This window comes from Diplotaxodon limnothrissa, linkage group LG13, assembly GCF_057381915.1.
Source record: "Diplotaxodon limnothrissa isolate DT_005_m linkage group LG13, D_limnothrissa_male_GT1.1, whole genome shotgun sequence".
Lineage (NCBI taxonomy): Eukaryota > Metazoa > Chordata > Actinopteri > Cichliformes > Cichlidae > Diplotaxodon > Diplotaxodon limnothrissa.
The window spans coordinates 32,837,076-32,908,809 of record NC_140608.1 but is presented as its reverse complement, the minus strand read 5'-3'; the positions used below and the strand labels follow the sequence as shown (position 1 = coordinate 32,908,809).

Below are 71,734 nucleotides of genomic sequence, written 5' to 3'. Positions count from 1 at the left end.
TCCATCTAAACATCTTCTTAGATGAAAGGTTACATTTTATGAGCAAAGGGAAACAAACAAACAAACAAACATGACAAGCATCCTTGCTGAACTCTCCCAGATTTACAGAAGTTAGCGTGCTAACGCCTCTTCTCCATTAGTACCAACTCAGCTCGACTTGATTTTAGGGTTTTCTGTTAGGTACTAGGTTTTAGTTTCTACTCGACTGGGGTTCAAAGGGAACCAAGTCAACTTGAAAATGTGATGCCGACAGACTGTGTGCCACCGACTGGCCGATCACTGGTGTCATTCAATGAAACCACGTGTGGCGGGGCGTGGTTTGCAATGCTGCTGCAGGTGCAATGGACGCACCTGCGTGGCATCTGCAATCATGCCTCAGCCGGCTTAAAAGTTTGGAGTTTTGAGTTAAGGTTGTTGTTATTTTGAGCTGGCAGCGGGAGAGCTACAGCTGCATGTGTTTAGCAACCATAACTGTGGGTTAATAAAGATGATCAAAATGCCACTGGGTCTATCGTGCATGTTTACAGTGATGCTGAAACCCAGGATGGGGGGCACAGCAGACCCACAGCTGGGCCGGCAAGGCGGGAAGCTGGAATAACTACTAGAGGTGGGAATCACCATACATCCCACGATACGATATTATCACAATACTTAACGCACGATACGATATTATTGCAATTTTTTAAAATATTTTGCGATATTCAGATTCTGTACATAAAGGTAAACTTTATCAATATTCATTTTATCTAATAACAAAGTCTCACACTCAGTCTTTCTCTCAGTTCAGTCAGTTTTATTGTTGACAAACTGAACGGTTTGTATTACAGTCTAGTCCAACTTAACTGAATGCAACCATCTGGTACAATTACAGCTATTCTGAACTATGCAATTTATGAAAACTATGCAGCCCCTTCAGCAACTGAAGAATTTGAAAGTAAATTAAAACAAAATATAATTTTACATTAAATAAAAAAGTTTTAAACTTAATTAAAATAAAACATGTCTTAAATTAAAATAAGTAAACTGTCATGTTTATTGCTGCCATAAAAAAAAGTTAAACACATTTGGACAGTGAAGGAATGTCAGGATTCTTGCTCAGAAAAAGTATCAACATGCTCTGAAGTCAGAGCACAAAAACCTTTTTTGTAACAAAATATCGATTTCTGCTGTCCCTGCATCGATACATTATTAGAAAACAAAATATCACGATACTACACAGTATCGATTTTTTCCCCCCACCCCTAATAACTACGGGTCCAGACTGAGCTCCATTTGCGGAAGATAGGGGCCTCGCTGGCACCACCGCTAACCCCACCAGTGTGCTCCACAGCGCCGGAGTGGAGGAGATCCGGTTGGATCCGGCGCCTGTGCCAGCCCCAAGGGTGTGACCAGCCTGCTGCAGCGCCCGTTCCCACCCCTTGCGTGGGAGCCATTGGGGTTCAGCAGGGGCTGGTGCCCGTTCCTGCGCCCGGAAGAAGGCCGAGGAGACCAAGTCAACCTGAGCCAGAGTGCAGAGCGCCAGAGGCACCATGTGGGGAGCCGCTCCAGGCGGGAGCGGCGTAGGCACCGTGCGGGGAGCTGATCCAACTCGGAGACGCAGCGGTGGAGGCGCCGCGTGAGGAGATGGAGGTGCCCGTGCCTGCGCAACCTAAGCCCGAGGTCGGCGGGCAGGGTAGACCGGTGTCAAGCACGCTGGTGTGGTGCGGCCTGCTTGAAGCCTGCCCAGCTGCACGTGAGCCCCGGCTCACTGCCACGCCTGCTGCACCACTGCTTGCCACATGGGTGGCCCCCGGTCCAGCTCCGGGGCTGCTGCTGGATACGTGGGCGACCCCCGGACCCACCTCAGCACCAGCGCGAGGCGTGTTTGTGATGCCTTGCCACACACCCCGATGTGCGATGGACGCACCTGCACGCCATCTGCAATCACGCCTTGCCGGCTTAAAAGTTTGGAGTCTTGAGGTAACGTTGTTGTTATGTTGAGCTGGCAGCGGGAGAGCTGTGTGTGTTTAGCAACCGTAACCGTGGGTTAATAAAGATGGTCAAAACGCCACTGGGTCCGTCATGCGTGTTTACACCACCATTTCTGAAACCCGGCAATGAGAGACATGGTGGCACAAAAAGCCATACACCAAGGATCAGGTATATCATTGCGTCAACATCCTCTACTGTGTTGTGTTATTGCCACATACAGTCATGGGGCTGCCTTGCTTTAACAACCCCACACACACTGAGACGGTGTTTATTTTTAATGGTAAATGAGTGAAGCCAAGTAGTGTAGCGTTGAGTAGGTAGTGGAAGAAGTACATGTAACAGTGTGACTTAACACATGAAACCAACTCTCAGGATCAACAAATGCACTGGTTGTTAGACAGCTCTTTCTACTTTACCTGGGCTCTCAGAGTGCTCTATACAACGTTCCTCATTCACAGAAGCACTTTTTTCTATGCAAGTGCTTTCACACACATTCACACTTGGACAGATACATTGAAAAGCAACTTGGGCTTAGTGTCTTGGTGCAGCCAGTCATCGGACCACCCTGTGTGAAGTTAACTGTGGAGAGTGGGTAACAGACTCTCCATTTTCATTCGCCAAAAACCCTGCTGAGGCACATGACAAACTACATACTATGGGTAGAGAATTCAACCCCTATCAACCAAATGAATCACCTTAAAAATGCAACAAAGGCAGGTTTGAAAGCAAACTTTAAACAGGAGGCTTAAGTCTTCATCCATTTTAACAGAGACTCTCCAGTACCCTTCCAGTTCAATTCAATTTATACAGCACCAAATCCCAACAAAGTGTTTTATATTAGCAAGGTAAAGAGTCTCAATAACACAGAAGAAACCATCACAACCAGACAACCCCCTATGAGTAAGCACTTGACGACAGCGGGAAGGAAAATCGTCCTTTTAACAGGAAGAAACCTCCGGCAGGATCAGGGAGGGGCGGGGCCATCTGTCAAGAGTGACTGGAGGAGAGGGCAGGAAGCCACTGGAAAAAGACATTCAAAAAGGATCTATGTCTTATGTATCTATATATATGATATTGATAATATCAAGTCAGGCATTCCTTTTGTCACACAATAAATGTACTTTATATTATTTTTAATCTGTGGATTATTGATAAAACACTTACATTCAGTGGAACATAAAATTTAGCAAAGTTATTAACAATTAATAATTTACCAGTGAATAAAACCAATAATAGCCACAGTCAGTCTTTTCATTTTTCATGAACAGCAAAGCATAAATGCAGAACTTTATTCTCTCAGTATCTCAGTCAGTGTTATCCTGCTTTTGAGGACTAGCTCAGTTCTTTACTTTCTCACTGTAATAAATTCCAATCATTCCCTCTTCGGTAAGCCTGTGACTATGAACAATGGTGGTTCCTGTGAAACGCTAACTGCACTGCTCAACACAACTCTGGCAGCAAACTGACCAGAAAAAAGAATATGAAAAACTTTGGGGTTCAAACTATTAACTCCCATTACAATCAGTCTCCTTGTTTAAAAGAGTCAAACTGTGTAATTTAGACCTTCCTAAAGTACTTGCTTGACATTTTAACCAGAAAGTCTGTATTCATGCATAGAATTCCAAGTTTCCTCGATTCTTTTCATTTTTAAACTGATGAGTTGACCCAAATATCTAGCCTATACCAAGAAAGTGAATCACAAGATTAAGGACTCAACTGAGGTGTACACAGTTATTACTTAACTGTCACTTTGAAAACTATACTTTTAAAATATTTAACAGGAGCTCTGTGTAACAGCTTATTAGAAAGAGGAAAATATCAACAATCAGCCCATGTGAACATTTACAAATGAAAAACATAAGACTGATCCAAAGCTTAAGGAACTAATACTCAAAACTGCAGCGTGGAAGTCTGTCCTGCATCATGTGACCAACACATGACTGGGACTGTGAAAGGAGCGTTAAAGCACAACCAGGCTATAAGACTGAAAACTGACTCATAGACAGCAAAGACCAAAACCAACAATTTGCACGTAAACAGTGGGTCCATTCTGCCACAGCACCTGCTGTATACAATAACCAGATCAGCAACAGGTCATGTATGCTAAGGTAAATTATTTAGGGACCCGTAATGACAAGTTGATGAATTTAGCAAAAATACGGGTGATGGCTCAATAATATAATTTTAACCAGATTAAAGAAGCTGTTAAGCATAACAAAAGCGGTTACTTTTTCCCTTCCTGCATCTGAAACACCGGGAACCAACACCAGAGTCTCTAGGGTGCTGGCCTAACAGCTGGCTAGCACTGTGACAACCTATAAGACACCACTGCTTCACGTGAACATAGAGTGTTAAGAGTACAGTATCGGCCTGGACGTTTCGGCTAGGGTCAGCTGATGTTCCTAGCTAACCTAGCTCAACTGCTAGGTTACAACTCAACATCAAGTTATTTGCCAACGCCAACTTACTTGTTAGCGCAGAGCTAGTCTTAGCTAGCTGACCAAAATGTAACACAACTTTATGTTTACGTGTAAGTATGATACTTACTATTCTGGATTCATTGTTGACTCGTTGAATAGTGTAGCTCTTCAAGTGAATGTCCCCTTTATTTCTCTACAGATAAACAGCGTTCGTTACGACTAGCTTACTCTGGTTTCCAAACCAAAACCGGTTAGCTGTTCCTCAGTAAAAATCCAAAATGGCTGCAACGTCCACCAGGAAGCAGCTAACATTAGCCAACTGTGTCAGCCGAGTCAGGGGTAACACAAATTACGAAACCCGCTTTCACGAATAAAACAGACCTATATTTCGTTTTACAGCGGTAACGCTAAGGTGAACAAACAGGTGATATGGGCAGACGTCTGGCGAACCGGCCTTTTCTCTCCCTCCAGCTGAGTATGTGTCGTTACCGCAACAGCGAACTGTCAAGCTCCGTAGGAGGGATTACATCATTTAGTGAAACGTGGCAAAGAGGAGTCAACCTGTGCACCGTGTCAAACTACAAATGATACACAACTTCCGGGAAAACACTTCAGTATAAACCATAAACCTGGATGTTGAACTTATAATATTTTATGGAGTCAGTGGACAGTGACCGGTCATGAATGCTGCACTCCAGCAGCTTCGCACTCTGCACCAACGCGCAGTGCTACATGCCTTGTTTTGGTTTGCCATTGTGTTGTCGATATTATCAGATTATTCTGTTATGTACAATGAAAGCAAAGAATAAAACAATCTATATAAGTTTATTTATAACGTTATGGTTCTCTCTTCCGGTCACATACCGATTTATTGTATCAAACTTGACAATAAACTCGACTGTATGTTTCTTTCTGCTGTTACGTCCCAGACAGCACATTTATTTGATTGTTTCTAGCAGACAAACGCAGCAGTGCTATTATTGTAAATAAAATACAAGTTCTATATTAGAAGTTAATAAACAATGACAGAAAGAAGACTTCCTTTATTCCAGAAACTTCTGTCCTCCTGAGTTCATGAGTGTGTCACGAGTCATGGCTGTGTCATCACTCCGCGCTGAGGAAATACATGTGATTAAAAACACTGGTGATCATGTCACCACATGCAGTTCGGCTACAAGAGTCACTTGTTTAAGTTACAAACGTTTTTCCACGAGCAGTAAGTAAATACTGTGTTTTGCTTGATCTTTAAGACCAATCGCTGCCGAAAGTATCCACATCAGCTGTTTCAGTTCTCTAAGGAAATGAGCGTCAGCGCGTCCTTTATTTCTTCTGTTATCATAGGATACGGCGAGCTATCCTTGATGAAAGGGGAGGAGAAAACGCAGTCCCATAGTTCATTGCGGCGCACAACTCGTCATAATGAACAAAGTGGCGCAGATGATGTAAATATTCATTGTAACTGCGTTTTCTATTTAACGTCATAACCTGTTGATACGTTATAAGATCTGTTAAACGCACAGCTGAACCCTGACCATCACACTACTGGAGTAAAAACTGGTTGTTGAATTGAAAGATCATGGTCTATGAACTGGTAACACTGGTTTTGTATAATCAGTTTTCATTACAGCTGAGCTTTGCTGTATTGCAGTCTTCAGGATTCATTTGTACTTCGGTACAGGTCAGTTAGGATAAGTAATAAATGGAAGGAAATTTGTCGGGGTTTTCACCATTTTCTTTGTATTATGTCTATGTATTACCTGTATAAAGTGCATTGAGTCACCTTTTGTTGTGATTTGGAGCTATATAAACAAAGTCTCTGTCAGTACTCTTGCTGCAGCAACTGAAGGCTTTTCAGGGAGTTTTAGTCCAGCTGAAAAGTAATATATACATTAATTAATTTCTCATCATCACTCTGAGACAGGACATTTCTCATTTTAGAGATGTTGCACAAATGGAAGAAAGCAGTCTTACATATTTGTTTAATATGTGCATTGAAGGACATGTCCTGGTCAAAAATGACTCCAAGGTTCCTCACAGTGTTACTGGAGGCCAAGGTAATGCCATCCAGAGTAAGAATCTGCTTAGATACCATATTTCTAAGCTTTTCAGGGCCGAGTACAATAACCTCAGTTTGATCTGAATTAAGAAGCAGAAAATTAGAGGTCCTCCCAAAAGGCCATTCCTTTACAACTTTAAGACATTCCTGCAGTTTGATTAATTGGTGTGTGTTATCTGGCTTCAAGATGGATAATGTTGGGTATCATTTGCATAGCAGTGAAAATGAGTCAGAGAGATAAGATGACTCCACCATCAGCATCAGTAAGAAGATCACTTTTCACCTTCACCAAAGCTGAACGGACGGCAGTCGGGGAGCTGGTCCTGACTGTTGTCTGCGCTTATGCGTTTGTGACAGTTCAGAGTACACGACCTCATTGGAATCCTTCGTGGTACTTTAGAGCGCTCCACATGGGGACTCTGTTGTCTTAGTGGGAGACTTCAATGCTCATAATGGCAACGACAGTAAGACCTGGAGGGCCAATGAGGTGAATGACCTGGCAGATCTAAACCAGAGCGGTGTTCTGTTCCTGGACTTCAGTGCAAACAGCATTGTCTCATCAGATCTGTGGCCACCTTGATGCTTTGGAGGAAGTAATTGCCAAAGTTAACTATCAATTGGAGAAAAACAGTCTAAATAAATATCAGTGGTATTGAAAGTCGCTCTACATAATGTTACATCTATGAAATTGTTATTTTTTCTCTAATGGTTAAAATTTTATTTGTGAAGGAGTTATTAAAGTCATTACTAGTTAACGTTAAAGGGATGGTTGGCTCAACAGAGCTCTGACTGTTTGTCAGCCTGGCTACAGAGCTGCAGAGAAACCTGGGGTTGTTCTTATTTTCTTCAATCAGTGAGGAATAGTAAGATGTTCTGGCTTTGCTGAGGGCTTTCTTATAAAGCAACAAACTATTTCTACAGGCTAAATGATGATGAAATTAGCAAGACACCATTTCCTCTCCAGCCTACGAGTCATCTGCTTTAAGGTGTGTGTTTGAGAGCTGCATCATGGAGTACAGTACTTTTGATGTGAGGCTTTTTCAGAAGAGCTACAGTATCCAGAGTCGCAGTGAAGAAGTTCAATTATTAATAAGATAAGCAACTTCTGTGGGAGTGGAGTTCAGGTATCTGCTCTGCACTGTGTTGGGATCTAAAGAAGATAACAGTGGAGGAATTGTTTTTCACAAAGGCCGTTCATAAGACTGATATTAATTTATGCATTTTTATTTCTGTCAAATCATGTTTTGTGAATTGCTTTTGCTATTGTACCCAACCTTTACACATAAGAGCAACTTTTGACACATTAAAAGCCATGACAGTTAAACATGTAAGCTGGTCACTACTACACTGGTAACTGTCAGTCTGAGTGACATCAGCAACTCTCTCAAGGAACTGATAGTGTCTAAATATATGCAAATGAGAAAAGTGATGAATAAATATGAAATATAGTTTCTGCTTTGTTATGTAGAGGCCAGGACACGTGATCATGTGTATAAGGGGTGCAATACATGCTCGCATATTTAGCAGTACTGGTTTGTGAATAATGTGTACAGAGTGAGAGGATAAGGCTGCAATGCTGCCAGTTTTGTATTTCTTTCTTTTTTATTACCAGGAAATGCTGTGCAGAGCCAAATCACCAATCCTTTCAACAATATTCACACGTGCTCTGTGTGTATTGAAACTTGGATTTATCTGATTTTTCTGTGCTCTGGTGTTTTCTTGTTGTCTGAAAAATAAAAACATTTCCAGAAGCCACTGAGCGACAGGGAATGTAGAACTTTATCTTTTGTATATGACAGCTTTGTACTAAGCTCTAAATATGTGATCACAAGCAACAAACAGATAATAACAGACTTTTAAAACCAGGGTGTGTGAATGCTGATTGATCTTTTTATTTATGTATTTATTTTTAATCCTACGGGAACACAGGTTGTGCTGTACCAGCAAAAGATATTTTACAGGATCATCATTAATAGATCGAACGCGTGACATATGATCACAATTTGTCAGCTTTTCTGATGATTTGGGAGTACCCGAAGAGCCTGTGGATTTAGGTAGATGATCATTTCTCAGACTTCTGATCGAAGCTTTGTGCCTGTCTCCAATGTTTGAGGGTAAACTTGATAGTACTGGTATATATTGATTTCAAGTTGATATCAGGTGCTGCACTTTAAACAATCATTTGTCAATATCACTTTTGTATGATCAGTTCTTGTCAAGCATCTCGTATGGACGCAGTGTCACACTTTCACTACTTCGAGCCATGAGGGAGAACAGGCAGAGTAAGCCCTGCACACTCTTCTCTTGCTTTGTTGATGGCCCAGATTCAGATTTAAAAAATTTGGAAAAATTAAAAAGGTACAACTGATTTCCCAGTTGGTGAATATGTTATGTTATTACGACCATCTCATTCCACTCACGTGAATTAGGGCCTTCATTTTTTGTGTGTTTTCTATTTGCAGGTTAAAGAGTGTAAATTCTTTGAAGATCTGATCGCAGCAGCTGGCTGCCTGGAAGACAAGAATCTGCTTGTACATGACATTGTTGTGTTCCAATGCACAAAGAGGCATGTATGTGTTTACTTATTTATTATTGTTCAATAAGTGACTCAAACGCAGGCAGATTGCCTTGTTTTCTGGGTTTTTGGTGGGACATTTCTTTGTGCATAGCTAGAGCATAACAGGTGACCACATGACATGAAAAATACAGGTTTGGGATATGCACTTGAATAATGTGAATAATCTAAGCTAAATGTTTGTGATTACTTTATCTCCTTTGATCCATTCATTTTTATTTAAAAGACAAACTTTTAAAAAAGTATATGCACCAATAAAAACACTTGTTTCCATACTTCATATTGGACCTGCCTGTGCTGTGATTGGACGCTGTGTTTTTGCATTGACCTTTCAGCAAATGTTCAGATGCTCCAGGTGTTTTTACCTGTCAGATCAATTATTTTTCTACAAGTGTACAAATGCTCTCAAGGTGAATGGTAGGAGGTAAAACTAATGACAATGAATTTAATAATAATGGATACTTTATTGATCCCCATGGGGAAATTACTTGTTTTTTCTCTGCATTTGACCCATTCACTCAGTGAAGCAGTGGGCAGCCCACTAAGCAGGCGCCCGGGGAGCAGTGTGTAGGGACGGTACCTTGCTCAGGGGTACCTCAGGGTAGCCGTTAAGTGGATTCGAACCGCCGACCTTCCGATCATGGGGCGACCACTTTACCTACTGAGCTATCCCTGCCCCTAATTTAAATGTAAAGATTCACTAACAGTGATATTATTCTGACAGTAACACAACCTGGAAGTTCGAGCTTTTAGTAATAACATAAAATGGTCACATGTTCAATAAAGTTTCTCATTAACTATAACTGTATAAAACTCATGAACTGGATGTAAATCTATCTGCGGACCTTTTTTAAAAATAAATAAAACTGTTTGGTAGAGATGTGGCATATGTGCATGGCTCATATAAAACTCTCACACATTGGCACACATGAAAAGACAAAAGAAAAGACAAGAAATTCTAGTATTCTAACCATGACTCAGAACTCCAATCTGGCTTTGTTTTACAGGAAAATTGATACAAATTTGCCATTTCACTCTATTTTTGTATTTCTAACACTGACCTTACTTTTACACCTATGCATACGTCTTCATTGTGCCACAGTCTTGTAGTGAGGTGATGACAGTAACGTCTCCTGAGCACCTCCTATTTTTCACTAGTTCTAAGATTAAACTAAGCACGTTCCCAATAATGCTGTAAATGAGTGGTTTTTATGCGTAATAAACAAGGAACAACCAAACCCAAGCCTTTTTTTTCAGTGAATATGCACATTGGTTAATTTTTTTCTTTGTTTTTGGCTTTTATTTCCTGGTGTTCTGCTTTAATATTGTTTATCTGAGTTACTGACTGCATTACAGCTTTCGTGCAATTCTCACAGCATTACAATTAATGCAGTTCTCAAATCACACTTTTATTATTTTACTCACACGTTTACTGTGCACTTCTCACTTGAATCTGACAACTCATCAGAGCAGTTTGCACTTTTGTGAATCATAACTCTGGGTCACTGAGGTTCCTGAATACTTAACAGCATTGTATTCACGTTTTCAATCATGACTTCAAACCTTTTTCAAATATGTTTGAAAGAACAAACACAGTAACACACTTTCAGCAGTTTATTGCAACAAATAGAAACACAAACTTTCATTTTTGTGTCAAAGCTGTTCATCCAAATTTCCAATTTGTCAGGTGAACTGAACTAGCTAGCATGACGGAGTTTCTATACAGCTGGGTGGGTGCTATGATACTGATGTTGAACTTTATTTTGTTCATAAGGTTAATTATTATGATGCAAACCATCCCCTAAAAAAAGAATCGTCTCGTATTCAGAGAAAATATTTCGCGTTTCGTATTGAGCTGAGAAGGAACACAGTTTGTCCGGACTTCAGCTACAATGGACAAAGACACAAAGCTGGAGTTATTCTGTGTTTACGCTGCACAGCTGCCTCTTCTCTCCTGTTTCTACCGGTACTTCAATCATGAAACTGATCAGTGATCAGCTGATCGGCTCTCTTGTTTGTTTATCGCCCACTTTGCGCCAGAAAGAGGAAACCAGCAGATGTCGCCCTAAACAACAGCAGCACGTTTAAGCTTGATCAGCTGTTGTTAGAATTTATTTAATATTAATTTCTACTATCAGCTGATGTTTGCTGGAGCCACAGCTGTAAAGCTGCTGGTCATGATATGGTTTGGTTATGTGGTGAGAGGGAAACATGAAGATGAAACCAGGAGATGTCCTTACTGAATCATCAGAGCTGTGATGGAGAAACAGGTTTAGGTGACATGAATGAGTTGAAGGGACGTTATGAACTGTTTCTGAGAGACAAATATCACCAGGGTCCTTTTTTAGGTAGCTGACAGCTGGTAACTGTGCAGGGGCGGGTCTAGCAAAGTGTTGCCAGGGGGGCATGTAGGGCATTAACAGGGAGAGGGGGGCACAAGGAAATACTTTTCTTTCTTATTCTCATTTAAAATGTCTCGCTTTTAATAAATAATTATCTGAATCTTACAACAAACGATTGATAGATTGATGCATATATACCATCAGAACAGTGTACATCACTGTCACAACAGCGTTTGTTTTCATTCAAAGGCTTTATGATTTTTCCTATAATGGTGGGCCGGTCTCTAGTCAAAATGCCCTGTATGCAGCTCATCTGCAGTCTGGTGTTACCTACATCTTCCTATTCAGAAGGCAGAATTTCCGAGTTCTGAGTACAATCAAAGCACCACGACTGCAGTTTTTGTGTTGGATGTAAAAGGCGCACATGACTCTGTGACGTAGGCTAGAATCATGGCAGCAGTCAATGACGGTCCAGGCGTGGGATTTCTCTCGTGGAAATATGCACATTATCTTTTCCTTTCTATTGGTAGGTGGCACAGTGCACTGTGGCAGGATAGTGCTAACATGTAAGCAAGCTAGAAGACTTACAGTCTTGCTGGGTATCCAGTTACGGAAGCAACACATTAACAAGAGAATTCTGAGTAAAACCAAAGTTACTTTCCCTAGTAACTAGTTACTTTGAAAGTAATGAGTAACTTGAAGTAACTGAGTTACTTTTGATAGAAGTAACTAGTAATGTAACTAAGTTACTAATTTAAACTAACTTACTCAACACTGCTTGTTTGTAATGAGTGTTTAAGATACTGTTACTTTCATTTCAGATCAAAGCAGTCTGAGCATTCTGTTATAACTCAGAACTGCTGCTCACTGGATAGTTTCCCATTTCAGACCATTCCCTGTAAACCCTGTGATGGTTGTGTGGGAAAGTCCCAGAACATCAACAATGTCTGAAATGCTCAAACCAGCCCGTCCGACATCGACAACCACGCTCAGTCATCTTTCTTCCTTATTCTGATGCTTGGTTTGGCGGTCACGACTATGTCCACATGCCTAAATGCAATGATGTGAAAGGCTGATTAGATATTTTGATTACTGCGATGAGCAGTGGATCAGTCGTATTTAGTAAAGTGATTACATTAGTTTGCTTTTTTTTTCCCCATTCCACCAGTTTTGTAAAGTTTCAGAAACATCCTTCACGTTTCATTTGTTTCTGAAAAACTACATTAATCCCACATTTATGCAGAACTCTTTCTGGGTTTGAGAAAAGAAAGAAACATTTTGATGACTTAGTCTTTAAAGGGTGCTGAAAGCTTTTTATTCATTCATCACAGAGTTGAAGTGATTGACTATTCATGCTCTGACATATGTGAAAAACCTTTGGATTGTTGGAGCGCCTTTTATAAAATACGTCCCATTTCTTTTCTGCCGTGAGAATTGAGCATTGAGCAAAACTGTAATTCAGCCTACAAACTTTACAGATGACAATACAACCGATAGGATCCAAAGGATTCCCTGTCAACATCTCTGTTTCAGGCACCAGAGGACGTGTGTCCATGATTGATCATGTGACTGCAGCAAATGGCAGCTGTCACAGAACAATTGGTAGGAGTGGCTCAGGAAGCGGAGACAGTCATCTACTAACTGGAAGTCTGGTGGTTTGATCCCTGACAGCTTTGGTCTGCTGAACTGTGGACGTTAGCTAGAAAGTGCTTCGATGATGTGTTCATTTACACACACGGTCCAATTAAAAAGTGCTTAGACTCACATGTTAAAATGAGTGTTTACAGCCTACTACACAAATAATTAGGGCCTTTGCAATTTTTAAAAATAATTCATCTATTTGAAAAAAGTGGTCCATAAAGTTAAGAACACTTAGTCACTGATAGGACTTCTCCACCTTTTGTATTTTCATGGAACGGTGTGACCAAAAACCTCACTTGCTGTGTGGTACAGACCATCCAGGCACTTTGTGCTTCTGGTGAGTGAAACTCGTATTTTATCAGTGCTAAAAACAGACGTTTGTCTGTGCATTGCAGCTGCACAGTTCATGATTAACCATCATGATAGGAGTCAAGGGCTCATGTTTTAATTTGTCCTGTTTTATGTTCCTGCCCTGGAGTAATTGAAACATTATCTTTTGGAGTAAAAAGCTTCTGTGTTCATTGTGGGCCATGATATATGTGCTGCACACTATGTGTCTCCGTTTGCCTCACAATAGTTTATCTAGTCGCTGCACTAATGTAGTGTTTGATTTACTTTGGCGTCTGGAAATCAGATTACAGAGATCCTTTTTGAAAAGAAATGGTTAACAGACTTTTAATTTGACTTCTGTGAATGTCTTGGAAAAGACAAATGTGATATTAAGTATAGGCAGAAAAACAGTGCGATATTAAGACTAAGAAAAGAACAATTTTGTGTTTTGGTGGCTCGGTGCTGGTCCTGAAGGCTTATGTGAAAAATGAACTGGTGTTTTTTGTGAATAGTAAATGAGAGCCTTGTATCAAAAGCAGAGTTCTTAGACAGAAATAACACCAAATATTTATATTTGTGATGCAGACGTGAGGTCTGGTCAGCTGTCGTTGGGTCTGTTAAGTTGACTCTTGGACCACTACAGGACACTTTGTGCTCTGCTGGACAGGACTGGCTTGATTGGGCTGACCCAAGCTGTCTATAGCAGACAGGATGGAGGAGAAGAAGTGTTCATTGTGGGCCTGCAGCATTTCTGACTGACTCTCAATCAGGAGCAGGGTGTCTCTTAAAACTGTAAAAGAGAAGAGAGGAAGAACAGTCAGACTCAGTGAGAAAACAAGTATTTAGTTTCCGTATTTCTTAGTGAGCATGCTGTAACAGACTGACATGGAGAGGTGCTGTTGATGCAGCTGAGCAGTAGCTGTCCCGTATTCAGAACGCAGGAGGCCAGCGGCTGATGGCTGCTAAGTTCTCTCTGAAAGCTCTGACAACAAAAGAGCCGAGTGAGTGGACCAGAAAACGCATGAAGTGATGAACGATGCAGTTTTTATGTCTGTGAAGGTTCTCAGTTTTTACTGTTCAAAGTTCACATTAGACTTAACCTTAGATATAAACTATGACCTACAGATATCTGGGTGGTGCTGACAGGATTCATTTATTCAACTAAATCTAAGCATGAACTACCTCATTTCTTATCCAACAGATTTCTCTGTTTTAAAATGGATCAATGGAGCTGGCGTGACAGCCCACAGCTGGCGTGACAGCCCACAGCTAGACCTAGAGCACCATTCTGTGGAAAATTAAAAATCTCTAACCTGCCTTCCATAAGCTCCATTATTAATCATAATAACTGCTTTACAAGCCTTAACATAAACACCTTTCTGACAGCCTGGTGGGAATTTAAAAAACAAAAACAAAATCTAAATCTAAAAATCTAAACTAACATGCATTTGGAGCAGTCCAGATGTCAGCGAGAAAAAGAGCAGCTGAATTTTGAGCTAACTGCAGTTTATGGAGAGATTTGTGTTAGACCATGGAGAAGAATTACAGTAATCTAAACGAGATGTGACGAGAGCATTGACAGGTATGGCAGTGCTGTTTGGAGTAAGTGAAGGATGAAGGCGGTTAGTATTACTAAAATTAAAACGTCTAGCAGAGGCCCCAGTCCGCGAGATCTTCAACGCACACCTCCGGCAGAGCTTCAACAGCATTCCGAGGGAGACTGGGGACATTGAGTCCGAATGGACCATGTTCAGCGCCTCCATTGCCGAAGCTGCTGCATTGAGCTGCGGCCGCAAGGTGGTTGGTGCCTGCCGTGGTGGTAATCCCCGAACCAAATGGTGGACACCAGAGGTGAAGGGAGCCACCAGGCTGAAGAAGGAGTCCTATCGGGCTTGGTTAGCCTGTGGGACTCCGGAGGCAGCCGACAGGTATCGACAGGCCAAGCGTAATGCGGCTCGGGCAGTGGCTGAAGCAAAAACTCGGGTGTGGGAGGAGTTCGGAGAGGCCATGGAAAAAGACTTTCGGACTGCCTCGAAGAGATTCTGGCAAACCGTCAGGCGTCTCAGGAGGGGAAAGCGGTGCTCTACCTGCACTGTGTATAGTGCTGGCGGAGCGCTGCTGACGTCGACTGAGAAAATTGTCAGGCGGTGGAAGGAATACTTCGAGGACCTCCTTAATCCCACTGACACGTCTTCCGAGGAGGAAGCAGAGTCTGGGGATGAGGGGAATGACCCGCCAATTTCCGGGGGCGAGGTCACTGAGGCAGTTAAACAACTCCTTGGTGGCAGAGCCCCTGGTGTTGATGAGGTCCGCCCCGAGTTCCTGAAGGCTCTGGACGTTGTAGGGCTGTCCTGGTTGACACGCCTCTGCAATGTTGCGTGGAGATCAGGGGCAGTACCTGTGGACTGGCAGACCGGGGTGGTGGTCCCCATCTTCAAGAAAGGGGACCGGAGGGTGTGTTCCAACTACAGGGGGATCACACTCCTCAGCCTCCCTGGGAAAGTCTATGCCAGGGTGCTGGAAAGGAGAGTTCGTCCGTTAGTCGAACCTCGGATACAGGAGGAACAATGCGGTTTTTGTCCTGGTTGCGGAACACTGGACCAGCTCTTTATCCTCTCGAGGATACTTGAGGGTGCATGGGAGTTTGCCCAACCAGTCTACATGTGTTTTGTGGACTTGGAGAAGGCATTCAACCGTGTCCCTCGGGGTGTCCTGTGGGAGGTGTTGCGGGAATATGGGGTGTCTGGCCCATTGCTACGGGCCATTCGATCCCTATACAACCGTTGCAAGAGCTTGGTTCGCATTGCCGGCAATAAGTCGGACTCGTTCCCGGTGGGTGATGGGCTCCACCAGGGCTGCCCTTTGTCTCCGGTTCTGTTCATAATTTTTATGGACAGGATTTCTAGGCGCAGCCAAGTGGCGGAGGGCTTTCGCTTTGTTGGCCTCAGAATCTCATCTCTGATTTTTGCAGATGATGTGGTTCTGTTGGCTTCATCGGGTGAAGGCCTCCAGCTCGCACTGGAGCGGTTCGCAGCCGAGTGTGAAGCAGCGGGAATGAGGATCAGCACCTCCAAATCTGAGGCCATGGTTCTCAGCCGGAAAAGGGTGGAGTGCCCACTCCGGGTCGGGGATGAGTTCCTGCCCCAAGTGGAGGAGTTCAAGTATCTCGGGGTCTTGTTTGCGAGTGATGGGAGAAGGGAGCCGGAGATCGACAGACGGATTGGGGCTGCAGCTGCAGTAATGCGGACGCTGCACCGGTCCGTCGTGGTGAAGAGGGAGCTGAGTGTAAAAGCGAAGCTCTCAATTTACCGGTCGATCTACGTCCCTACCCTCACCTATGGCCACGAGCTGTGGGTAGTGACCGAAAGAACGAGATCGCGGATACAAGCGGCAGAAATGAGCTTCCTCCGAAGGGTGGCTGGCCTCTCCCTTAGAGATAGGGTGAGAAGTTCGGCCATCCGGGAGGGGCTCAGAGTAGAGCAGCTGCTGCTCCACATCGAAAGGAGCCAGCTGAGGTGGTTCGGGCATCTGACAAGGATGCCCCCTGGGCGCCTCCTGGGTGAGGTGTTCCAGGCATGTCCCACCGGGAGGAGGCCCCGGGGCAGACCCAGGACACGCTGGAGAGATTATATCTCTCGGCTGGCCTGGGAACGCCTTGGTATTCCCCCGGATAAGCTGGAGGAGGTGGCTGGGGAGAGGGAGGTCTGGGCCTCTTTGCTTAGGCTGCTGCCCCCGCGACCCGGCCCCGGACAAAGCGGATGAAAATGGATGGATGGATGGATGGATGGATGAATGATGTGATTTATATGGGCTGTGAAGGATGACACCCAGATTCTTAACCTGAGTTATCAATGGATGGTGAAAAACTGTCAGAACTTTAGTTATGAGTAAATCAAACCTTGATTTCACTTAATCAGAAATAGATGTGGGTTTGGAAGAGAAGTAGAGCTGGGCATCATCTGTGCAGCAGTGAAACTGGATGTTATATTTCTTGAAAATATTACCTAGAGGTAGAGCTGGGCGATATGAGATTTTTTCATATCACGATATGTTTTTTTCATTTCAGGCGATAACGATATCTATCACGATATAAGCCAAATAACTATATTTGTAAGATTTAAATGTGCCGTTGCTCACAAGTAAAATGTGAAATAATCAGCAGCTTGTTTTTAATTTAAATATTTATTTCCCATAATAAGTTCAACAGGGTAGATGTACTTAAGGAACATGAGACTTTTTCAGATAAATAAAGGCAAATATTGCAAACTACACAAAAGGCAGCCGCTAAAGCGTTTAAGTTTCAAAACAGAACAAACAAAACAGACTAAATTGTCAATTCCACTTAGAAACAAAATATAAATTCTAAAAATAAATCTTAGTTTGTTTTACAGAAGAACAGACAAAACTAACTTTTGTCAATATCAAATAAACTGAGAACTAAAAGGAAATTCTCAATCTCTCCTTGTTGTATAGCTGAGCTTTTCAAACAGTTTTAACAGTTACTTTAGTCTGACAAAAGCCGAATGACGAATTAGCGCTTCCAGTCAGAGACTGAGGCTACGTCCACACGTACACGGGTATTTTTGAAAACTGAGATTTTCCGTTTTCGTTTTAAAAAATAATCCCGTCCACACATAAAGGCAGAAATGAAGGAAAACGCTGCTATGAACATGCCAAAGCAGCAGGTGGCGCTAGATTCCTAACCGTGCAGAAATGTTGGCCAATCAGAAGTCTAGAAGCCTCGGTGGGAAAAAGTAAACAAAGCTGGGGCATAGAAGCAGAACCGAGTCGTATGTGTGGAGGGACAGTAACAGTGTGTATATGTAAGCATTTAAACACTGCAGAGAGTAGAATTAACAGTATTGTAGAAATTCATTTCACCGAAACAATAACGTGGCGCACAGTGTGACGCATGCACCAGTTCATTGTATTTGCAGACTTGCTTTCGGCACAATTACAGTGCACGCTACTCTGTTTTTTGTCAGACTTGAAATAGCCGAAATACCTTCACACTACGGAACTTCTATGGCTCTTCTGTTCGACAATCTCTCCGGCATTGGAACCATCATCTGTTTTCTCTTCGGTCACGCTCGGTTGATTTTTCTAGTCGGCACACTCATTTCCTCCATTACCCGCTGGCTGCTTCCCAAACAAACACACGTGCGGCTTGGCACTTGTGCTGTACGTAACAAGTCACGCGACGTGACGCTGCGGCTGTGATTGGTTCGGCTCTGTGCTACTTAATTTGGATTGGCTGACCTTTTTTTTTTTTTTTTTTTTTTAAGAGGAGAAGAGCGGCGAGGTCTATCGCGATAGTTTAATTTCTCTATCGAGTAAAAGTTATATCGCGATACATATCGTTATCGTTCTATCGCCCAGCTCTACCTAGAGGTAGGAGAAATAATAAAAACCAAAGGCCCCAGGAGAGAGCCTTGGGGAACACCAGAGTTAACTGGTGTAGACAGTGAAAAGATCATTTGAGGTGTTTCTGTACTATGAAATGAATGAAGCCAGATTCAAATTGTTCATACAAGTTATTTCCAGGGGGGCGTCTATGAACCTGTGTAGCCACTCCTTTTTTTTTACCTAAAACCTTCGATTAGTTCAGAAAGCTCTCAATGCTCCCCCCAGCAAGCTACCGGCTTCAGTGTCTATAACCCAGTGTGAACTCTCAGGTCATCAGGTGCAGATGTTTTAAGTCTTCCCATGATGATCTAAGTGTGCTGCAGGTGCTTTCAGTTACTGTAGTCCTGTTCTTTGGCACAAGCTTCCTGCTGAGCTGAGGTGTGCATTTCAAAAACAGACTCAAACCATTGTGTTCTCACAGTAGCTGTCTGTGTGTGTGCACATTTGTAAACTTACACCTTTTCTTGTCTTCATTGTAAACATATATAGGTTTTTATGTTTGCTGTTGGGAACGTGGATTTTGAATGTGATGAAATGTGTCATTTAAACAAACTTGCTATCGCCACTGAACTGCTTAATTCATCAAACAAAGGATTTCTCTGTATTACAAATCAATTAACAATTAACATGCACACTGATAAAACTTTCAGTAGTGCTGCTTTAGCCTGTGTGAAACAGACACAGTAACGTTTTTCAGGGCAGGACTGTGTGTTTGCTGCCAGTGTAACAACTCGAGAGGCTCAGCCTTCACCTGGTAGTCAGCCAGAGATGACTTCCCACGATCCACGTCCACAGTGGGTTCAGTCAGCAGCTCCATCTTCTCTGACATGGCATTCAGCTGCTGGATGAGCAGCTCCAGGTGAGAACAGAAGACCTGGAACATACAGTACAGGGAGTGCAGAATTATTAGGCAAATGAGTATTTTGTCCACATCATCCTCTTCATGCATGTTGTCTTACTCCAAGCTGTATAGGCTCGAAAGCCTACTACCAATTAAGCATATTAGGTGATGTGCATCTCTGTAATGAGAAGGGGTGTGGTCTAATGACATCAACACCCTATATCAGGTGTGCATAATTATTAGGCAACGTCCTTTCCTTTGGCAAAATGGGTCAAAAGAAGGACTTGACAGGCTCAGAAAAGTCAAAAATAGTGAGATATCTTGCAGAGGGATGCAGCAGTCTCAAAATTGCAAAGCTTCTGAAGCGTGATCATCGAACAATCAAGCGTTTCATTCAAAATAGTCAACAGGGTCGCAAGAAGCGTGTGGAAAAACCAAGGCGCAAAATAACTGCCCATGAACTGAGAAAAGTCAAGCGTGCAGCTGCCAAGATGCCACTTGCCACCAGTTTGGCCATATTTCAGAGCTGCAACATCACTGGAGTGCCCAAAAGCACAAGGTGTGCAATACTCAGAGACATGGCCAAGGTAAGAAAGGCTGAAAGACGACCACCACTGAACAAGACACACAAGCTGAAACGTCAAGACTGGGCCAAGAAATATCTCAAGACTGGTTTTTCTAAGGTTTTATGGACTGATGAAATGAGAGTGAGTCTTGATGGGCCAGATGGATGGGCCCGTGGCTGGATTGGTAAAGGGCAGAGAGCTCCAGTCCCACTCAGACGCCAGCAAGGTGGAGGTGGAGTACTGGTTTGGGCTGGTATCATCAAAGATGAGCTTGTGGGGCCTTTTCGGGTTGAGGATGGAGTCAAGCTCAACTCCCAGTCCTACTGCCAGTTTCTGGAAGACACCTTCTTCAAGCAGTGGTACAGGAAGAAGTCTGCATCCTTCAAGAAAAACATGATTTCCATGCAGGACAATGCTCCATCACACGCGTCCAAGTACTCCACAGCGTGGCTGCAAGAAAGGGTATAAAAGAAGAAAAACTAATGACATGGCCTCCTTGTTCACCTGATCTGAACCCCATTGAGAACCTGTGGTCCATCATCAAATGTGAGATTTACAAGGAGGGAAAACAGTACACCTCTCTGAACAGTGTCTGGGAGGCTGTGGTTGCTGCTGCACGCAATGTTGATGGTGAACAGATCAAAACACTGACAGAATCCATGGATGGCAGGCTTTTGAGTGTCCTTGCAAAGAAAGGTGGCTATATTGGTCGCTGATTTGTTTTTGTTTTGTTTTTGAATGTCAGAAATGTATATTTGTGAATGTGGAGATGTTATATTGGTTTCACTGGTAAAAATAAATAATTGAAATGGGTATATATTTGTTTTTTGTTAAGTTGCCTAATAATTATGCACAGTAATAGTCACCTGCACACACAGATATCCCCCTAAAATAGCTAACACTAAAAACAAACTAAAAACTACTTCCACAAACATTCAGCTTTGATATTAATGAGTTTTTTGGGTTCATTGAGAACATGGTTGTTGTTCAACAATAAAATTATTCCTCACAAATACAACTTGCCTAATAATTCTGCACTGCCTGTACAAGAGCAGATGCTGCTGGTGCAATAAGCTGTACGTTTTACGTCCAATGGATGATGATCTGATTAGTCGACTATCAAAAATAATCGTTTGTGGCAGCCCTACAGTACATATTATTCATGGTGCTTTTAATCATATAATGGTTGAAATATTGGAATACACAGATACATATCATTGAGAAATTCAAACAAAGTCACACAGTACAGAACAAGCCTGGCAGAGGAAGGAAGTGAAAGATTTAAAAGATTCTGGAAAGAAAACCAGTGAGAGATGTCCAAAGACCCCAGAACTAAGGATGGGTATTGATACGATTTTCATGATTCCGATTCCATTTTCGATTCAATTCTTTATCGATTCTTTATTGATTCTTTTTTAAAAAGGAGAACACTAAGGTCGATTAGCTTAGAACTTTGTTTTATATCTTCTCTTTGAACAAGATAGAAATTTAGGAGTAACATGGCCTTACAAACCCAACAGTGAGATCTTAAGAGATCCAGCCTGCGGCTGTTGACCCTGGGGCTTTGGGTTTTGGCACTGGACCCTCCTGGACCCCCTGCAGTTTGCATATAGAGCCAACAGGTCTGTAGACGACGCCATCAACATGGCCCTACACTTCATCCTGCAGCATCTGGACTCCCCAGGAACCTACGCCAGGATCCTGTTTGTGGACTTCAGCTCTGCCTTCAACACCATCCTTCCAGACCATCTCCGAGACAAGCTTTCCCAGATGAATGTGCCTGATCCCATCTGCCGGTGGATCACTGACTTCCTGACGGACAGGAAGCAGCATGTGAGGCTGGGAAAGAATGTCTCGGACTCCCGGACCATCAGCACCGGCTCCCCTCAGGGCTGTGTTCTTTCTCCTCTGCTCTTCTCCCTGTACACCAACTGCTGCACCTCCACCCACCAGTCTGTCAAGCTAATCAAGTTTGCAGATGACACCACCGTTATTGGGCTCATCTCTGACGGGGATGAGTCTGCCTACAGGAGGGAGGTTGAACGTCTGGTGTCTTGGTGCAGCCACAACAACCTGGTGCTGAATGCCCAGAAGACAGTGGAGATTATTGTGGACTTCAGGAAGCACACAGCCCCACTCCCCCCCATCATCCTGACTGACACCCCCATCACCTCTGTGGACTCATTCCGCTTCCTGGGTACCACCATCACCCAGGACCTGAAGTGGGAGCCCACCATCACCTCCGTCATCAAGAAAGCCCAGCAGAGGATGTACTTCCTGAGGCAGCTGAAGAAATTCAACCTGCCAACACGGACGATGATGCAGTTCTACACTGCAATCATCGAGTCCATCCTCACCTCCTCCATCACCGTGTGGTACGCTGGAGCCACTATCAGGGACAAACAGAGACTGCAGCGTGTTGTGCGCTCTGCTGAGAAGGTGATTGGCTGCAGACTCCCATCTCTGCAGGACCTGTACACCTCCAGGACACTGGGGCGTGCAGCTCGGATCACAGCTGACCCTTCTCACCCTGGACACAGTCTGTTTGACCTGCTCCCCTCAGGCAGGAGGCTCCGGTCCATTCGCACCAGAACCTCTCGCCACAAGAACAGTTTCTTCCCCTCTGCTGTTGGACACATGAACAATAACCACATGACTGTCCCCGCCACTAACACATGACCCTACGCTGTGTCACTGCATCATTTCATGTTTGGCACTGATCACCACCTGCACTCATGTATATATCTTTCTACGTAGCACTCATAATTCTTATTCTCATGTTTATATCTCATGTATATCTCATGCACATATCTTTCTTTCTACATAGCACTTTAATTCTTATTGTTTGCACTGAAGCACCGCAGCAATTTCCTAATGTTGTAAACCTCAACATCTGGCAATAAACCCATTCTGATTCTGATGCCCGTGATAGGTTCACCTTTCCAGTCAAGGTTTAGTGGACCTTTCACTATTAAAAGCACTTTATTAGACAGGGACTACTTGATGCAAACACCAGAGAAGAGGAATAATCAGTGGTCATGTAAACCTCTTAAAGCGCCATAATACTGCTACTTCTCTTCCTGAACTAAGCAGTGATAGCCACTCCATACAAAACCCTACACTGGCTTCATTAGTGACATCTGCCATAGCAGGAGTTTAATCTGTTGATGACTTTCAGTCTGAAAAATTAGTCACAGACCCAACTGCGTCCCTACCTTGATGTGTTGCATCAGAGAGTCACTGTGCTCCTGGCCCTCCAAGCTCTCCTTTGGATTATCAATCAGGCTGAGCCCACACAGCCGGTCCACCAGAGTCTCAGCCTTCTTGAGACTAGGGCGACCCAAGCCACCGTCAGCATGCCCTACGTAAACCGCTGCTGACGGAGAGAGAATAGTTTTTGTTTGTATTTTCCTTAAGGTCAGAAATCTCAAAATCACACACTTGCAAACCCTGACAATTAATCCGAACTCTTTTGGATAAAGAGATGGAAATATATCCATTGCAGTGAAGGTAATTTGATTCTTTAACTGTGTACAGGGCTACAATCTAAACATCCTTACAAATATTTATTACAAATACCTGTTGGAGGAGCATTTTTGTGCTCTGTGCTCCACTTTTTAAAGTCATTTCTGTCTTGTTTGTCCTCCTGGAGCTCCTTGACTTTAGTCCTTTCCTCTTGTTTTCCTGACAAGCTGATAGAAGAGGGCCAGGAGGTGGTGCATGTTTCCAGAGAGTCCCAGTTAGCTGTGACAGGCCAGCTCAGCTGAGCTGTCATCTCCCTCACCTGCACACAGGGACCACAGTGATGATGTGATGCGTTTTGCTACTTTAGCAAGAATTGCTAAAGGAATGCACAGTAAAAATACAACGTTGTGAACATGATTAGCAATGATGTAAAGCAGCAGTCCCCAACCCCCGGGCCATGGACCGGTACCGGTCGGTGAGTCGTTTGGTACCGGGCCGTGAGAGTTGAGGCTCAGGTGTGAAATGTCTGGTTTTCAGGGGTTTTATCGGTTTTCAGTTATTTTGTTATCGTTTTTATCGTTAACTCGGTTTTTCTGGGTCTTTTCACGTGTGTTATGAATAAATCTTGTTTTTTTTCGGTACCGGTACTAGTTTTATTTTGTTGTATTTATCCGCGACACCTTAAAGGCCGGTCCGTGAAAATATTGCCGGGCATGAACCGGTCCGTGGCGCGTGTTACACCCCGGCCTAGGCAACCGGCGTGCAACGTATGAAAATAAAAATAAGAAAAAAAAAAACACACGAGAAAAAAACTAAAGCTCTCCACCAAAATCCCAAAACGAAGGTGTCTCAAACGAAAATATTAACAAACCCATTCACAGCTATTTACAACAGACTATTTATTTACAACAAAACACCAAACTATTTACAACACGGGGGAGATCGCGACCATGACCAACTGACACACAGGGCTTAAATACATAGAAGGAGCAATCAGGGAATAGACCACAGGAGGGAAACACAGCTGGGGCAAATTAGACCTGACGAGACAAGGAAACGTAAACTGAACACTCTAAGATAACAACAGACCTTCAAAGTAAAACAGGAAACACATGACAGTCACGCAAAAACAAAACACTGACAACACCGAAACGTAACACGCGAAAAAGGTTGGAGACCGCTGATGTAAATGGTTCTGCTTGCACAATCACCAGAGTGGTAAAGTCAGCGTACATATAGTACTGACCTGTCTGGACAGGAGCTGCAGCTCCTCCACCTGGTCTGGAAGAGGCCGGAATTCCTCATCCAGGTCCCCGTGCACACACCTGGACTGTCGAAGTACACTTTCAGAGCGTATGAAAGCAGAAAAGGTAGATGTGGATCGCATATGGTGCTGATCATTGAGACTATCATTAACAAAAGGATTTCTTTCCCCTCCATCCTCACTGCAGTCCAGACAGTCCGAGGACAAAGAGAGCAGGGATGGTGGTTCACCTGAAGATCTAGTGATAAACTGCAGGTCAGGTGACATATAATTCGAGCTGAGAGCGATTCTTTCACTGCTCTGTCCTCTTGCACCGGTTGAAATGTCCAACCCTGGCAGGCTGGTGGAACTACATAGGTGGCCCATTGCAATTCCTGAGTCCTGCAGGTTGAGGTTTGTCTGAAGGCTGTCATCCTGAAGGCTCTTGGAGCTGTCCCATTCACTGTCTACCTGTCTTGGTCTTAGTGGGTAGGTGTAATCCAGCAGTTCCTGGTACTCCTTGTTTGGGTCCCATGCTGTGCAGTGCCTGTTTGGAGATGGGGGCAGAGTTTCAGGGATGGCACAGGCCCAGTAGTCTGCCTGATAGGGAGACTTGGGAATCTCTTTGGAGTTTACTCCAAAAGAACACCGTTTTCTTTCTCTCCAACTTCTCTCCCTCCGGCTCTCTATCACACGCTGAGCTTGGCTTCGTTTGTTTGAACAGGGGCTGTACGTAGGATAAAGGACCGTGGAGGTCAGTCTGGGCTTCGGGGGAAGGTCAAGTCCACAGACTTTAAAGTTAGACCTTGAGAGGCTCTGCTGAGCCAATCTGTTTCCAGGGAAAGATGTTCCAAATGTAGCGGAGTCCTCATGGTGCAGCTCTGAAACACCCAAGGGTGAGCCCAGGTCTTCTTCAGAGGTAGAGGGAAGTGATATTTCAATGGGAGACGGGCTAAGTCTCTGTGGGATGAGCTCCTCTCTTGGTTTGGGCAAGAATTTAATATTATGATGTTCACTTCTGTCCTGTTGTTTCTCCTGCAAGAAAAATACTGTAGCATTATAAACCTTATTATTGCATCAGAGTAAAAGCTTCTGGCATTTAGTCGTTTACATCAGCTTAGACGTTTAAGCTACAAAGTGATGAAGAGAATAATAGAAAGTGACAAGGATGGCATACATTCTTAAGTGAGCAGTCATTTATGGATAAATGAGGAGGTTAAAGCCCTGAAATACTGTACATTTACATTTCAAGTTCCATCCATCCATTCGCTTCCGCTTATCCTTTTCAGGGTCGCGGGGGGCGCTGGAGCCTATCCCAGCTGTCATAGGGCGAAAGGCGGGGTACACCCTGGACAGGTCGCCAGTCTGTCGCAGGGCCAACACACAGGGACAGACAACCATTCACACTCACATTCACTCCTAGTGGCAATTTGGATTATCCAATTAACCTATCCCCACAAGCTGCATGTCTTTGGACGGTGGGAGGAAGCCGGAGTACCCGGAGGGAACCCACGCAAACACGGGGAGAACATGCAAACTCCACACAGAAAGACCCCGGCCTGATGGTGGAAGTGAACTCAGGACCTTCTTGCTGTGCGGCAACAGTGCTAACCACCGTGCCACCGTGCTGCCCCTACATTTCAAGTTAAACAACAAAATACCACAAAGATCATTTTGTATCATACATTTATACAACTGCCTGGAGCTTAATTTCTAACCCAATGATTTACTGTCTATAGCTTTAAAGGAAACTGGAGTAGCTGCTGATGACACAGACACACAGGATCAGCTTCTCTACTGGTTATAAATCCACATCATGCTTGTCCCCAAAGCTCTGCCTGTGGGTATATAGAGCTAACGTTAACTCAAAGCTGACTAGCTAATTAGCCCTGCTAGGGAGCTACAGAGTTCAGAGAGTAATTCACTGGGCTTTCAGTTCTGTAAGGGTGGGAGACGATTATACTGTAAGTACACCTAAGTTATACTTTTGTTGTGCTGGACCCATGTAGAGCCTGTGGCCTAGCCTTCGTGCTTTGGAGTTCTGACACCCAAACACGAGCTGACGGTTAGTCTCTTTGAGGTTAGACATTCCAGCTGATTTAAGGGATAGCAGCTGAAAAATAAAGCAGAAATCCATAATAGGAAGCGACGATACTGAACAAGCCAATCGCAGTCATTGCACTGATGCAATGCGCAGATTCATTTGTTTCAGCAGAGCATGTTGGGATTAACCAGCACATGTGCTTCGGTTCCTTGCCACTGTGTGGCAGCAGCTTCATCTTAGCTGCATGCCAACGGATTAGTTATGTTTTTCACAGAACATTTTTTACTGACTTTGAAGTGTGGGAGGCGGAGATGTTACAAGGTCTAGAAGCAAGAGACACCACATATTTTACACCTCACAGTTTATAAAATTCTTATAACACTATATAAATGCGTTTTCATGATATGGGACCTTTGACAAAAGCCAAGTCGTTCTGTGTCTGCTGTATTGTTCCATCTAAAAGGACAAAGATTTTACTTGGAGGTCTTCTTTCTCCATGTTCCTTACCTTTTCCATGAGCCTCTGTGGACGTGTCTTCTTTAAGATGGACACATGCTCTTCTACAGAAAACAGAGGCTTCCTAGTGAGATATTGCCTGCCTGTCAGATACTTGGAGGTTGCTGCCATGGTAACACCTTTGTATGGCTCTTCTTTGTCCCCCTTTTCTATCTTGACTCTTTCAGTGACTTCTGGAGTTGAGCATCTCTTGCTCTGTAGCTCTCTGCAATTTAATTTCCAGCGCTGGCGGCATCCCTTCACTTCCATTGCACAAAAGGAGACTTGCCTCAGCCCTGAAATAACACAAGAAAGAAGCAAAGTACATGAGAAAATATAGAAAGAATTATCCAACGTCTGGTAAAACTAGAGTTATTGTCCTTTCTTATCCAACAGATGTGCTGGCTAGGAAGAGTTTTCCTCTTCTAGGATACAGGATGTCATTTATTCAGCAGATTATGAAGCAAATAATTTGTTGCTGAAAATTTGCAGAACATAGAGCCATAAAAAAAAACTAAAGTTCCAATAGTGCAAGGTTCTGCTCAACTTTTCTTCTGAAATCATGCACAAAAGTCCTCTGATAACTTTAGTCCAAACAACTGATATTTTGTTAATATGTATTGCTGTTGTCGGTTTATGAATGTACAACATGAAGTCACCATAAACACACTTAAACTGTTGCTTTTGATATTTGGAATTTTCTTTACTCATCTTGAAGCCAATCCCAGCCACCGTGGGGCGAGAGGCAGGGTACACCCTGGACAGGTCGCCAACCCGACACAAATAGACCGACAACCATTCACACTCACATTCTCCAGTTACCCTAACCCCACTGACTGCATGTCTTGGGACTTGTGGGAGGAAGCTGGAGCACAAACACGGGGAGAACCACTCCACACGGAAAGGCCCCAGTCGGGTGGTGGGTTGGAACTCGGGACCTTCTTGCTGTGAAGCAACAGTACTAATCACCGCGCCACTGTGCTGCCCCAAATGATTAATATTAATAATAATCGATGTCCCTACCCTCACCTATGATCACGAGCTCTGAGTACTGAGCGAAAGAAAGAGATCGCTAATATAAGTGGCAGAAATGAGCGTCCTCCAAAGGGTGGCTGGCCTCTGCCTCAGAGATGGGCTGAGGAGCTCTGGGAGGGAGGGGCAGAATAGAGCCGCTACTCCTCTACATTAAAAGGAGCCAGTTGAGGTGGTTCCAGCATCTAACAAGGGTGAGTGAGCAGGCCCAGGTGCATGCCAGATATACATGTATATAAACTTTCAACTGTTATGAGATTTGAGATTCGTTCTCTCAGATTAATCATCATACATCATACGTATGTCATCATACAAAAGGCTCAAACTAGAGGCAGCAGGTGTTTTGGATTCTTTTTTTTTTAAATTGAACTTCTTATTGCAAAGCAGGAAAACAGCAGTCATGAACATACACATGACAGAGATGTACTTAGATGTATGGAGGTCAAGGGAGTCAAAAAAAACAAACCAAAACAAAAACAGCAACAATAATAAACAATGAAAAAGACTAGCAATCATCCCTTTGTTGCCAGGCCAAATCCCATAAACCCAATTGCAACCTCTGAACTGAAGGAGTGTCCAAATAGGTCCCGGCGGGGTAAAAAAGGAAAGGTTTGTCCTTGAGCGCTGTAGAGAAGGCAACGATATGTGGCAGGTAGCTCATCATTTAGCCCTAACGAGCAAGTCCTTGGACCCAGATGCAGTCGGCAATTAAATATGATGCAAAGCTGGTCTATGAGTGATGGGTGCTTTGGATTCTTAAATTATGTCATTGCTTAATGTTCTGTTTCTGGTCCAAAGTTGTTTATGCTGTTATTCTTATATCCATCCATCCATTCGCTTATCCTTTTCAGGGTCGCGGGGGGCGCTGGAGCCTATCCCAGCTGTCATAGGGCGAGAGGCGGGGTACACCCTGGACAGGTCGCCAGTCTGTCGCAGGGCTAACACACAGGGACAGACAACCATTCACACTCACTTTCAAACCTAGTGGCAATTTGGATTATCCAATTAACCTATCCCCACAAGCTGCATGTCTTTGGACGGTGGGAGGAAGCCGGAGTACCCGGAGGGAACCCACGCAAACACGGGGAGAACATGCAAACTCCACACAGAAAGAAGGATGGTGGAATTGAACTCAGGACCTTCTTGCTGTGCGGCAACAGTGCTAACCACCGTGCCACCGTGCTGCCCCTGTTATTCTTATATATTAATTTAATTTTGCTGCTGTAAACTGCTGAAGCAAATAATACAGTTTCGAGTTTACTTCACTGCACCGCACTCTGTAAATAGATCAGTACATTCAATGCAACACAGCAACAAAACGATTCCCTTTTTAACTCCAGCAGCAACAGGATATCCGCATGTTCGCGATGCATAGAACAAATCGGTTCTCTGACTACATACAGTCATCATCAGACACAGCGTGGACGTGGAGGAAACGACGACAACAACAAGCACAGAGGACTAATGTTCTGTCCCCTCATGACCTCGGTCATGGTTCATCTTCACTAGTCTGTAGTGCTGAGCGTCACAGTCCACGAACGACAGCCCGGATAAAAAAAACACCAGCCCAAACAAAACCCACAAGTAACAAAGTACGCGCTGACTCTTACTGACGAACCTCGCTCTGTGATGGAAGTCTTCCACTGTTACACGGCAAACTCAAACATTTTCAGCCTCATAAAGTTTCCTGTTCAAACTGTATGACACTTCCCATTATTCAGCAGTGTGTGTGTAAGTCAGACCAACAGCCAGTTATAGAAAATATATTAAAACAATCTATCTTGTTTAGGAAAAGAAACGACAGATATTTACCAGCGTAGCTCAGCTCGAAGCATCCATCCGCTGTAGCTTGGTCCCCAGCCTGCCTCCTTGCAGGGTGTAGTCGTTAGAGCCGTAATGATTGCTGAGTACAAGCCTGTTCAAAACAGTGTTATTAGCATCCAGGTTGTGCCTTATAAAGGAAATGTCGATTTACTGCCACTCGGCTATATTTATTAGCCTACTGGTGTTTTATTATAGCTTGGTATTTGTTGTATATAAAACATATTTGGCATAAGATACATTTCAACGACACAAAAGTAAGTAGTAATTACAGAAACACATAAAATAAAGGTAAAAAAAAAAGCGAATGGGTCTTTCTTACGGTACGTGACTGTGACGGAGCTCTTCTTCTCGCGAGTTTTATGGTCGTTGCCAAACTAACTTACAGGAGCGTTGCTGCCACCTACTGGAATTTGGACGAGAGTGCAGCAGGAGAAAACAAAAAACAAACAAAAGAGAATAACGACATTCATCTTCATTGGCCAGTTATGTGTACACACGCAAGGAACTGAGCCCCGGATATGAGCTCAATGTACCTACAGAATAGACGAACAGGCAAACAGCAACACGACGCAGAAAATAACAGCATATTTTTATGGTGGAGTAGTGTTCAAAGATGCACAAAGTGCCCGTCTCTGTGTGGATACAATAGATTTGGTTGTTCTTACCACAGTGTTGGCATTGGTTGCTATAATTTCTAACTGTGGAATCCCATAGCTGATGATGTCTTCTGCTCATTACAAGAACTAGAGGACGTAACAACGCTGGATACTCCTGTGTGCACTCTTTTATACTCTGCCAAGTGCTGATTTGTATCTCTCCCTCAATCTTCCAGTCTGGACGTACAATCACCTAGTGTCAATTGGATTTAATTACATTTATCATTAGCTCATTTCTCTTCAAAATCCTGTGCCAATCACAATATACTAAATACAATTAATTTTATTAAATCATACATTTTAAAAGTCATTCATTCTTTTACATTAATGGTTTCTTAGTGTCGGAGTAAATCCCCTCCCATCATTTTCACACACACGCAGCAGCCTCCAAGGCATCTTCCCACACTGTCAGTGTGAGGCCTGTCATTAGAATCATTATTATATTTTCTTATTCATTCTATTGGTTAAAGGCTCCTGTAAGTGCAACACTGAGGGAACAGTTCACCCTGACCGATGTAGGGTTAAAGGGGACCCCGCTCTGGCGCCAGGCCTGCGGAGGGTGCCTGGTAGCCGGGCCTTAGCCCATGGCTCCCAGCTGGGTGCCGCCTGAAGAAGGGACATGGGACCACGATCCTGTAACCCCAGCACTTTTATATTTATCAACCTGAACATATATATATGTGGAGAAAGAACCGACAGTCATGTCTTTCTCAGAGCTGTAGCAGAACACCATCAATGTGCAAACTCAAACTCGTAAAATTCTTACCGGTAAGTGATTTTGACTTTTTTGAACATTAACCCATTAAGTATGAGATGAACTAGGTCTGTGACAGAAGACTATTGTGGCTCTTTGAAGTTGAAGGCTGTGTTTAAAGGTTTCGACTGATATTTAATTACTTTTTCATGTGTAATTGTTGCCTGGCCTGAGTGTTCAGTTAGCTCTGTATATGATGGTAACAGGATCCAGACACAACAAACACAACGTAAGTGTGCACGTTCCACATGCAGTGAACCCAAGCACCTGCTTATATTCCTGCACCTGCTTTGATATAAAATGAAAATGGTAGAAAAACAGCGTGGGGGAATTCTTCTGTCAATAGATTAGCAGAACAGAGGTGTCTCTGTAGTCATACTTCTATTGACATCAATGAAAACACAAAGTGTATCTTTGTTGTTTTATTACTTTAATTTGGCAACTTGCTCGTTGCTCCTCCATCACGATTAAACAAAAGACAGAAAACCACTAATGGCTACATACATATCCAAACTGCATCAGTATGTCATTTTACAGTACATCTCCATACTCATAAGGTACATATTAATTTACAGATAATGAGCTAGAAGTCTACACACCGGCCCTTCCTCTCCCAATCTCCATAGCGAGTTGGCTCTGGACCCCGTGGGCCCCCCTTCTCCTTCGTCACAGGGTTCACATCATCAGGGAACTCTGAAAAAATAAGAGTAATTGAGATCTTCAGTGACAGTTTTCCTTTTCTCAGTTTACAATAAGGTGAGTTTCAGACCTTTTGAAACCTCTAGACCAGGGGTGTCAAACTCCAGTCCTCGAGGGCCAGCATCCTGCTTGTTTTTGAGATATCCCTGCCCTACCTGCTGTTGATCACCTGGATCAGGTGTGCTTTGCCAATAAGAAGCTAAAAGGGCAGGTTAGTTGGAAAACAAGCAGGACAGCGGCCCTCGAGGCCTGGAATTCGACACCTGTGCTGTAGACCAATTTGTAATGAAAATGCATATTAAATATAAAAATATACCTTGTCTAAATAAACGCACTGTCCATTCAAATGAAAATGTTTTGTTAGGAGGACTAAGCACATAGTCTAAAAATGTTTCTTAATATGAAAGTTTGAATCCATTTCAACGACTTTGGCCGTTTCTGATTTAACTTCATGGTCATTCTGGAGATTACAGTTTGCACTTGTGAGCCATTTCTAAACTTAATCCCTATAACCACTTCCCAAAAACCAACATCCCAGATAGGGCCGCTCGATTATGGCAAAAATGATAATCACGATTATTTTCACTGAAATTGAGATCTCGATTATTTGACGATATTTATTTAACGATAACAATGTGTTGAATAATGACTTTAAAGATTGTCAAAAAAATAATATAAAATAGTGCAAATACTGATAACAGTGCAAATGTTTGCAATATAAGAAATAAATGTAAACATCTATGTTTAGTGAGCTTTGCAGTGTTGCTCTGTGGTGCAGCTACACCGTAGCAAAGTTTACACACTGTGTCTACTTGATCCAGTCTGACTGAACCCATAATGCTTCCACACCACTGAAGGTTTTTACCTCTTTTTAACCAACGGCAGTCACTCTCCTCTCCAAATAACTTCTGCTTAGCTTTCCGAGCTTCCCTCGGGTCCTCTTAATTGTTGTGACGCGTGTTCGAAATGCAGAGAGGTGCGCTCGATTTGCCACACGGAGCAGCGCGAGAGTAAAGCATGAGGGAGGGGCTAATAATCGGCTCAGTCATTTTTAATGATCGTTGAAAGCCCAGATCGTAATCGAGATTAAAATTCGATTAATTGAGCAGCCCTAATCCCAGATGTCGGACAGAACGTGGATGTGACTCCTGAGTTTGTGTGTTCCAGTAACAACGTTTGAAAAGTGAGAAAAAACCATAGCATGCTCATAAAAACATTCATGTATAACTACCAATGTAGCATACTAGCTTTTAGAGCTTAAACACACTCCTGCAGCGCGTTCATGGACAGAGGCGGCTCAGTGTGCTGCTTATGGCTCACTTATTTAATCCAAAACAGTGGCAGTACAGATGAAAGTTTTACAGTCCCACTGCTGTTTAAACTCACTACCACCATCACCTTGAACTGGTCCCTCAGGGTTGGTGGGTTGGCTCCGACTTTCTGAATAGGAAGTACAAACTGAAGTTCCAGATTGAAACTCTGACTGGGAGCTCTGAAATTCTGATTTTATTTGGAGCAGGACACGATTCCAGCTGCCACAGGACGAAAGGTGAGGTACACCTTGGACAGGTCATCAGCCTGTTGCAGAGCTAACAGAGAGACTGACAACCATTCACACTCACATTTACAACTATAGGCAATTTAGAATGACCAGCCAACCCAACTCCACTAACTGCATGCTTTAAGACTGTTGGAGGAGAACCCAGTACAGTGCTAAACACTGTCCCACACACACGGCCAATTAGGCCACGCGGTCATCAACAGTTTTACTCTCCTGTTTTATCTTAATCTCTGTTCGTGTTTCGAAAAACAGAGACTGTAATAAAGAAACAGCACTTTCATTCTTCATCATCCCTGATTATTAACAGTATTATTTACAGTTTGTTCGCTGATCACTTTGGTTGTCAACTTGTTCAGTGCAGTTTGTAACTGTTTGTTAACTAGATGCAGAAACGCTTTGTCTCTTTCTCACTTTCTAGTACATCTTTGCTCGTCTCTTCGAGGTTGTCAAACCGTCCTTTTGGGGTTTTGGCCTTCTTCAATGGCTCCTTGTCATTCACCGCTCTGCTGGCTGCCCGCAAACACCCTGAAGGAAGAGACACACTCAAGTATTAGGTTCCAGTTTATTCAATGGCGTCTTGTCTACTTTTGTTTTGTTGAAGATCTGTACCCTGGCCACTTCTTCTATGGAAGGGGCCTGACCTTCCATGATGGTTCCTGTTCTTGCTCTTCTTCTTTCTCAGGTTTCTGCTGCCTAAAATATTCACTATGCATACTATCAGTTGTACCTATCTTCCTGTATACTGGCGTTAACACTCACTAGTCCTCGGCCACCTTCCTTCCACTTAGCATACAGACTTAGGGTGCTGGGTTTGGGGTGAAATCCTCCATGCATGGTAAGGAAGTTCCTTGTCTTGATGTCAGTGGCTTCTGTTTCCTCCTTTGGCCAGTTTATTATCCCAGCAGGGCGTAGATGTTGATTGCCTGGATCTTGTTCTTCCCATTCAGCTTACTCTGCAGATATTTGGTGGTTGTGGCTTTCCTGGCCGCCTCTTCATGGTTTCCCTTTGCCAGGGGGATTTCCAGGTACATATTGCTATCCTCAGTAATGTTCCCCTTTGCCTTCAATTACTACCTTTGCTCTCTTTGTTACCACTCAATTACATTTCTCCAGTCCAAATGACATTCTGATGTCACCGCTGCAGATGTTAGCGGCATGGATCAGTGAGTCGATGTTTCCTTCACTCCTGCCCTGTAGTGCTGTTCGCCGCATCAACACTGAGTTGCTGCTGCTCTCAGGGTACTGTTTATCTTGTACAGTTCTAGGCACTCTAGAAGCCATGTGTGAGACATACACCTTCTTGTGGTCAATCCAGGCGGTGCACAGGTTGTTCAGTCTGGTCAGTCTCGTGTGGCTGCTCCATCTAACATTAGCTTATGTTTTGCTCCTCTAGTGTGCTTGACAATTCCCTTCAGTGCCCTGATCATGTATTGAAACATGTACTGTTCATCTTAGCACTTATGATGCCTGACAGGTGCTTCCCTATTGTATTGAGGCAGGTTATTGGTGGTAGTTGGATGGGACTGGTCCCTTCTGGGGATCCTTGGGAATCATTTAGCCATTCCAAGTCAATCTTGTCCATCAGCAGCTGGTTCATTTGTACTGCCAGGTGCTCGTGGAGTGCAGTTAGCTTCTTTGTTAGCCTGGTGCTGTCCAGAGACCCTTTCCTGGATATCTGCCACTGTGACGGTTACTGGATCCTGTTCACGGAGGCTGCTGTGGTTTGCTCTTAGTCACTGAACATTGTTGTTGTGTGTTGCACACATTAACACATATCTATGATCTTTCTCAGCTGCTTCTGGACCCACTTAAATGTCAAGAAGTGTGAGTTTTCTCCCTTACAGAATGCAACATATCCCGTCTGTAACTTTCCTCTGTCAGTGCGCCCCAGGGTGGCTGTGGCTACAATGTAGCTGCCATCACCAGTGTGTGAATGGGTGGATGACTGGATGTGTAAAGCGCTTTGGGGTCCTTAGGGACGAGTAAAGCGCTATATAAATACAGGCCATTTACCATCTTTCCAATCAAGAAGAAACATTTATCCACTATTTAGAATACGGACTCTTCTGTTCATTAATTATGTACAGGACCTCCTCCTGGCTCTGTTCTTTTGTTCTGCGGGTAGATGTATTAAATAAAGCATTTAAAGAACAACAACAACTTGCAAATATAGTCCATTTTCGAGGTTCCGTTTTCTCTTACTGAAGCGAACAAACTGACCTGTGAAAAGCGGCTCCACAGCTGGACTCTTCCAGAACAGCTGTCTGGAACACACGCGCAGAAGAGACATCTCTGAAAAACAGAAACCAGCAGTTGTTTTCTATGTACTCCGCCTGCACTTATACAATGACGTTACTGTTTGTCGACTAACATTTACGCAATTTTCATCATCATCTAGCGACGAAAAGTGATCGGCGAGCCAGTGCAGTGCTGCATGCAGCCAGCAGGGGGAGATAAAGGCTAAATATCCGTTTTGATATTGACTCGTCGGTTTAATTATTTAATTAAAATACAGCTTCACATGTAGAAAATAAGGTTGTGCAATTCATCCAATTTTAATCTAGTTCGCAGTTTTAATTTTCAGTTAAATTAATGAGATCAAGCAGTACAAAAATGCGCGCTTTGCTAACAGAATGCAAAGGAAAGCAGAGCAGCCGCTCCCTGCGTGTGCAAATCACAGCTCACTGGTCTGGACGGAAAACACGGGGTCACTACACAGCTGCGTCCCATCTACGTCAAACAGTTTTTCCAAATTTGTCCGATAAACCCACCGAGGATGGAAGGCTTAGGAGAATGTTCACAGTACAAGACAAGATACGCGATCTCCTGCAACACCTGAACTGTACACGTGATCTCACAGCTGTGGAGGACTTTTCTGTTTTATTTACATCACACAGGTACAATGAATGGAGTGTTATTTTTACGTGCAACAAAAGTATTTTTTCCCATTAAACTTAAATAATCATGACAAATAGTCCCGATCTAAACAGTGATAAAAGAAAAATTAAATATACAAATACAAAACAACAGCAATAATAATAATAATGACAACAATAATAAACATATGCATGCCATATTTTTTCTTTTTATCATGTGCACCTCCGCATTTACCAGTGAGTTAAATTGATGAGTTTTCATGTTATTCTACTTTATATTTCCAGTGCACCAAATTTTAGATGGAATAACCTTTGCTGTCAAATTAACGTGGCAGCAAAAGTTATTAGAATAAAAACTTTACACAGTGAATCATAAACAACCAGCCAATAAAATAATGCCACCTAAGAGGTTAAATGAATGGCAGTCATCATCCCTTCAAAATTAACATTTTCATACAATACCCCGCACCACCACACACACACACACACACACACACACACACACACACACACACACACACACACACACACACACACACACACACACACACACACACACTATGGCCCTAGTATTGGTATATATTGAAAATATAAAATTTCAGACACGACTTGCAATTAAAATACTTGAACTTTATTTCAAGCAGCAGCTGTAAAATAATTCTTTGACATTAAAGCATGCAGAATGATAATGTAATGATATAACATTATTATTAACAGTCACTTAAAATGCAGTTTCGTTTTGGAACTTAGCCCTCTAACTGTTGTACAGCACTGTGCGCCTGGAGTGTTCAGCTGCCCAGATGAAGAACGAGAAACTCCCTCTGCTCTTGTACTGCCAGTTGACAGTGGAGTCAGCTGTTTTCACAGGACAAAAAAGTGTTGGGCACCTGAATCAAGTGAGAGAAAGCAAAACCACACACCCAGTATATACAGTCCAGTCTCATATGAGTCCAGTTCACAGAGACACTGGCCACAGCATCAGCTTACAGTTTTTTACAGACGCTAGGACACATTTCCCAATACTTAGGTCACGTTTGCAAAACTCCTCACACAGTGAGCACAACAGAAGTCTATGTGGGCTAAACTGAGGACCAGTTATCATTGTTTTGGCACAAAATGCATTCAATGACTACATCTCTCAAATTTCATGAATCATCTTCTCACTCAGACACAACAACTGCCAAAAACCTTTGTACATACAGGACATTTTGCATGTGCTTACATACTGTTTTCAAAACTGTTAAACTTATGGCCAAAACAATAACACAATGCAAAACTGAATAAGACAGCAAAATCCAACAGCAATATTTTATTGAAACATATTTTAAATCTAAAAATGCAGTTTAACCAGCCACAGCTGATCCTCATTGTAGATGAACATCTGCACAGGTGTTACTCCTTCAATTTTTCAACTCCTTCAATTCTGGCAGCCAGAAGATTCTTTCCTAGGTGTGTTGCCCTAGATGACATAAGATGTGATGTGGATGAGAACCTGTGGCCAAATGGAGGAGACCGAGTAGATTAGCATTACTATTGTATGTGTATCAGTGGATGGTGTGTATACAAATTCTTGTATTTTGGGATTACTTAGTGCAAAAAAATAAAAATACATAAACAAATATTAACGAATTCTGCATGATGTCTGATTCATTCCAGTAACATATATTGAAATTATAAACAGAGATGTGTCCTTGTTTTACACAAGAAACACTGTGTAATGCTACATGTTGTTAGTGTTTTTTAGGTCATTGTTTTGTGGGTGACAAAGTGTGTTTGTCGGCTGTCAACCTTTGCTAGTGTTCTGGAAGAATGAGTTTATTTGAGACCTGAATGAAGTGTTTTGGTAGTTGTAGTGCATTTTGAATGTGAAATGAACTGCTTTGCCAAGCTGACGGTCAGTTAGGAGGATTGTGTGAAGAGTTTTGCAAAAGTGACCTAAGTATTGGGAAATGTGTCCTAGCGGCTGTAAAAAACTGTAAATAGGACAGCTGATATTGGGACCTTATAAACAACCGACTATGTACCCTCTCCTACTAGAGCTTTTTAAAATTGCTCATCTCCACAGGATTCAACTGTTGCAAAGAATCACTTCAGAGTGTATGATGCAGCGGGCCGTGCAACACCATTATTTTTTTATTATTTTTTAAGTATGTCAATGACATCACTGGAAGCAAACCAGGCTGCAGCATGCGCACGCACGCACGCACACACACAGACACACACGCACTCAATTAATTGCTCGTTAACTGAAGGTGCCAGAAAGCCGTTGCCCACTTTAACCCCTGATAATGACTTTTGTTCAGAAGTACTAAAACTGGTCAGGAGATAATCTTGATTTATATGTAGGTTACTCTAAAGCAGGGGTGTCAAACTCAAATACACAGTGGGCCAAAATTCAAAACTGGAGCAAAGTCGCGGGCTAACGTTAATATTTACTGAAAAAAAAAAATCTTCCTCCAGATTTAAGAATGAATCTCTTCTTATGGACTCAAACAAGTTTTTCTGAAAAACTGAATATGGAACAAGCCAAGCTTAATACTAAACAATATATATATTAGCTGTATAATACCAGCAGGCCAGCTCTAATAATAATTTGGTATGGCTTTGCGGGCCAAATGTAATTAGGCTGCGGGCCAAATTTGGCCCGCGGGCCAGAGTTTGACACCTATGCTCTAAAGCCACACTTCCACTGTCTGGTACTGCTCAGCTCACTTTGATCTAGGCACATTTCTCTGTGTTGTTCTCCATTTAAGACAGAGCTCACTCAGAGGACTCTAGGGTGAGCTCGGAGGCAACACATGAAGCTCACATCATCATTATCTTACTCAGGGCATTTATTCTGGCCTGACCAGCAGGACGTTTTGCTGTGATCCTGGATGTGCAGTGGATTCTTTCGCTGCCTTGTTGTCTTTCTTAAACATAAGATTGGGATGTGTTTATTAATGTATACGTATCACAGCCCCAACATTTTGATTTAATCTGATTTCAGGCTGTTGCAGGGATGTGTGTGTGTGTTGGGGGAAAGGAATTCCAGGAAGCTCCAGTGTGGATCAGCTTCAGCGGCTCAGCACTGATGTTTCTGAGTGGATGATGAAATTCTCCTTCAGCCTTTCAGAAACCAGTCCTGGCAAATGTCACATCACACATGTATACACGCACAAACCTGCTCCTGCAGTCTGTTGGCATCAGTGAAAAAAAGCAGAAAATATCCACATTTATGTTTTTGTTTATACACGAATGTATGAGAAGAACTACATCTGTCTGACAAAAAAATAAGCAAAACAAAATTCAAACGCCTGATTTGCATCTGGAAGTGCTGTGAGAAGTGACTGACAATCAGTGAGATACTTTAACGATAGCCTGCGAAGAGAATTCCATCTACTTAAATTACAGAACATAACACAATCATAGTATTTGAAGAAATTCATTATTTTTTCACTTCAGCCATTAGCGTGTCACACGGGGAAAACTACGGCATACGTGTACACACACACACACACACACACACACACACACACACACACACACACACACACACACACACACACAGTGGGCAAAAAATGAACACACGGCAGCTTTGTGTCATTGTTTTTTGGTGTCAGGTCTAAGATCCTTTGCTTTACAGTGGTGAAAATACAGTCTGTAAAAGCCTTTTACAAAAATAAGAGAAAAGAAAATGTAATATGAGCTAAACTGTGGTGAAAAGTATGTTTTTTGTTAAACGTACTTGTAAAGTGCCATGGTATTTGTTCCCCCATTAATCGGATGATTTTGGACCATATATAGCCGAGCTGCAGTAAGACGGGGTGAAACACACAGGTTTACTCTTCTCACTCTCGCTGTTATTCATCTCAGGTGATAAAATAAGTGCTCTTTTATGCTGCTGTAAGCCAAAATTCATTTCATGTGCATGACATAGTGTAGGATAATATGGAACACAAAAAGGTGAAAACTTGTGTCCAGCAACACAAGTCAACAGATGAAAAGTGGCAGTTACATCACAAACTGCTGTGAGGGGCTGGATAGACACTGATTGCAGAAGCATATTCTTTTTGTAAGAGACCCCATATGAAAATACGTTATTTAGCCATTAATCATTTAGTCTCTTTTAGGAAATTACAGTAGCTACAACAACTCTTCGATGCCACTCTGTAACACTGTCCATCAGTACTCCTCCAAATTATTCCCGAAGATTAAACCTTGGTGTCTGCAGAGCTGGATTCACTCCAGACCACTGAAGGATCCACCTCAGACTGTGATCCCCATTAAGAGCGAGTAGTGCTGGGGGACTCTGTCTGATGGCGCTTCAATGTCTGTCTGACAGTAGATGGGTGACAACAAGAACAGGGACATGACCTTGCATGTAGGCTTTAGCCAGCTTCTCTGCTATTAAGCAGTCTCTCGGACACCCTGCTGGATGGTTTGTGCTGATTCTACTCGCAGGCAGTTACGCTGCTTATCTTTGCGGTATTCTCGTTCCATGGCTGCAGGCTCTGCAGGGCAAATAGAGAGCTGTTCTGTAGGCACAGCGGGTCTGGGGTCACGGGTTGGTTGATCGTCTTCTGGAAGGCCTCCTGCTGCAGCTGCATGAGGATCCGATTGGCCTGCTGCCGCTCAGCCTCCCGCTCTTCCGCCGTTTGCCGCCTGTATCAACAACAGAGTGACATGAAATCGAGCACAGATTCAGCACAGTGTACAAACACGAGCTGTGACACTCCGGGGGATCAGAATCAGGCTACATCGGTTTGTTTTGGGAGAGACACAGAGAATTTGGAGAGTTATGCTGTATGTTTTCATGTAGCTCAACTGTCTAACTAAAATAGGCTAATGCAAACAGTTTCTTTCAAATATCAGTGATGTTTGATCTTTAATAGTTATTATTATGAAAATGTTTTCTGTTGCTGAATTTGCTCTTAAAAATGTAGAAATGGGAAAGTAGTATTAAAAGCCTTTCCTGAGCTTTTCTGTGACACAGAAAATTATTATTTCCAGGACAAAAAAAGAGATTTCTACAGACAGAGAAATGTTCAACAATATTACCACATTTTAATAGTCACAGAGCCAGAAATCTTCACAGAGCGCCTGTTTCAGTGTCTCCAAGTTGAGCTATATACATGCCAGTAGCTATTAGTAGGCTCATTTCATTTGAATTCATTTGTCCAATGGCCTTGTTAAATTGGGAGGAAGTTTTCTGCCTTCAGGCACTTCACCACAATCCTGCAATGAAATTAAGCTACACAGCCTCTACCTCTATGAGGATTTACGGTAAATGTGCAAATAAGAACACAACAAGATAACGTCACAAAAGGGAAACTCATGGTGGAGTATTTGGATCCAAGGAGACCTTTAAAAAACACAGATGGTTTTCCTGACACCCCCTAGGAACCAAATAGACACGCAGTCTTTGATAAAGAATGTCTGTTCAGCGCATGTTCGGTAGATTTTGTACCAACGCGTATACACTGGTAACTTCACCTCCACTTGGTGCGTCTGTTTTGGAACCAGGTTTTGACTTGTGCGTCGGTCATCTTCAGTGCTTTGGCCAGCGCAGCACGTTCAGCCGACGCCAGGTACTTCTGCCGGTGAAAGCGTTTCTCCAGCTCACAGATCTGCAAGCGGGTGAAGGACGTCCGGGGCTTTTTCTTCTTCGGCGGTGTCCGGTTCTGATAAGGGTGACCTACACGACGTGTTACAGTGAGGGGTGAGAGGGACACTAAACAGGAGAGAAGGGCAGAAGGACGAGAAAGGAAAGGACAGGATGAGACAGGATAGGGAAGCAGGATATGCAAAGAAACCGAGAGCGCACCAACAGCGTAGCAGGAGAAAAGCAGCTCCGTAAAAATAAATAAAACTATTACATATATCACACGTATCAATAGTTTCCTTTAATATAATGCAGAAATCATTTTTTAAATTATGTATATATATTTTAATTCAGGGATTGAAAAACCATGGGCAAACCACCACATTGCCTTACGGCAAATCAGCCACATATTTAGTTATAAACAAAATTATATTTTCAAAATTTAAAATCAATATTTTTATATTAGAAACACGGTGCAGTTACTAAACACTAAAATTCCGGAGCGGCTCCACAAACACAGAGAGGCAGCCACAGGTTTTCACGCGTATTCTGTCTGTGTACAAATTACTGCTGAGAAGAACGGATTCTTCTCTTCCCCCCGTTTTATTGTAAGTGGACATTTGCTTTTAATTAAAAAGTACCGAGTTTAAACTAACGTTTAGTATTGCTATTTTATCCTCTCTTCCACACACACTCATATTATTCTTTTTTTATTTTAAACAATGAATAATCGGGCTACAAAATGAAGAGAGGCCGCAAAACAGTCTGCCAGGTACATTTACATTTTCATCATAGGAAGGACCAATAAATACTACTTCTAGCAATTCTAATAATAATAAGTGGATACCTGTGAATCTGTCTTTAGTGTAGCGTCGATTGCTCTCCATCCATGGGAACGTGAGCGCTGTCAGGTTGTTGATGGTCCCGCTCATCGCAGGCATGGAAGAGTTCCCGGCGCTCAGAGGCCGGTGAGCGGGGACACGGATGACCCCGGCAGAGTTGACGTTAGCACCGTTCATATTCACGCCCATACTCATTTGATAAGCACCGCCGAGGGAAGACATCCCGCACGCGCTGCCGGTGCCGTTATATCCGCTGCTGTTGCACGTGAAACCTCCGTTCACGCCGCCGCTCGCGCCGCTGTTGTAGGCCAGGTGTCCGTAGTCCGGCTCGTGCATCCTCGTGTCCAACATGCAGCTTTGCTCCACGTTGCTGAGGATCTGATCGATGCCAAAACTGATGGACTCCACTTGCGCGTGCTGCTGCAGGTGCGCCCCCAGTATCCCTATGTGATCCATGGCTTCCACGAGCCGCCGCGAGCCCCCGCTCCTGCGCGAGGAATTTAGGCTGCTTCACGCGCCACTTCCTGAACTCTAATGTATGTGCTCACGCGAGCTCCGGCAGTTCTAGTGCATGCGTCTTTCTGTGTGCGTTTGCAGGAGAACCCCAACACCCCCACATCCCATACTCCCCTCCCAGCGCACGAGGACACCAGTCAAACTGCCAGAGATTAGACAGAGATGAAGATCCGGTTTCAGGCCTGCGAGCTCAACTGGTTAAACAGGCCACTGCTCTCTAAAACACAAATTAACCGCCGCACACGATCAGTTGGAAACAATTGAAGATGTTTCTGCTTTTGGCACTTTTTTGGACATTTACTGTGCGGGCCTTCAGGCCTTCAGCCGAATATTTAGCTTAACAACCTGAAACAAACCGTTTGTGCTCTTTCTTCATTCTCTGACGCTAAATTCAGTAGTTTTCATTTGTTCCAGCGCTGGTGTGAATTACCGCAGGGAAAAGATTGAAAATTCAGTTTGGGCCATTTTCTCCCAGCTGCGCGGCGCTGAGCTAAGAGGAGCTGTAGAAATATGAATGAAGAAAACAAAAACGACATTTTTTTTTGCTTAAGGGAATTTGAGTAGCATTTACACATTTTTCGTTTTTTTGTTTTTTTAACATTTCATACATTTATCTCAGCAACAGTGTTTATAGACCCCGCAGGTAGAGAAAAAAATGCATTGAACCCCGTTACATTTAAATTCTGTGATCGGCCGACGGTCTGACGGCTGAAGTGGGTCCGTGAACTGAACTCTTTGCAACCAAAGAAATGGCCCCAGTTCAAAGAACACAACGCAGTCAATTTTAATCTATGCTGCAAAAATTGGGAACATTGATAGTTTGGTCTAATGGGCTCAAATATGAATCACTGAAATAAATGAATGGTACGCTGCTCCTTTGTTGTTGCATCGACATCATTAATTCATGTTTAGAGGGATGATGGGACACAAACACCGTTTAACCGAAACAGAACTGCACACGGTGCTGCTGGAATGTTTTCCCCGCAGACAATAAAACTAACATAAATTTCAAAATTGAAGTTAATACACACAAATAGCATGTTGTTTTTCGACAGTTATTTTAAATATTAACGATTCTGGAAATGATCAATGACTATGCGCGGATTTAAATTAGGACGATATTTATCGCAGCTTAACAGAACAAACAGTTCTAAATTTATTCAATCGTGGATCGTAGATCATAGCAATATTAAAATTAATATAGTAACTTTTATATTTTGCTTATTTCAAGACACAACTATAGAAACTCCTCGTCAAGTGAATGAAAAATTAAACCGCACAGTTTATTGATTTTCTCTCCTAAAAGCCACTGGGACTTAATTACTTAACGTGGGGATTACTATTTGATACCTTTAAAGAGTTTTCACTGGCCAGTCGGTCGACATCAAATTTTAATGCCTAGCAGCGTTTCTGCACACTAAAGTGCAGGTCTTCGTTTAAAACGGGACCGATAATGAACATTAGGGGAAAGGCTGCTAAATTACAAGGATCAAATGCAGTAGCTCACTAATACAACGCAAGACTGAACTTAACTCCAAGCGTGGTTTCAAGGAAATCAGTTTTGGAAGTTTTATCTCTTCATGAAAAGCAGCTTTAAAACGGAATACTGCACTAAAACACAGCTGCTGTTTTTTGGAAATACATTTCCTTGAACTAAAGTGATTTTCAGAAATAATTTTATTTATTACAAAATGCGAGTTTATGGCTCCAAACATGAACGAGCATTTTAGCTCTAAACTCTGAACTTTCTACTGGGAAAAAAATCAGCTATAGAAAACTGAGTGTGTGATTAAAGCGCTAATATGTCACTGAGAGGCTCCGACAGTAAACTAAATGATCAAGTCGCCGTTTTCATTTCAGCCCAAAGGGCCTCATGGAGTCTGGAAAAAAACTTGACTAAAATGGAAACAGGCTCTTTAAGCAGCATAAGCAGAATAATCACCGTTAACTGAAGCTGAAAAGTATTGCCTGTAGAAAAGGCTACCACAGAACATTATAGAGCCAGAGTACTTTTACACATTTGTTTGATCACTGCCCCGAGTACTTGTGTCATGTCTTCTGATCTGATTTTTTAATAAGGTTTCTCAGTTAAAAAAATAAAACTTAAAACCTTAGATGACACCCGAATCCCTATTTACTAGAATCTTACACTCTTTTTATGCTTCTTTTGTGTGTGTGTTTGTCTTAATTTTTCTAGTTTAGTGTTTATGACGTTTACAGTCATAATAAATAAAAAGAAATTTAGAGAGCACAGTTTCGTGGGCCCCGCAGACTGGTGTTTAATGTTTTTTTTCCTCCTCACATGGATTGGTGGAGCCATCAAAGCAGGCATGGCTGTACCTTCGTTAATAAAGTGTGAATGCCTGTGTTATTTAAAAAAAATCAACCCTATTTAATTATGAAGGGAGAAATTACCCATAGAGACAAAAAATACAACACAGGAATCTTTTGGGACTGTCTCTCCTCTGAAGACAGCCATAAGTCACAATTAGAAAATTGCAGCTTTTGGGAATTCCACAATAGCTTTATTCTTCAGCCCATTGAAAATGGGTATGATAAGGAGGAAGTGAAGGAAGCTTGGACTATTATTAGCTTCAAAGTTACACAGACCCTTATCTTGGGTTGTGACCCTAACTAAGTAATGCCCATGCAAAGACCAAAGTTAAAATAACCTGATCAGAAATCACATGTTCACATGTGTCATATTAAAAAAAACGACCCAGCAAACAACTGATATCAAAGACCTGTATGGTTTAACAAATTGCCAAAAGCTTCCAAGTAGTGAAAGCTAAAGCAAATTCACCCCAAGTCAATGCAAAATCTGCTCAGAGAAATTGCAAAACTGCATTTGCTAAATCTTAGACTCTACAGACCCCAGTTAACAGGTTGAATTCAGTTCAGTTTCACTCATATAACACCAAATCATAACAACATTTGCCTTAAGAGACTTTATATCAAGCTCAAGAGGCACCCTTGCTGCAGGAAGGAGCGCTTTCACAAATCATTCATCCCAACAGCAGTTAGACTCTATAACTCCTCAATCACAAAGTCATAAGTAACTGGACATTGTGGACATCCACGGACACCACTTCATGCATAATGGACCTTCTGTAATAATTATAATGTATACTTACTCTCTCTGCATTTGACCCATTCACTCAGTGAAGCAGTGGGCAGCCAGTAAGCAGGTGCACGGGGAGCAGTGTGCAGGGAAGGTACAGTGGATTCGCACCTACGACCTTCCGATTATGGGGCGACCACTCTACCTACCGAGCTATCCCTGCCCCTAAAAAGATGTCTCCTTCTAGCCAGATGTATATGCTATGTGTATGGATGTGTGCAGGTATATATGTATGTATGTGTATACATATGTATATTTAGTGTGCACCTGTGTGTGTGTGAACATGTCTATACATTGGACTAGTAGTGGTAGAATAGTTATGTTAAGCTATATAGTTTATGTCTTGCATATTTCCACAACCATATCCATAATCACATACTGTGTATGCTACCGTTGTATATAGTGTATTATCTTACTTTTTAAAATTTTATTCTTTATTTTATTTGTATTTTTTGTATTTTCCTTCTGATATCTGTACCTGAGCTGAGGTAACGCATCCCCGTCGTGGGATCAACAAAGTCTTATCTTATCTTATCTCTTATATTATAAAGTAAAGACCCTACAATAATACTAGAGAAAACCCCTACAATCAGGGGGACCTCTTTGAGCAAGCACTTGGCAACAGTGGGAAGGAAAAACTCCCCTCCAATAGGAATAAGCTCAGGAAGGGGCAGCTGCTGAAAGCTTTTAGGAGTGAGAGGAGGAAGACAGGACAAAAGACATATATGTTAAATGTTAAAGTCTAAACAAAAATCCCCCTGCCCATCGGTCTTTGGAAGGGCTGCTGAGATCAAGTGTCTTCTCTCCAAACAAACAGTCCCCCCATCCCCCCCTCCAAAACACACACACACACACACACACACACACACACACACACACACACACACACACAAGGCAGAACAAACATGGCAGCATGGCTTAGGCTTGCAAAATTGCATCTAAGCAAACCAAGACTTTTGGAATAGTACCAAGTTTATTTATATAGCAAATTTAAAACAGAGTTGACCAAAGTGCTGTACATGAAAAGTATACAGCCCCAAGAAAAATTACACTAAACTTTTAGAAAATTAAACAAAATACTTCAAATTAAAATAGAATAAAATGGAAAGAAAACATGATAAATGAATAGCAATAAACACAGTATCTCAGCAACAGTGTTTATAGCCACTCCAAAGAGGGAAAGAGTTGAGTTGAGTTCATTTTTATTTCAAACATGTACATTCACAATCATTACAAAATATCATTCCATTTTTTTTGTTTGAAAAGGAGTAGGCAGAAGTATACACTTATCTGGTCGTTAAGTGATGATGCGACGAGGCTACTTCCGGGCCTAAAGTAGTCTGCGTGTAATATGACTTTTGTGTTGTTAACATGTTTAATGTTATGTATTTTCTTCTATTTAATCTCAAAAAGCTCATTTATTTAAGCTCAGTTTTTAAAACCTTAGGATGTAACTACAGCCCAGCCCATGCAGCAGTATATGAATGACTAACCTCGTATTGTGGATGGATTATCTCAGCTGTTCTCCTGGCTGAAGTTTGGTCCTTTTACAGCATCCTGCCATGCGATTACATTTGTTCCTGACCACCGAGAACACTCACGTTAACTTTTATTGAGTGGAAAAAAGTTAGCTTATTTATATTATGCTAACATAGCTGTGTCGCTAGCGGTCACGTAGCACATCAACAACTGTAGCTTGCCTCCACCAGTGTGTGAATGCGAGAATGATTGAATAGTGGCATTGTAAAGCGCTTTGGGTGCCTTGAAAAGCGCTATATAAATCCAATCCATTATTATTATTATTATTATCATTATATACCAGCTAGCCCAACTTCAGTAACCCTACAAACGTCACTGCTGTTTAGTTTTCTGTCTTCATTTATGTTGGAAGTGATAACAGAGCTGTACGTTTTAATTTGTTTCCAAAACCCCGCAGTCAGGACATGCTATATTGTATTTAGATAGAAGCTAGCGAGCTAACTCCCTGCTAACTTCTAACTCCGTTAAATGTCATAAATTCCGTTTTCATGGATGCCTGGATGTTAAACTCAATTGTTACACCTGGTAGAGCAGAACGCTGATCATTTTATTAAAGATGAAAGACTTTAGACAGTTTTTCAACTCTCAGTAATGCCATAGTGATCGTTTGATATATAGACCTGCAGCGGAGTTTAGGTCCAGACACGACTAGTGACGTCAGACTGAACAACCGGATAGTATACACTGTCTCTACCCCTTCAAGTTTTACCTCTCATTCATTAAATTTTCTTTGAGTCTTCAATTAAACAAACAACATATGAAGCAAAAATAAAACAAACAAAAAAAACCAAACAAACACAAAAAATAAACAAGAAATAAACAAGCCCCACCACATTATAGTTTCTTTCATATAAATAAAGAGATGAAATAAAGTGATATAAATTAAGTGGGGACTTAAATACACACGCAAGGTAATGAGAGGATGGGAAACAGCTGGGAACACAGCTGGGGCAAATCTGACATTACAAGACAAAGGGAAACCCAAACTAAATACACTGAACACAGGACAAAGACTATCAAAATAAAACAACCAGAAACCAGAGACACACATTGAGATATGGACCCAACACTGGGACCGGGGAAGAATAGCCATGAGAACATAACTAACTCGACATGACACATAAAACACATATAATCTGAAAAGAACTAAGGAAGTGAAGTACAAACCATATTTATCTTCTGCTCTTGCTCTTGACGAGGGCGGTCGCACTTTTCTCCTCCTCCTCTCCCTTAGCTTCCCTGTTTAGCCTCTTGTGTCCTTGTCTAGTCTCGTGTTTTTTGTATTACTTTTCCCTGGAACATTCTCTCACAGTCTGTTCTCTAAAACCTAAAAGAGGAATTATGGATTGGATCAACTGGTCCCTAAATGCAATTGACACGCTTGGGTGAGCCTGGGTGCTGAAGATATCTACCTATTCGGAACCATGGTAACAGGGGTCTGGCCAGGGCTGGACTGGGACAAAAAATCAGCCCGGGCATTTTGACTAGAGACCGGCCCACCAGGTATTATAGGAAAAACCATAAAGCCTTTGAATGAAAACAAACGTCGTTGTGACAGTGATGTACACTGTCTTGTTGGTACATATGTATCAATCTAATAAACTTAAACGTACACCATCCTCCTTATTCTGGTATTCTAAACAGTACTTAGCCGAAACCCAAAGACTGCTTGGTTGAGTTAACTTCCTGAACTATCTACAACATATGGTGGAAACCTGAAATTAAGACAGAGAAGACTAGAGGTGAGACATGACCATTACTGAATATTAAAAATAATAAATGACAGATTTAGTGATATTTTCATAAACTATTTATTTACCACATCAATAAACAGCATGGCAGGGCAAAATATTTTTTCTAACATGGCAACCTTTTAAAAGTGAAAGGAGACAGAAAGACAGCTGAAAAAGAATAAAACTTAATTGACTTTTTGATGGCATTTTACACAAAGTACTGGTACAGAATCTAGAAAACGTGGGAAAATACTGGCATCATGTACAGTACTTTCTTCTGAAGAAATTATGTTGGGACCCTGAAAAAAACTTACTATGTACAATAATGGATTTCTATAAATTTGACATCAGATGAAAATTTTGGTTGTAAGATTCGGATAATTATTTGTTAAAAGCTAGAAATTTTAAATGAGAATAAGAAAGAAAAGTATTTCTTTGTGCCCCCCTCTCCCTGTTAATGCCCTACCTGGCCCCCTGGCAAAACTTTGCTAGACCCGCCCCTGCACAGTTACCAGCTGTCAGCTACTTAGAAAAGGACCCTGGTGTTATTTGGAAAGAGGCGTGAGTTTCTCAAAATGGGCTCATTGAGTGCAGCACGGATAAGATCTTGGAGAGGCTACGGCTGCCATGAATACTCAGAATAAGATCTCTGAGTGCAAATTGGATCATATCTTTGAGCAGCTCACTGCGGTCGTGAGTTCTTAGAATCGGCTCTTTGAGCACAAGAATGACAACATCACAGAGCGCAAGTTTGATAACATCATGCGGAAGCTCGCGGCTCTCCAACGGGAGATTGAGAGACCAGTGTTGGACTGTTAGAACTGCTTTGAAATTCATATGAGCTGTTCGCACTAAAGTAAAAACCACCATCACTTCATGCGGATACCCTTTTGGCGCCAGCTGCGGTCTCAAGGCTGGAGCCGAACAAAAACACCCTGAAAACGACTGTGTTTAGTCTGTTCCTTCCCATTCCATGCAAGGCCACCTGGGTTGGCTGGAAGACTGTTTACTTAGCCTAGCAGGGCGAAAGACACTGTCTCAGCTGAACTCTGGACACACACACACATACATATACACTGATATGCACACACTCATCCTCCCTCCCTTTCCAAACGCCTTCGACGCTTGTTCCCTCCTGGGGAACACGGCGGGTCTGAGCCCGCACTGGAATGGTAGCGCTGGGCAGGATGGCTGCTGTGTTTGCTTCGGATGACTCCTCACCCCCCATCCAACCCTGTGGCTTGTCACGTGCTCCATAATGTTGTGCTGTGGACATTTATGTGCTTTTTTGTGCAGAGGAGTTTTTTAGTTTCCTGTTCTCATGCTGTCCTCCCAGGAGCCCAGCATGAGTAGAGGTCTCTTTTTTTCCTCTTGTTCTTTCCCATTGTAGTGTATATTTCAGTGTTTTTTTTTCTGTAACGCTACTGATCTCCGACCTGTATCCCCATGTGATGTCTGTGTTGTCGGGGGGGGGGGGGGGGGGGTCCTATTTCACTGCAGGGCAACCTGCACGTGGCAAATAAAGCCTTGATTGATTGATTGACAAATGACTAAACCATGACAAACACTAAAACAAAGAATACCCGTAAATCAGAAGACACATAGACACAGGGTCCCCAGACCCAGGACCATGACAGTTGTGCTTTTCAAGGACACACCCCATACACAGGGTGGGCCATTTATATGGATACACTGTAATAAAATGGGAATGGTTGGTGATATTAAAGTCCTGTTTGTGGCACATTAGTATATGTGAGGGGGCAAACTCCTCAAGATGGGTGGTGACCATGGTGGCCATTTAGAAGTCGGCCATCTTGGATACAGCTTTTGTTTTTTCAATAGGAAGAGGGCCATGTGACACTTATTGGTAATGTCACAAGAAAAACAATGGTGTGCTTGGTTTCAATGTAACTTTATTCTTTCATGAGTTATTTACAAGTTTCTTAGCACTTATAAAATGTGTTCAATGTGCTGCCCATTGTGTTGGATTGTCAATGCAACCCTCTTCTCCCACTCTTCACACACTGCAGGAGAAATGCCAGCACAGGCATCCAGTATCCGTAGTTTCAGTTATAAATGGCCCACCCTGTACAATGAAAAAAGAAGTGGGCCCAGAATGTGCCCTGGAGACACTCCACAAGTGAGAGGTGCCTTTATAGAAGAACAATCTCCCACATGTAAAGAGAAACTTCTAGTTGTTGATATGATTTAAACCAAGTCAGAACTGTGCCTTTGAGTCTGTCTTTATGTTCTAGATGGGATAGAAGGATGTTATGGTCCACAGTGTCAAAAGCAGCAGACAGGTCTAGAAGCACCAAAACTCCACGGCTTTTGATATATCCTTTGGACATATGAGAGCAAATTGGCCACGTTTGATAATGCACAGAGGCCACATGGACAAAATTGTAACAGGACAATGAGCAAGCACAGCAGCAAATCTACCACAGAATAGCTGAAAAAGAAAGCATCAAGGTTCTGCAATGCCTCTGTCACTCCCTGGCTGACTTAATCGGTTTTCTTTCTGTTTGTTGTTGTTGGTGTCTGTGGGCAGGACCCATTTTGTGTTTATTTCAACAAGCCAGTTGAATTCCCACACTAAGCTTGTGTAATTTTTTGAATATTGGTATCACCACTTACTATGTATGGACTTATATTTTTTACTGGTATGGTCATGTGATGTCATAAAAAAACACCCAGCACGCCCCTGCGGGCGGTTTATCCTTCAAGCTCGGGTCCTCTACCAGAGGCCTGGGAGCTTGAGGGTCCTGCGCAGTATCTTAGCTGTTCCCAGGACTGCGCTCTTCTGGACAGAGATCTCCGATGTTATTCCCGGGATCTGCTGGAGCCACTCGCCTAGCTTGGGAGTCACCGCACCTAGTGCTCCGATTACCACGGGGACCACCGTTACCTTCACCCTCCACATCCTCTCGAGCTCTTCTCTGAGCCCTTGGTATTTCTCCAGCTTCTCGTGTTACTTCTTCCTGATATTGCTGTCATTCGGAACCGCTACATCGATCACTACGGCCGTCTTCTTCTGTTTGTCTACCACCACTATGTCCGGTTGGTTAGCCACCACCATTTTGTCCGTCTGTATCTGGAAGTCCCACAGGATCTTAGCTCGGTCATTCTCCACCACCCTTGGGGGCATCTCCCATTTTGACCTCGGGACTTCTAGGTTATACTCGGCACAGATGTTCCTGTACACTATGCCGGCCACTTGGTTATGGCGTTCCATGTATGCCTTGCCTGCTAGCATCTTGCACCCTGCTGTTATGTGCTGGATTGTCTCTGGGGCATCTTTACACAGCCTGCACCTGGGGTCTTGCCTGGTGTGATAGACCCCAGCCTCTATGGATCTTGTACTCAGAGCTTGTTCTTGTGCTGCCATGATTAGTGCCTCTGTGCTGTCTTTCAGTCCAGCTTTGTCCAGCCACTGGTAGGATTTCTGGATATCAGCCACCTCCTCTATCTGCCGGTGGTACATACCGTGCAGGGGCCTGTCCTTCCATGATGGTTCCTCGTCTCCCTCCTCTTTCTTGGGTTTCTGCTGCCTGAGGTATTCACTGAGCACTCGGTCAGTTGGGGCCATCTTCCCAATGTATTCTTGGATGTTCCTTGTCTCATCCTGGACTGTGGTGCTGACACTCACCAGTCCCCGGCCCCCTTCCTTCCGCTTAGCGTACAGCCTCAGGGTGCTGGACTTGGGGTGAAACCCTCCATGCATGGTCAGGAGCTTTCTTGTCTTTATGTCAGTGGCTTCTATCTCCTCCTTTGGCCAGCCTATTACCCCAGCAGGGTACCTGATCACGGGCAGGGCGTATGTGTTGATGGCCCGGATCTATATATATATATATATATATATATATATATATATATATATATATATATATATCCATCCATCCATCCATCCATCCATCCATCCATCCATTTTCATCCGCTTTGTCCGGGGCCGGGTCGCGGGGGCAGCAGCCTAAGCAAAGAGGCCCAGACCTCCCTCTCCCCAGCCACCTCCTCCAGCTTATCCGGGGGAATACCAAGGCGTTCCCAGGCCAGCCGAGAGATATAATCTCTCCAGCGTGTCCTGTGTCTGCCCCGGGGCCTCCTATATATATATATATATATATATATATATATATATATATATATATATATATATATATATATATATATATATATATATATATATATATTTTGTCCCGTTTGGATCTTTAGCCATCAGAATTGTTGTCTTAAGGCCAAGAAAGATGCCAAGCGGATTTATTTTACCAAGTAGATCGTCATGGCCTTGCCATATTGGTCCATTTGATTGACCTTTATTATAATTATGAATTTATTTTATTTTCGGTTGCTACAAACGGGACAGACATGACTGGGGGATAGGAAAGGGAGAAAGAATGAAAGAAAGAGAGGGAGAGAAAGAAAACCAAAGGGGAGAAGAGACGGTGAGAAGGGGGGGAAGAAAGAAAAAAAAATGCCTGGATCACCTGGGTGGAGAAAAAAAACAGAAGAGAAAGCAAACAACAAAGAGCAACATAATAAAAAAAAAAGCACCGTCACAATAAACCAGCTAGCAGTAGATATCAGTAGATACTAAATAATAAACGATATTGTGCAGCACGCAAGATAGACAGTGCACAATGTGCTTTGAGGCAGCAGCCAAGAAAGCTGTAGTCTGCGTCTGTGAATACCCGTGTGTACACCTGTGTGCATACCTGTGTGGATCAGCATGCTTGTATTCCCAAGGTTTCTCCATGTAATGATCTGCTAGGGAGTGTGGGGAGCCACAGCCCTGTCCTCCAGGGTATGAAGCAGGTATGGAGGAGATCCAGGCCCCAGATATCCAGAGGCCCCAGAGTACAAGGACCCGAGGAGGACCACCAAAGGGGGGGAACCGTGCCACCCTCCTGGGAAGAGCTGAGTAGAGCCCCAAGGAGAGGTCACCCCGCAGCTACGGAGCAGAGGCCAGAGGGGGTTGCAGTGGCGTGCCCGCGGGCTCTGCCGGCAGCCAGCTGTGCCAGAGAGGACCGAGCTTCAGGCCCAGAGGCCAGAGGCCTGAGGGCATCCCACCCCCCGGAAGGAGCCCAGCCAGGCCACAGGCGCCAGGCCCCGCCAATCGGCCACCAGGAGTGAGCCGGTACATACATGAGCGCCCAGCCCCAGTCAACAAGAACCACCAACACACCAACGTCTGAGGGCATCAACCACCGGCAGGGAGTGTGGTGGGGGGAGATAGGCCTCCGTACTTTAGAGGGCCTGAGATGTACCCAGAGAGGTGGAGTCTAAGACCCAACCTGACATATAGACACAGACGAACAGGCACACGCGGACACAAACGTGCATTCCCACCCCATATGCACAACCAAATACTCGGCACTCACCCAACGTGTAGACAGACACAAATAGACACTGCACACACATTCACATTCTCCAAACATACTCTATATCCCAGGTCCAGGTACCCCCGCCCTCAGAGGGGCAAGCCGCACCTAGACCCAGGAGATGTAACCCTTCTTTCTGGGGTGGAGGCAAGCGGACCACTTCCTTATCTGCAGTAGCAGGGAGGCCCCGCATCCCAGACCCCAGTCTGACGGCCAGCACCTCCTCCCAGCCCCCAAGCCCTGACGGCTAATAGAACTATTTTTTAGATAAAGTTTTATCTCTTAAATCTACTCTTCCTTTGGTGACTGATAGTATGTCTATTCCTGATTGTTCTGCTACTCTTTATCAATTTGAACCCGTTTCACTCTCTACTCTGAAGCGTCTAATTGATAAACTGAACAATACTAATTCTGTACATGATGTTCTTCCATCCCGTATAGTCAAGGATTGTTTTAATGCAATTGGACCTTGTTTATTGTCCATATTGAACTTTTCCTTGCTTTCTGGCTATGTACCTTCAGCTCTCAAACATGCTATAATTCAACCTGTTCTAAAAAAAAGGAACCTTGATCATAGTGATTTTGCCAACTATAGGCCGATTTCTAAGCTTCCCTTCCTGGCTAAAATTCTTGAGAAGGTGGTTCTGCTTCAACTGCAGACCTTCCTGGATGAGAATAATATAAATGATAAATTTCAATCGGCCTTCAAACAACATCACAGCACTGAATCAGCGCTGCTTCGTGTTTTCAATGATCTTTTACTAATGGCTGACAATGGACGCACCTCTGTCCTAGTGCTATTGGATCTTTCATCGGCATTTGACATGGTTGACCATAACATCCTATTGGCGAGACTAGAGCACACTGTAGGCATTAAGGGCGCTGCCTTGGATTGGTTTAAATCTTACCTCTCCAATCGGCTCTCTTCGGTACATTTGGCCACATCCTCTTCTTCGGCTGTACCTGTTTGCTGTGGTGTCCCCCAGGGATCTGTGTTAGGCCCTACCCTTTTCTCATTGTACATGCTTCCCTTAAGTGCTATCTTTGAGAAATACCACATTGCTTTTCACTATTATGCGGATGATATCCAGATCTATTTTGAGTTAAACGATGATCTTGCTCTGTCTTTGAATAGCTTTCGAGAATGCATGTGTGAGGTCAAGAAATGGCTTTTGGCAAATACTCTTATCCTTAATGATAAGAAAACTGAAATTATGATTTTTGGTAGTAATGCCCTTCGTGCCAAACTTCGGGATGCCTTTGGTTTTCTCATTAGTTCTTTCTCTGACACTGTTAGGAATCTGGGTGTCTTATTTGACAGCTCATTTAAACTTGATAAACAAGTGTCTGCTGTTGTCAGATCCAGTTTTTACCAGCTTCGCCTTATTTCTAAGGCCAGGCACTATATCCCGTATAAAGACCTAGAAAAGCTCATCCACGCCTTTGTAACGTCAAGGCTTGATTACTGCAATTCACTTTATTGTGGTCTCCACTCTTCCCTTTTACATAGATTACAGACAGTTCAGAATGCTGCAGCACGCATTCTAACTAAAACCAAGAAGTTTGCCCACATTACTCCTGTCCTTGCTGATCTGCACTGGTTGCCTGTCAAATATCGTATTCAATTAAAAATTTTGTTGTTTACTTTTAAAATTACCAATAACACTGCACCAAGCTATCTTAAGGAACTTTTAAACCCATATGCTCCTGCTAGGGCTTTAAGGTCATCCTCACAGTTACTGTTGGTTCAGCCCAGATCTCGACTGAAATCTAGAGGTGATCGATCGTTTGCTCTAGTTGCACCGGAGCTGTGGAACAATCTCCCAATTGGCATCCGGGCATCTGATTCTATTCATTCTTTTAAATCACGGCTAAAAACATATCTTTTTAAACTTGCCTTTTCTACCAGTTAAATGCTGGCTTGCTTGCAGTGACCTATTGACCTATTGTATTGTATTGTATTGTATTAAATTCTCTGCTATCTTTCCATTATTGGTGTCTTTTATCATGGTGGTACAGTCTTACCTTGCTATAACCTATGTGCTGCAGTTTACTCTTATTGGTGGCTTTTATCTGTGAACATAATCCGTTACTTTTATGTATTTGATGTTAATGTGTGAACTGTTTTATTTTTTATTGTTTTATGTAAAGCACTTTGGTATGCCCAAGGCTTTTAAATGTGATCTATAAATAAAGATTGCTGTTGTTGTTGTTGTTGAGTGAAGACCTCAAACCTCCCTACGCCCGGTCATATGTAGTGTTGCTGTGTGCTGTTCTAAAGTGCATTTAAAACTCAGGAGAGCATGGTACTAGCTTCCTCTCAGAGAGCAGCACGGCTCTTCCCGAAAACCCTCAGTGTCTATATACATTTAAAATTGAGGGTGGGGCACCAGCACGGTGGCACGGTGGTTAGCACTGTTGCTGCACAGCAAGAAGGTCCTGAGTTCAATTCAGGGTCTTTCTGTGTGGAGTTTGCATGTTCTCCCCGTGTTTGCATGGGTTCCCTCCGGGTACTCCGGCTTCCTCCCACAAAGACATGCAGCTTGTGGGGATAGGTTAATTGGAAAATCCAAATTGCCATTAGGTGTGAATGTGCGAGTGAATGTGAGTGTGAATGGTTGTCTGTCCCTGTGTGTTGGCCCTGCGACAGACTGGCGACCTGTCCAGGGTGTACCCCGCCTCTCGCCCTATGACAGCTGGGATAGGCTCCAGCGCCCCCCGCAACCCTGAAAAGGATAAGCGGAAGCGAATGGATGGTGGGGCACCAGCACCAGAGGTGGGTTGGAGTACACCGACCATCCTCTGGATGCTGTAAAACCCCCAAGGCCCTATATGTATGTGTTATGCGAGAGTGTGAGTAATATGGATGTCTAGGTTGCAGAATAAAATTGAGGCACAGGTGGCCAGAAGGGGACAGAGGGGCCTCCCCTGCGCCCTGGTGACATACCTGCACCCCAAGCCCTGCGTGTGTGGGTGGGTGTGGTAGACCCCCACACTCTGGAACCCACCAGGGCAAGGGGGCGTGTACGTTTGCATGGGATTAATGATTAATGAAGACTCTGTCATTTTTAGAAATTCCCACCATGCTGTCAGAGAAGAGCTAATATTGATGCTTACAAGCCATCACTAACTACAGGACGACATCCCCTGTGGTGCTGACACTCACCAGTCCCCGGCCCCCTTCCTTCCGCTTAGCGTACAGCCTCAGGGTGCTGGACTTGGGGTGAAACCCTCCATGCATGGTAAGGAGCTTTCTTGTCTTTATGTCAGTGGCTTCTATCTCCTCCTTTGGCCAGCCTATTACCCCAGCAGGGTACCTGATCACGGGTAGGGCGTACGTGTTGATGGCCCGGATCTTGTTCTTACCATTCAGCTGACTCCTCAGGACTTGCCTGACCCTCTGCAGGTACTTGGTGGTTGCAGCTTTTCTAGCGGCCTCTTCATGGTTCCCATTCGCCTGCGGGATCCCCAAGTACTTGTAACTGTCCTCTATGTCTGCAATGTTGCCTTCTGGTAGTTCAATCCCCTCAGTTCTGACTACCTTCCCTCTCTTTGATACCATCCGACTACACTTCTCCAGTCCAAACGACATTCCAATGTCATTGCTGTATAGCCTGGTAGTGTGGATCAGTGAATCGATGTCTCGTTCACTCTTGGCATACAGCTTGATGTCATCCATGTACAGGAGGTGGCTGACAACTGCTCCGTTCTGTAGTCGGTATCCGTAGCCAGTCTTGTTAATGATCTCACTGAGGGGGTTCAGGCCTATGCAGAACAGCAGTGGGGACAGAGCATCTCCTTGGTAGATCCCGCACTTGATGGTGACTTGTGCTATGGGCTTGGAGTTGGTCTCTAGTGTTGTACGCCACATCCCCATTGAGTTCCTGATGAAGGCTCTTAGGGTCCCATTGATCTTGTACAATTCTAGGCATTCCAGTATCCAGCTGTGGGGCATTGAGTCATAGGCCTTCTTGTAATCAATCCAGGCAGTGCACAGGTTGGTCAGTCTGGTCTTGCAGTCTCGGCTGATTGTTCTGTCTACCAGTAGCTGGTGTTTTGCGCCTCTGGTATTCTTGCCAATTCCTTTCTGTGTCCCGCTCATGTATTGACCCATGTGCCTGTTCATCTTAGCCGATATGATGCCTGACAGGAGCTTCCATGTAGTACTGAGGCAGGTTATTGGTCGGTAGTTGGAGGGGACCGGTCCCTTCTTGGGGTCCTTGGGGATCAGGACCGTCCGGCCTTCAGTTAGCCATTCCGGGTGTCTCTCGTTAACTAGCAGCTGGTTCATTTGTGCTGCCAGACGCTCGTGGAGTGCAGTCAGCTTCTTCAGCCAGTAGGCGTGAACCATGTCGGGCCCTGGTGCTGTCCAACTCTTCATACTGGAGACCCTTTCTTGGATATCTGCCACTGTGATGGTTACTGGACCCTGTTCAGGGAGGTCGCTGTGGTCTGCCCTCAGATCCTCTAGCCACTGAGCATTGCCGTTATGGGTTGCATCCTTCTCCCATATGCTCTTCCAGTATTGCTCCGTCTCCAGCCTTGGTGGTGCTGTTCTCTGATTGTTCCCTTGCCACTGAGAGTACACCTTTGCTGGTTCTGTGGAGAACAGCTGGTTTATTCTCCTGCCTTCTATCTCTCTGGTGTACCTCCTCAAGCGGCTGGCCAAGGCTGTGAGTCTTTGCTTGGCAGTTTCCAAGGCCTCAGGTATGGACAGCTTGCTGTATTTCTTAGGCACCTTATTTGTCTTACCTTTCTGCAACTCCGTTAGTTGGCTAACCTCCCTCCGTGCTACTTTGATCTTGCCCTCTAGCCTCCTTCTCCATGGAGGGTACTGCCCCTTGTCGCTGTTCAACTTGTAGCCAAGCATCTCACTGATCACTGCTGCCGTATTGTAGATCAGCTTGTTAGTGTCGGTAATCGTGGTTGTAGGTATTGCCCGTAGTGCTGCATTAACATCATCTAGCAGACCTTCTGAGGGTACTTCACGTAATCTTGGTAACCGGCTACGGGGGATCCAGGTTTCAAGCTTGGCCATGATCCTATTTTTCAGGTCAGTTCCTCTCGCACTCAACGATCCTTCTCCTATCGCACTTGGGGCTATGTACCCAATCTCGGGTGGGGGTGATGATATCGCCCCCCTGACCTAGCGTCCTGACTCCTCCTTGCCGTAGCATTTGTGTTGTACCTCGTCAATCTCTAGCTGTGAGAGCAGTCCCTTCTTTCGAATGTTGGAACACTGAGCTACTAGTTGTTTCGCCGTCATTGTGGATGTTGGGTATCGAAGAATCCATAGGTCCCTCATCCTATTCATGTAGCCCCTTCCGCCGGGGTTACTTGCGTAGTAGCATTCCAACAACGCCCTGTTTTCGTCTCTTGCCCACCGATATATATATCCATAGGTCCATCATCCTATTCCTATGGATATGCTCAATACCAAGGGCTCAGAGAAGAGCTCGAGAGGATGTGGAGGGTGAAGGTAACGGTGGTCCCCGTGGTAATCGGAGCACTAGGTGCGGTGACTCCCAAGCTAGGCGAGTGGCTCTAGCAGATCCCGGGAACAACATCGGAGATCTCTGTCCAGAAGAGCGCAGTCCTGGGAACAGCTGAGATACTGCGCAGGACCCTCAAGCTCCCAGGCCTCTGGTAGAGGACCCGAGCTTGAAGGATAAACCGCCCGCAGGGGCGTGCTGGGTGTTTTTATATATGTGTGTGTATATATATATATATATATATATATATATTAGGGGTGCAACGATACACAAAATTCACGGTTCGGTTCGGTTCGATACTTTGGTGTCACGGTTCGATATTTTTTCGATACAAAAAAATGTTCATGCATTTTTAATTTGTCATTTATTAAAATTATAAATATATATTTTAACTCAAAAGTACAGTTTTTAAATTTAACCCTAACCCTTGTGCGTGTTTTTTATTTTGACAGTGAATGCGCACCTGCGGACCACTTATGTGCAGCCCTGGTTATTTAGCTCATCATATTGCAGCCACAGAAATTCTTTTGTCCATGAAACCATAAAGCTGCACTTTCTTTTTGCCTTATAGTCTGATTTGTCATAACTTCTCCGTTTTGTGGTAAGCTTTTCTTTGGCTGTCACTTCTTCACCCTGACCTGTCTTATTTGGCTCAGCAGAACTGAAATGCTTTTACACACGCACTCACATAAGCTCAGCGATTCTCTGCGCGATCAACCTCTCACATGTTTAAGCTTGCTGCGGGAGATTTCACTTGTCATGTTTGCATAGTAAGCTAACGATTAATAAGACGATGTCAGAGGAATTGGTGCACAAATTATCATCACTCACAGATCAGTGCTGTCGCTCTCTATACACAGTTCGCACGATTGCAAAGTGAAAGCAAAAAAACAAGCGCAAATTCAAACGCGACTTCAATATGTCACATATTGACAGTGGCTCACCGATGCCAATGACATAATTACCCAGCTACATTTCCGAAAGAATGCAAAAGCATTGACATATGTTTTTCCTACAATAGCCCGACGGGCAGGGAAGAGCTAGATTTTGGTAGCCCGACTGAAAAAAATCGCTAGCTCCGGGACGTCGGGCTAGCGATATTGCAAGCCCTGTATCTGATTGAGGAATCACTCATCTTTGGAAAAGAGAGTTTATTACAGAGAAATGGCTCTTTCCAAAATAAAAGCTATACTATCCGCTTCTTCTGGGCTATATTCTCAGCAGCATAAGGAGAATCATGTGCTAACAGCTGTCTAAATGACTCGGCTAAAGTTAGTAGCATGCTTGCTTTTTTTTGTCTGCTTCCACTTGTCTTTGCACTGGGATGATGTCGGCGTAAATGTGCAGTCATATTCGTTGTGTTCCCACTAGTGCTTTCAGGTTAATCTCGTTGAAATGACCTTAACGCCACAACACGGCAAATCTCCGTTAACGAGCTACCGCCGATCGCCCCGTGCATGGGGATAGACGGCCAACATGTTAACGAGCTAACTGCGCTAACACACTAGTTCCCACCCATGTAATTGAGCATTGCATGGCACATCCAACATACTTTACTTTAGTCCATGACTCGCTTACCTTCAGGGTCATACGTCACATGAAAACCAAAATAATTCCAAACGCCAGATCTGAATGAGGGTGGGGGAGGTGCCCTGCGCTCTTCCTTCTGTCTATGCTGTCTGTGTGGAGCGCTCAGTGGATCTGCGCTCGACAGTGCAGCCTAGGCGGAGTAGTCGAACACAGATTCACTGAGCGCTCAACACAGACAGCATCGTCAGAAGGAAAATTGATAAAATAAATTACAAATGTTGTATTGTTTGATACATATGCGTACCGAACCGAAAGCACTGTATCGAACGGTTCAATATCGATACGAATATCGTTGCACCCCTAATATATATATATATATATATATATATATATATATGATTTGTTAGATTCAGTCATGTTGATTTAAAATGGTACAACCAGACTGTGGTCATGTGTCTAACGGGGAGATGCTCTTGTAATATCATGAAGTTACATGAGATCTCATACCATCGCCTTTCCTGGGAAGATCTGTGCAGTTATCTCAGAAAGATGGCAGAAAAGTGCATTGCAGTCATTTTGAAAAGGTAAGATAACGTCTATCTTCTGCTGTTTAAGTAAATTGTGTGTTTATTTTCAGTGATATCAGTTCACATGTGTTTTTTGTTTTATAATCAGACTGTTTATGCGATGTTAATGAGCTAGAGGACAGCTACAAGTACCTGGGGATCCCACAGACAAATGGGAACCATGAAGAGGCCGCTAGGAAAGCTGCAACCACCAAGTACCTGCAGAGGGTCAGGCAAGTCCTGAGGAGTCAGCTGAATGGTAAGAACAAGATCCAGGCTATCAACACCTACGCCCTGCCTGTGATCAGGCTGGGATAATAAGCTGGCCAAAGGAGGAGATAGAGGCCACTGGCATCAAGACAAGAAAGCTCCTGACCATGCATGGAGGGTTTCACCCCAAGTCCAGCACCCTCAGGCTGTACGCTAAGCGGAAGGAAGAGTGTCAACGCCATTATCCAGGATGAGATGATGAGATATTGATGAGATAGCCTTTATTTGTCAGTTGCAGGTCTTTTGCCCACAACCGAGATGACAGACCTTGCCGACCGTACATACAATACACAAACATCACATTGGGGAGACAGGTCAGGCTAGGTAGCGAGGAAAAAAACATCGAACTGTGTAACACAAAAGGATAATACAGAAATGCACAGATGTCAACACACCATAACACAATAAACACAGACAGCAACATGGGAAAGAGTTCCAGTGTGTACATCTGATCTGGGACTGCTGCAATCTTTCGACTGCGCCTCCAACTGACCCGACGTCCACATCAGAGGGGAGGTAAGGCAATGAACATCCACAAATACATCAGTAAGATGGCTCCAACCAACCGTGTACTGAATACCTCAGGCAGCAGAAACCCAAGTAAATGGTAAATGGCCTGTATTTATATAGCGCCTTACTCGTCCCTAAGGACCCCAAAGCGCTTTACATATCCAGTCATCCACCCATTCACACACTGGTGATGGCAGCTACATTGTAGCCACAGCCACCCTGGGGCGCACTGACAGAGGCGAGGCTGCCGGACACTGGCGCCACCGGCCCCTCTGACCACCACCAGTAGGCAACGGGTGAAGTGTCTTGCCCAAGGACACAACGACCGAGACTGTCCAAGCCGGGGCTCGAACCGGCAACCTTCCAATTACAAGGCGAACTCCCAACTCTTGAGCCACGATCGCCCCAAGTAAGAGGAGTAAGAGGAGGAAGGATCATGGAAGGACAGGCCCCTACATGTTATGTACCACCGGCAGATAGAGGAGGTGGATGATATCCAGAAATCCTACCAGTGGCTGGACAAAGCTGGACTGAAAGACAGCACAGAGGCACTAATCATGGCAGCACAAGAACAAGCTCTGAGCACAAGATCCATAGAGGCTGGGGTCTATCACACCAGACAAGACCCCAGGTGCAGGCTGTGTAAAGATGCCCCAGAGACAATCCAGCACATAACAGCAGGGTGCAAGATGCTAGCAGGCAAGGCATACATGGAACGCCATAACCAAGTGGCCGGCATAGTGTACAGGAACATCTGTGCCGAATATGGCCTGGAAGTCCCGAGGTCAAAATGGGAGATGCCCCCTATTCTGGTAGACAACGGCCGAGCTAAGATCGTGTGGGACTTCTGGATGCAGACGAATAAACTGTTGATGGCAAACCAAGTGGTGGACAAGCAGAGGAAGACGGCCATAGCGATAGACGTAGTGATACCGAATGACAGCAACATCAGCAAGAAGGAACACGAGAGGCTTGAGAAATACCACGGACTCAGAGAAGAGCTGGAGAAGATGTGGAGGGTGAAGGTAACAGTGGTCCTTGTGTTAATCAGAACACTAGGTGCGGTGACTCCCAAGCTAGGTGAGTGGCTCCAGCAGATCCCGGGAACAACATCGGAGATCTCTGTCCAGAAGAGCGCAGTCCTGGGAACAGCTAAGATACTGCGCAGGACCCTCAAGCTTTCCTTCTTAATCAACTGCCTGTGCACATGTGTTCTGTAAGGATGTGGAGTTTAAAAAAGTATATAGTTATATTGGAAACTTTATTATTGGTATTAGTATTATTATTTAGAATTATACAACATACTTTAACTGTATCAAACTGCTAAAAACACAACTTATTAATCAAATTCAACTTCGTGGGTGATATTTTAATTTCTCATTGGTACACAGCCTTCTAAAAAACTGTCTGGGATGAAGAAATAATAGCTGTATTATTAGAATTGTTAACATTAAGTATAGCTCAGCAGTATGTCTATTCAATAGGAGTTAGAAAATCTGTTTTTAAAACACTCATTTATAAAGATTTGGCCAGGTTATACATCTTGCAGTACTGGAGTACTGATCATTAGCGGCTTATCAGTTGAGTCTTACCCTAGACACCTCCCAGCAGGTTACTTTAGCCATGGATGTAGTTTAGTTCACTGGAGAAACAGAAAAAGGGTGACCTGGTGATTCTTTCTATGTGTATCTATCTATTTTTAAATACTTTTAAAAATTTCTTCAGTTGTTGTTTTGTTTGCCTTTGTGTGAGAAAACCCTTCTGTTGTAGTAGTGGTAGTATTTTTGCTGAACCATCTAAGACAGAGGGCTGCTACTTCCCTTTCCACTGAGTGATTGAGGTCTTCCTATCAGTGCACTTATCATATGAATGTCAAGGACTTGGAAAAAAATCCCATTTTCAGGTGACTGATGGAAGCCAGTCAGCAAACAGACAGAGAGAGTTAAAGAGAAGGAGTGGGGCAAAAAAGAGCTGACAAACCTCAACATCACATCAATGTAGCCAAACAGACCACAGATTGGTAAAAAAAATATCTTAACTGAAGATTTCTTTTCTTACCAGGGATGGTAAATGGACTGCATTCATTCTTTGAGATTATATCAGGTTGTTGATGTGGTCACTCCTAAATATTTTGGTATCTTTCTAGTCATATATTTTTCCAAGGATGATTTTTAATGATGGCCTGCCTCATTTGTACTTACATTTAAAATTACAATGAAAAGATATTCAACACTTTGGTTAATTTAAGGTCAGATGTTATGTCTGCTTCAAAACAACCAGGAAACAGGTCTCACTTAACTGTGAAACTGCTTACCAGTCAACCAGTATAACTGAGCACTCAGACAGACGTTACAATGGATTATCAGGGGTTAGGGTTAGTATCTTGCCCCAGGGTGCTAACTGACTGGGGCAGACAAGGATCGAACCACCAACCTTCTGATTAGTAGGTGACCGGTGCTACTACCTGAGCTGCAGCCACCCACAACGTTAAACTCATGTTTGCTCTATAGTTCAGTGTCTTCCAGATTCTTCCTCCGAAATGGTGCTTTTAAATAGGCAAAGTGTTTCTCTGTGTTCATCTGAATTCTGAAAAATGTACTGAAATATAAAACGAGACTTATACAGAAAGCTATCTCTGCTACAAGCACCAGTTGCCTGGTACTGATACATTTCTTGTATGGATTACTTTTAGACAATAGCTTGTATAATTCTATATACTAACACTAAAACCAATAATACATTTTCCAATATAACTATTGGTACTTTTAGATAATATTTAGCATTTGTACATTTTAATGGTGAACAGAATTTACTGCTGTGTTATGCAATTAACTCATTCACTGCCAGCCATTGGCAGTGAATGGGTTAAACCCATTGACTCATTCACTGCCATTGACGGCTATAGACGTCAATGGCAGTGAATGAGTTAACATGTACATGTTAATTTGGAGCGTTTTACCTTTATTAGACGTCACAAGAAATGATTTGTGAGATAAAGTCTTTGGCAGGGTACGTCTGATGTGCCATAAATCAGGAGCTAAACCAAGACTAATAGGCCAACTGACCCACAGCGTTTCATAGTTCTCCCATATAAGGCCTCTGGTTAGTCAGATCCCAGCTTGTTGACCTATTGACCTATTGAGGAGAATAAATGGAGTAGCTGATGGGAAGAATTGTTGGCTCCGTGTGGAGGAACTGAAAGGAAAAGCGAATGCTCGATGGTTGGCCTGCCCGAAGATTAAACTTTTGAAATTTTAATAAAGAAAACTCTTCCCACTGAGATTTGATTGCTGTTTTTGTTTTTCCACAGAGGAAGATCCATTTTGTTGCAGATCAGTCAAACTGACTGAGTGCTGAAAGTGCTCTATTATGCTCTCACGGGGTTCCCAGAGTTCTTAAAAAGTAGCAGTAATGTTTGTCTGAAATGGATAATTTTAAAGATTATATTCATAAAAATGTAATTTTCAAAGAGTTTCATTACCACAGCTGCAGTGGAAACCAGGGCTATATTTTTGAACACTTGTTCTTATTCCACAACGTTTCATTGCTGTTGTTGTGTTAACTGTATTTAACTGTGGTTAGCAATATGCTAGTAAATGACATCACTGTGGAAAATGCATTTTATTTAGTGAGAATGTGTTTAGAAGTTTATAATATAAGTAAATGAACTCATCAAACACATTTGGTGTAACGTACAACTCTCTGGTTTTCTTTCCATTCCCCCAAATTGCTCATTTAACTTCCCACCTTGTTAATGCCTACAGGGAAGTTTGCTGGTTTCATGGCCATAAGCTTAGCATTGCTGAGTAGAAATAAACCACGAATGGCTTATAAAACACAAACGTGTCTTATAAATCGCAATCACAATAGGTCTTAAAGTAAAACAATGGAAACCTGCAGTTTATTACTAGAGAGTGACAGGACAGATATACTGGGATTAGGATCGACATCGATACAGAAAAAAAATCTGGAGACATAATGTAATTCCATCCCCAAACTCATAATTATTTCACTTTGGTTTGGTCTCAGTGGAGATTTTACAGTGTCAGACATGAAAAAGCTATTCAGATATTCAACAATTGGCAGCTTCAGTGATGCTTTATTATTATTATCTGCACAATCTTTCAACCGTCTTAGTTCTGTGGTAATGACTGAGAAACGTGTGTCATTAGAGCCTGAGGTCATAGACACAACAGAGCTACTGGTGTGAAGGTCCATCACTGCAGCCAGTGTGAAATGAATCCATTTAGACAAAACACAGTCTATCACACAGCCCATCAGTAAACCCATCAGTATAATGTGGCCGTATGTAAATGCCACCATGACATGCTGAAATAAAACAAAGCCAACATGGCTACCACAGATTTTAATATGCACACAAATGTGTTTTGTACTATGAGTATAATCTTTGTTCATCTTTTACATGTTTCTTTCTCCTGATTGCACAGTGCTGTATATTAGTCATATCTCTAAGTCCATTGTCTGCAGGTTGGGAGCTCTCTGATCAATACAGAATCTCTATTCAACAGAATAATGAAGAACTATCCCATGTAGCACAAGAAGGAAAAGCTGTCTTGTCTTATAATGGTCTGTTGATGGATGTAGCACAGAACTAGCTTTTGTTGGCCTCTTCCTTTTCCTGGCGTGTGTGTTAGGAGCATCTGGTATGCCCACTTTACACACTGGGGGTGGCATGCTGTGGAACAACTCAGCTAGTTGGTGGACAGATTACTTCAAGGATCTCCTCAATCCCACTGGCACGCTGTCTTTAGTGGAGGCAGAGCCTGGGGATGAGGAGGACAACGGGTGAGTTGTCCACTGTAGTGGTTAAAATACTCTCCAGTGTGAAGATGAGGTTCACTCTGAGATCTTAAAGGCTCTGTTTGGAGAAGCATGTCAACTGTTTCCCTCGGAGCATCCTCTGGGTGATGCTCCTACAGTATGTGGTGACTGGTCCATTGCTATGGGCCATTTACTCCCACAGTGAGAGCTTAGTTTGCATTGCTGGCAGTAAGTCGGGCTTGTTCTTGTTGAGAGTTGCTAACCTTTGTCACCACTCCTGTTCATATCCATACTGTCGTGGATAGAATTTCTAGGCACAACCAAGTGGCAGAGGTTTCCACTTTGGTGGCTTTAGGATCACGTGACTGCTCTGTGCAGGGGATGTGGTTCTTTTGGTGACTTCTCATGACCTTCACCTTGCATTAGTGGCAATTTGCACCTGATTGTGAAGAAACTGGGATGAGAATCACACCTCCAAGTCTGACACTATGGTCCTCAGCTGGAAAGGGTGGAGTGCTTACTCTGGATTAGACCAAAAGCTCCAGGTATTGACCACAGGAATAAAATCAGGGAGTGAGGTGGCAAAATTAACTTTTTCTTAAGGGTGGCTGGCTCTCCTTGAAGATTAAGAAGCTTGGTCAATCAGGAGGGGCTCCTGGACACCTCCCAGCTAAGGTATTTTTTGGCCTTGGTCCACACCAAGGCCACACTGGAGAATTGGTGTCTTTCAGCTGGTTTGGGAATGCCTCATGTTCCCCTGAATGAGCTGGCTAGGGAGAGTGAGACCTGGGCAACTTTGCTTCAGCTGCTGCCCCTGCAAACCAAACGCAGTGACAGAAAAATGGAAACATGATTCCTGTAGTATATAAAAAATGTTCCTTTACATTTTCTTATTCTGCTCACCTCTACCATTCTCTGTCATATCATCTTCCTGCTGCACAGGCAAGAATGAAGTACAGAACTGAAATTAGCCTCTTAACCTTAACAGACTGATACTGTTTTCAGTGGTTTTGGTGCTAAGGCACATCAGATGACAAACCAGACAAACCATCAAGACCCACCATACTAATGGTAAAAAAATTCAAGTACACATCCTGGTTTAATTGCCCAAACAGCATTATGTTAAGATTTAATCAATCTAATTTAATGAAATCTCTCTCTCTCCAATTTTTGAAGAAAAGAAATGCCATTGTAGTATTTGATCTTGAAGCTCCTCCAGCTTTCAGCTGAAACTGTTATTGACACCAGTGATTCTTTGGCTTTAGTTTTCACTGCTTACCTCATGTCCCATCACTGGAGAGGGACCGACTGCTGCTGTACTCTCTCTGGCTGTTTCTGAAATTAAAAGCTGTGCATAGCATGGTGTTAGGTTGTGCTGAGTAATTATGAAAGCAACATTGCCACATCTGATAGTGAGTTACTTTCTTTAACAACTTTTGAAATCAGTGAAATCATTCTTAGCCTGTCAGTGCTCTGCTCACCTTTCTTTTCAAAGAAAACTTTGTTTTGGCAGAAGATGCTCACGGACAGTTTTCCAGGTAGAATAAATAACCTGTGCTGTAAAACTGAGTATCAGTGATGTGCATCTGTTTTACTTAACCACCTACCCTTTAAATCTTTTTGAAGTATCTGCATTGATTATTCTTTTTGTAGTTGTTCATTGTGTCAGACATTTAAATTTCTCAGAAGCCAAGTCAAATTGGTTTCACTCTTGTAATGAAGCAGATAACCTTTAATGAGGCAAAAAAGTAAAGAAAAGTAGGTGTACCCTTTAGACACATGTATAACAAGACAACAGATGGGCTGTGTCTGGTGTAACAGCTGACCCTGTCAGCACCCTGAAACCCCAACTCCCCCCCAGTCCTCCCAGTGCCTCTATCCTGCTCTGAGTCTCAAAGGGTTGAGTGTGCACTTCCTGCTGTCTCTGTACAATTGGGTGGGAGAATGGTAATTATTCTGCTTTCTATTTCTCATCCATCCATGCAGTGATGGCAGCTGGGAGATGTTGGTGCTCACAAATAGATGGAATCATCCTGCTGAAGCCCCTCTATATGTGGCCATACTCAGCTTCAGTTCTAGAGCCATCTTTTGGGTTTGTTTTGTATCATCTGCAGGGCTGTCATGAAAAATTGTCAATTATAATGCCCAGGATGACTAATACCCCCCCTGCCAGTGCCTGTGGTATTTCAGATGCATATGATGTCTTTTGGTAAAAGAACGGGGTTTTGGAATAATTACGTTGGTCACATTGCAGATGATTGTTAAAAGCCCCCTGTTTTTGTTCTCATCTTTAAATTGTTGTCATTCAAACCCAGTGTTACCACCTCCATCCCGCCAACATCCAAATTTTATCAACCTTTAAAAGAAAAGCATTGATCTGTTGTCATCCAGCACTAATGTGGTCTAAATTGGGACACCAACTATGACTATGTGAACCTCCTTTGACAAAACAAAGTATTTTTATGCTTTTGAATGATAATGCTTTGGGAGGACTAGAAAACAAATTCTTCTTTTTTTGTATTTCTACCTCTAGATTTTTATCCATATCTATATCGATGTTTTACAGAGTGCTCTATATGACAGTTGTATGAAAGATTAGTAACTGACCTGATGATTGTATAAAAGACTGTACAGATTAGTGTTCATTCGAGGCAGCCAGGAAAAAAGGCTGCGCTTAAGTTATTCCAGAAACGTTGCTCAGATGCACAAATACACAGCATCACACAGTATGAAGATGTATTAGGCATACTGAAGCTTGTGCATGGACACACACACACACACACACACACACACACACACACACACACACACACACACACACTTCAAAAACAGACTGGCTGGTGCCTGTGCAGCCCCAGGGGTGTGTGCTGCTGCCCTAATGACATGCTCTGATCCAAGCTGAGCCGTTGCATCTCCTCAGCCTCACTTGGGGATAAGGACAGAGCTGCAACAACTGATACTGGACCTCCTCTTTGGCTCACTCTGTTCCTCTCTCTCTCTCATCTTTGTGGAATTAATGTTGTATTGTCTTTAAGCTTTTCTTCTTTTCTGCTTTGTTTCCATTGCTTTTTAGG

The 71,734-nt window shown here is 43.3% G+C and overlaps 4 protein-coding genes across 6 annotated transcripts in view; all 4 read right to left on the bottom strand.

Annotated features, from left to right (window-relative positions):
* Positions 1 to 4,927, bottom strand: part of LOC146620560 (ras-related protein ORAB-1-like) — a 9,257-nt gene extending 4,330 nt beyond the window's left edge. For both annotated transcript variants that reach the window (XM_085368974.1, XM_085368975.1), the window contains exon 1: positions 4,519 to 4,927. In XM_085368974.1, the coding sequence (XP_085225100.1) occupies positions 4,519 to 4,532 (14 nt within the window). In that variant the 5' untranslated portion in view covers positions 4,533 to 4,927. The remainder of the gene's footprint in view (positions 1 to 4,518) is intronic.
* A 7,743-nt stretch (positions 4,928 to 12,670) lies between these two features.
* cep68 (centrosomal protein 68) lies at positions 12,671 to 30,597 on the bottom strand. 2 transcript variants are annotated; one of them, XM_085368972.1, is made up of 9 exons: positions 30,571 to 30,597; positions 30,240 to 30,342; positions 27,408 to 27,691; positions 24,860 to 25,891; positions 23,728 to 23,932; positions 23,364 to 23,524; positions 19,493 to 19,615; positions 14,221 to 14,317; positions 12,671 to 14,125 (listed from the first exon to the last, which is right to left on the bottom strand). In XM_085368972.1, the coding sequence occupies exons 3-9, from the start codon at positions 27,663 to 27,665 to the stop codon at positions 13,953 to 13,955; spliced, it is 2,049 nt and encodes a 682-aa protein (XP_085225098.1). In that variant the 5' UTR covers positions 27,666 to 27,691; positions 30,240 to 30,342; positions 30,571 to 30,597; the 3' UTR covers positions 12,671 to 13,952. The 2 variants fall into 2 exon arrangements, with proteins under 2 accessions (XP_085225098.1, XP_085225099.1); XM_085368973.1 differs by lacking the exon at positions 30,571 to 30,597 and having other exon boundaries at positions 23,364 to 23,521; positions 30,240 to 30,366.
* Positions 30,598 to 32,084: 1,487 nt separating this feature from the next.
* On the bottom strand, positions 32,085 to 36,266 carry sdhaf4 (succinate dehydrogenase complex assembly factor 4). The gene is made up of 3 exons (XM_085369623.1): positions 36,142 to 36,266; positions 34,333 to 34,446; positions 32,085 to 32,354 (listed from the first exon to the last, which is right to left on the bottom strand). Exons 1-3 carry the CDS (start codon positions 36,209 to 36,211, stop codon positions 32,245 to 32,247), a joined length of 294 nt encoding a protein of 97 aa, XP_085225749.1. The 5' UTR covers positions 36,212 to 36,266; the 3' UTR covers positions 32,085 to 32,244.
* A 4,964-nt stretch (positions 36,267 to 41,230) lies between these two features.
* On the bottom strand, positions 41,231 to 43,679 carry tlx1 (T cell leukemia homeobox 1). Its single transcript, XM_085369622.1, has 3 exons — positions 43,229 to 43,679; positions 42,273 to 42,510; positions 41,231 to 41,441 (listed from the first exon to the last, which is right to left on the bottom strand). The coding sequence occupies exons 1-3, from the start codon at positions 43,677 to 43,679 to the stop codon at positions 41,231 to 41,233; spliced, it is 900 nt and encodes a 299-aa protein (XP_085225748.1).
* Between the last annotated feature and the right edge of the window lie 28,055 nt (positions 43,680 to 71,734).

Bases quoted from the DNA above. Each gene is read 5' to 3' on its own strand.
- cep68 (XM_085368972.1), bottom strand. From the start codon at position 27,665: ATGGAAGTGAAGGGATGCCGCCAGCGCTGGAAATTAAATTGCAGAGAG. The intron at 19,616-23,363 runs GTAGGGACGCAG...TGTATGTTCCAG, and splicing joins CTCTGATGCAACACATCAAG to GTCTTCTGTTCTCACCTGGA. The intron at 14,318-19,492 runs GTGAAGGCTGAG...TTTTGTTGTCAG, and splicing joins CATCTCTGGCTGACTACCAG to AGCTTTCAGAGAGAACTTAG.
- sdhaf4 (XM_085369623.1), bottom strand. From the start codon at position 36,211: ATGTCTCTTCTGCGCGTGTGTTCCAGACAGCTGTTCTGGAAGAGTCCA. The intron at 34,447-36,141 runs GTCAGTTTGTTC...CTCTTCCTTCAG, and splicing joins TGTGGAGCCGCTTTTCACAG to GGTGTTTGCGGGCAGCCAGC. The intron at 32,355-34,332 runs GTGAGAAAGAGA...TTATTTTTTCAG, and splicing joins GAGCAAAGATGTACTAGAAA to AGTTCCCTGATGATGTGAAC.
- tlx1 (XM_085369622.1), bottom strand. From the start codon at position 43,679: ATGGATCACATAGGGATACTGGGGGCGCACCTGCAGCAGCACGCGCAA. The intron at 42,511-43,228 runs GTATCCACTTAT...TCTCCTGTTTAG, and splicing joins CACTAAAGACAGATTCACAG to TGTCCCTCTCACCCCTCACT. The intron at 41,442-42,272 runs GTGAAGTTACCA...TTGTTGATACAG, and splicing joins AACAGACGCACCAAGTGGAG to GCGGCAAACGGCGGAAGAGC.